Consider the following 69,454-nt stretch of genomic DNA (forward strand, 5'->3'; position numbering starts at 1 on the left):
GACTAAATGATGCACAAACAAGACACAGGTGGGAATGATAATCAGGGGGCGGGGTTACAAATGACATGGGTGTGGCAGGAGAACACACAGGAAAGCAAAACAAGGAGATGACAAGTAACAGAGGAGGGGCTAAACAGAACACTACAACAAGACTGACGGGGGGGGGGGGGGGGGCGGAGTCAGGTGGGACATTTTATCTTTTAAAAACAATAATTTATACATTTTTATGATGTAATTTATTTTAAAAGTGGCATAAATCATGAACTGAACAATATTGTGTTTTGTGTGTATTTGTGTGTGCTTCAGTCAGACTGCCTGACTATATGCATGTTGCATGTGAGATTTGTGTTGAGAGGATGAGCTAGGTGACTGTACTTCACCGCAAAGGAGGTGGAGGTGGAGGGAGAGAGAGGAGGAGGGAGAGAGAAAAAGAGAAAGAGAGAGAGACAGAAAGGGGGGCGATAGAGAGGTTGACTCTTTCTTGCCTGCAGCATGACATGGGTGGGGGTGCTGGCCCCTTACAGTATGGGTTCTCTCCTTCGTCTTCTCCAAAAGGTACGAAAGACAACAAAGGCAAAAAGCTGAAGACCGCAAGTCTTCACATCTTTGCATGGACTCCCAGTACCTAAAGCCAATGAATATAAGTGACAATGAGAATAATCTACATTAAATGGTTCTGTTGAAAAAAAATACAATAGAGTTTTAGCTAGAACTGTATTGAATTCATGAAACAATCATGTCTGCCCTTTTCTAAGACGCCTACTCTAGTTTGCCCAAGATGTTTTTCTCGATCTCCATGTGCCGTCCTATGACTGCCTTCAAAGGTGTGATGTTGCAAAGTCATCGCCAGGGGGCGCCTTACAGGCTGGTCAGGAAAAAAACTGCTGACCCCAGTCTTCTGCATACAAACCTCAATCGTCGTACTTCAATCGCAACACACCATCATTCGCCGCTGAGCTTCTGTGACTGTGAGAATTGTGAACTCTGTCTGTTGACTGAATATGATATGACGATTTCATTAAAGCACTCAGTTCAGATTCTGTGTCGTTGTGCACATGCCACTGATGTACCTGTCTGTTGAATTATTTTTTATTACATTGTTTAAAACACACGATTATTGTGTATCACAGTATATTCAGCATTGCAAAAGTTATTCTTCAATGTTCTTTGTTCCATTAATGTCCACAACGTAAAAAGGACAATTTGGTTCATTTCATACTGTAGTCGTGTTTGTTTTCATTAGCTACATTGTGAATACACAATAACATTTGGCTATTATGCAACCCTTAGTGATTATATAATAACCAATACACATATGTGCCTGCCTTGCATATTTCATAAAGTAGAATTAGCCCTGAAGTGCCTAGAGGCCTTGACACCATGTGTTGGTCATAGCTGAGGGCTGAGTGTGGTGATGAGGTTAGAACTGGTCTCCTGTCATCTGCAATGTCTGCGATTTCCTCTCTGAGGTCAGTAATCATTTTCTTCCTGCCTGACTCTAAAGTCCTTCCTGTATCTCTCACATTCCTTCTGTAAATATTTCTCCCCTTCTCTGAGTCACCAGTATGCTGAACGCCATAGCAACTCTGCTTATCTGCAGCGTGAGTGGAAGGGGTCCCGGCGTTCACACTGTAAATAAAATCCTAAATGTTAAATCAGCTTTCACCCGTTGGCTGAAGGTATATTATGCTAAGGATTAAACCAATTCAAACACTCATTTGTGTCAGTGTCAGTTAATATATTTTAATACATTTTAAATCAAGCCTGGAGAACTATGCAATACTCTGGAGAACTGTACGATACTGTGGGGATGTTGTCTTTCGTTGTTTTCTATCTGTTTCATCTTGCCCTCGGTCCACTCCTCTGTTTACTCGTTACTTTCTTCATTAAGGACTGTTCTGTTACATCTCACTGCTTCACTGTATCTCCCTGGACGGACTCCTGCAAGACGAAGGCCTCTCCTGTGGGCGCCGTGCCCCTCCTCAGCAGCACACATCACCTGTGCAGGACAGGCCACTCCAGGCTGAGCCCATGCAGCTGGGGGAGCCGGACCCCAGATCAGATTGTATCTCAGCCCCTACTGCGGAGAAGCAGACCACCATCTCTGCCTAGCTGCTCTCTCTCTGGAGAACCAGGCCCAGTTGGATGGATGGTCAGTTCTCCCACCTCCATTTTGTTCCCGTTGTCATTCTGGGTCACGCACAAGGGCCGATGTGGGAGTGGTGGGGAACATAACGGATCAGCCTAGCCGAGGAGATGGAGATGGAGGTGCTTCCATCCCGTCTGGCTGTCAGAGGGAGGCCTTGTGGGGCCCATTCTGGACTTACGGGTCAGCACCACTCACCATCAACAGCTCTCCATTTATATTCTAGATGCCTCCACACACTGTTTCTCACACAGATAGTAACCTCATTTTCTGTGTTAGTGAGCTGATCTTCCAGTGGTCCACCTAGTGCCTACAGCATCCGGTTCTGACCCTCCAGTCCACAGACATCAGGTCTCCCAATGGTAGTGCAGGCCTGTCTGTCCCAGCGCTCTGTCTTCAACCTGCTAAAGCCACTCTGCTTATTCTCTGAACCTTGGACTGAGAAGAGCTGAACTGAAACCATGAACACACAGATCTAAACACTCTGGAGAATAATTTAGAAACTGAATCTAAAACTGAATCTAAAAGCTTTCTTAAACATTTAAGCATTTTGACACAATATTGTGCAGGAGCTGAAGTGTGACTTGCATAGCTCTCAGTCATTCACACTTTTTTTCACTCTTATAATCACTTACATGCACACGCACACACACACACGCATGTACGCATACACGCACGCATACACACACACACACACACACACACACACACACACACACACACACACACACACACACACACACACACACACGCACGCACACTATTTGTTTCTGTTCAGCCTCAAAAACCATTTCCTTTGTACCACATTTTTCCACACCATGGCGGAGGAGGGGCATTTTAACAAAACTGGATGAAACAGGGCTTGACAGCCCACTTTGACGAATGTCTCTGTGAACAATCACACAACCCTGTTTGACAGCCACCTTCTCTTCCTCTGAAGGTGTACAGTAGGATTCCAAACAAGATACATCCACAAATCATTGTGGGGTTTAACATTCATTTTCTAGTGGAAAGCAGAAGTGAACAAACTTTGGATGTCAGCTAAGTGATTTGTTTAGGGCTTCACACGCTTCTTCTCTGTTCAACGCATGATTCTGGAGGGGGATTCCACCATATTTGAACAGATTGCTCTCTTCCGGTCTTCTAAGTCATCAAGCACTTGTTTCATAGAGAGTTTATCATATATATATAGAAAAACCACAACCAGGTTATAAATGTACTTATTTCTGCCCATACAAAGCAGAGAACGTCATATGGCCAGCAGTTAAATGGTGTGAAGGTGGTGTGTAGCCAGCAGCACAGCAGTGTGGAGGAGTCAAACAGCACATCTCCACATATGGCACTAGTTTGACATGCACTGACTTAACATGCAATACAGTTAGCATTGGTTTTATATATAGAGTTATACAGAGTTAACTGTTGCTTTCAGATCAAATGAACTGATATTTATGCTGTAAATATTTGCTTTGTAGAGGAAGACTCCATGGAAACTGGACTAAACTCTTCCAGCCTGAAGGAAAGATGGAAAAATCTCAGCACTGTTTCAGCCCTGTTCAGAGTGCTGTGGGTATCTATGGGCAAAGCCTAGGTTTATATAGAGGTTCATAATGGCTGTTTTCAAATGCATTGAACATACTACTGATCCTTCTCTGATCAAGGATCAAGTATAATCATGTATATATGTCACTCATGTAGGATGACCTTCATATGGGCCGGTCCAGGTCTCCAGTCCTAGTGTAACTACACACGGAAGCAGGTTTGAGTTTTACTAGTTGACAATTACAACAATCCAAATTATCGTCAGGCATTACAGTTGTTACTGCTGTCTCAAAACCTTCCTGTTTAGATCTGCTTTTAGTTAAGAAACTCTAACTCTGTTCTAATGATTTTAATAGTTTTTTTAAATATTTCCTTTATTACATTATTTTATTTAGTTACATTTTATGTATATTCTATTATTTTAATAGTTTTGCCATCTTATTTACTTTATTACATTATTTTATGTTGTTTCCTTTTTATCTTTAATTTCTTTTAATATTTTCTTTTTGTCTTCTTATCTTTGCTTCCTTTTAATGTTTTTTCTATTTATTCTATAAGGCACTTTGAGTTGCATGTATGTATGAAAGGTGCTATAAAATAATAATAATAATTATTATTATTATTATTACATTCAACTGAGGAGTCCATAGGACTCTGGTATGATGAGAGGAGAATGTTAGCACCCACAGTGAGACTCATATGTGTGTTCTCTGCAGCACAGAGCTTGAATTTAATAGAAGGTGTCGCTCAGAGAGCCTGTGACTCAAATACACCGACTAGTGAAGCGAGTGAAGCACGTTCTCATGTTTTTATAACACATGCTGACACCACTAACACCACAGAAGGTTTCAGACAAAGTGGGTGAGTGGAGGAGGGGGGAGGGTGGAGGAGGTGGTGGGTGGGTTGGAGGGTGGGGAGTCAAATGCAGAATATGCATTCAAAACTGTGAAATATTGATGTGAATATTAAGTGTAAAGTACAAATGAAGGTAAGCCATGTTGATGTCAGCATGCAGCACCAATCAGGGAGGGTGAAGATTTTAACTTAAACCTAAACATCAATCACATCAACATGTGTCTTTAGAGGTTGTAATGAGGGGGGGGGGGGGTGTTAATCTACTCCACCCAGAGTGCAACACTGATCACAATCTCATAGGCCTGTAGTCATACAGCACAGCTGGGATCTAAACTTGGGCTGCAATTAGAAGAGTCTTGTGTGACTGAGCCTTAGATCATTTAAGATGCTAATTTGTATGTATCTGAGACTGGATATGCTGAAATCAAACAAACCACAAAAGCCATCAAAGCCTTCACCTTCTGTCCTATCTCCAGTTTTCATATGTGCAAGTAGCAGACTGTGATGATGAAGGTCATGATGCTCTTTGCTAGCTCCGTCCTATCTGACTGGAATGTGTTTTCTTTTTTAGTATTTTAGAATGTACGAGACAGACAGTTGTTCTTGATGCTAAATGTGTTTATTAAAGCACAACTACTAGCTTTGTTCTTACATAATACACATTCTCTATTTTAAAGATGTGCCTGAGTTGTTTAATGCAGTTGTGTACTTAGAACTTCAGATGCAGGTTTGTGGAAACTTGGATGAATTCCAGCATGAGATTTCACCTGTAATATTTAAATACAATTTACATTTGAAAGGCATTGAGCATTTATAAACTGCATTACCAAGAATTTTAGTTAAAAATGTTTTTGTACCTCATTAGCAGATGCCAATATTAGCACAGACAGTTCCTGGACCATCAGTGGTAGAAAGTTCCTCAATTAAAACATCAGTGTATTGGGAAACCAGTTGCAAACACACAGACTTCAGGAGGCCAATCTGATTACAGATTTGGCTCAGTCCAATTTTAATAGTATCCTGTGGTAAAACAGAAATGAGCATATTATCACAATACAAGTTACTTTGTGGTCCGGACGGAAGTGCGACCACTCACCGCATTTGCTTTGGACCCAAGCTGTCTTTTAAGTGTTGTTACGACCCATTTACATGCCCAGCAGGACCCTGGAAACAATGCCTCAAGGGTCAGCAAGTCCGTCTTATTGAGGGAACCATGAGATCTGGCCAAAACGTCCTAAGCAACAAGATAACAGCCATCACAACTGAAAACAGGTTACATAAGGCAGCTGTACTTGCATGTTGTAACTGAAACTGATAGAAGTTAATTCCCTGAGGAAGCCCGTGTGACCCTGTGTAGTATATTCTACCACTACAGAGAACATACTGTACCCCCATGGTTCATCTTGTGGGTATATGGATTAACTGATGACATCTATGCTATAATAATGTAGCTGGGGAAAATAGAGAGTTGGATGGGGTGATTGACGTACCAAATTCTCATGGAGTTCATCCTCAGCAATGTCAACATTCAGATATTCCAAGTGCATCGCCCAGGCTGAAGAGCAAAGGAGTGTTGACAATACGCTGCACAACCATAGAACCAGGTCAGACCGTCACTATGTTAAAATGCTGTCTCTCCTATGGGGGACCAGGGTTCACTCCCTGTCTGGGCAAGTGCTCTATGTTATACCAACAAACGTCCTTGGGCAAGACACCCAACACTACACTCACCTACCTCTGTAACAATTTCTGAGTTGCTCTGGGTAAAGGCATTTGATAGATGCATCAAAACATTTTACATTAAACAGCATTTAGCACTGAATTTGTATAGTCAAAAGTTGGCCTTGATTCCGTTTTGTAAAATAGAAGGATAACTACATATCTTACAAGATGAGTGGGATTAATGTGGGTCTTACCTGAGCCTGTGAGTATAAGAGCAATGAGGATGTTTTGAAGCATGCTGGTTGACAAAAGCTGAGAAAGATACTTGAATTCTTGATGCCTGACTGAAATGAGCACCTTCGCTATCTCATGGGCCTCTTAAATAGTTCCCTAACCCACTTAATCATTTGTAAAGCACTTTGAATGACCATTGTGTATGAAAGGTGCTATATAAATAAACTTGCCTTGCCTTGCCTTGCCTTGCCTTAATCTACATATACCTCAGTTCACAACAGAAGTGGGTGCCAAGGTGTGGTTTATAAGAACATATAGACCATGTAGACATGTAAAATTTGAGATGTAACACTACCACCACCATAGTACGAATGCTACGTACAGAATTCACACATTCATACACTCACCGGCCACTTTATTAGGTACACCTTTATTAGTACACCCGGTGTGGTCTTCTGCTGCTGTAGCCCGTCCACCTCAAGGTTCGACGTGTTGTGCGTTCAGAGATGCTCTTCTGCATGCCTCGGTTATAACGACTGGTTATTTGAGTTACTGTAGCTGTTCTATCAGCTCGAACCAGTCTGGCCATTCTCCTCTGACCACTGGCATCAACAAGGCATTTGTGCCCACAGAACTGCTGGTCACTGGATATTTTCTCTTTTTCTGACCATTCTCTGTAAACCCTAGAGATGGTTGTGCGTGAAAATCCCAGTAGATCCGCAGTTTCTGAAATACTCAGACCAGCCCATCTGGCACCAGCAACCATGCAACGTTCAAAGTCACTTAAATCACCTTTCTTCCCCGTTCTAATGCTTGGTTTGAACTGCAGCAGATTGTCTTGGACATGTCTACATGCCTAAATGTATTGAGTTGCTGCCATGTGATTGGCTGATTCGACATTTGCGTTTGAGCAGTTGGGCAGGTATACCTAATAAAGTGGCCGGTGAGTATAGTTTAACTGTGTTGCAATCTTTTCATGCTGATTCACACTGTAAAATTGCCTAAAGAACTTGGTAGCAGTGTTGTATTTAGGCACAAAAATCACACTCACGTACTGAATTTAGAGAAGGTGTGTGTGTTCTCATTAAGGTCATAAGGGCTTGGATTAGAATTCCCTGTCTGAGCTGCTCATGGACGTTGCAGATCCTGTTTGTTTCTTCTGAACCAAAGAGGAGTTCTAGACTTAAAAAATGTTTTATTAAAAAATTAACAAGTATAAATAAACAAAAAATGGCCCATTGAAGTGAATGGAATTGATGCTGCCTTCTCTCAACAGCTCTAGGCCCAAGTCAATAGCCCAGATGAGTTGTAGAAAGAGTGATTGGCTGTGGTGGGTGAAACAGCCACTTTGACCAAGTTGAGTGAATGATTCACGGTGGGTAGTCTGATATGCTGGAGAGGACGACTGAAGAACTTTGTATTTATGCCATTCCTAAATTGCTGCGAAGGACACTAGTTCATCTTAATTCTACACTATTGTTTATCCACAGTTGTGGGAGTTTTTACGCAGTTCCTGAAATTCAGTATGTATGATGCAGTCACTTTGCTCACATGTTGTATATGGTTATTTTATAGTGGTGGAAGCTGTAGGTAGTTGTGGGAGTTCTACATTGTGGAGGGAGTAGAAGCCCCCTCAGGTAATATGATCAAGCCCCTGTTTCTACTTTGTTTGTACCTTTTGCAGGTTTAGTCATTGTTTAGTTCCTTGGTTTTAATTTATTGGTGAGTTGGCCCCACAAGGTGTGTGTTTGAATGGTTTGTGTTTAGTAGAGCCAGTGCTGCACATGTTATATACTCTGTGAAACTGAGTGAGGTCACTAGTGTGTTATGGTTTTATGTTTATAATGGGGGTTTGGATGTGACAAATGGGGAGTGTGGTGTATATGGTATTTTAAGCTTCTGTACCTGAGTGGCCAGTGTAAATCATTGGAGTGGACATGGACACAATTGGCTCTGTTCATGAGGGGTCATGAGGTTGTTTTTTTTTTTTTTGGTTAACTATTCAGAGGTCATTTAATGCAGATGCCGCACAACACACATCGGCTAAATGTTTTGATCAAACAAGAAATCCAAAGTATGGACTAGGACTGTACAATAAGTGTTCACTCAGAGTGCTAATGACTCAAATTCACCTGCTAGTATTCATGACGCATGCTGAATAACACGACCCCATAGTGGTTTATTTCCACGTGCGGTTGAGCCTCACTGCTTAGCACCACATACGGTTTTAGACAATGTGGGTGGGGAAAAGTAAGAAGAATGATCTAGAAGTCTGTTCTTTAAAAACCTTTTATTTTAACACAACCAGCTGGCTGAAACCACTTGGATGGTTCTGCTCTCTGTTGATGTAAAATTCTATGATAAAATATAATACATCTGTACGAGTATCTCTGTTATGCACACATTCTGTACACACTCTCATAGGCCTGTAGTCATACAGCACAGCTGGGATCTAAATTTGGGCTGCAATTAGAAGAGTCTTGTGTGACTGAGCCTTAGATCATTTAAGATGCTAATTTGTATGTATCTGAGACTGGATATGCTGAAATCAAACAAACCACAAAAGCCATCAAAGCCTTCACCTTCTGTCCTATCTCCAGTTTTCATATGTGCAAGTAGCAGACTGTGATGATGAAGGTCATGATGCTCTTTGCTAGCTCCGTCCTATCTGATTGGAATGTGTTTTCTTTTTTAGTGATGGAGCACAGTGCGTAAGGGGTAACACTTGCTGCAACCTCCTTCTTGTGTTCTGCCTACTGGCAATATGAGCATATATCTTGTACGTCAATGGGAAGAAAGTACAAGACAGACAGTTGTTCTTGATGCTAAATGTGTTTATTAGAGCAACACTACTGGCTTTCTTCTTACCTAATGCATTATGGACATTTCTGAGTTGCTCTGGGTAAAGGCAGCTGCCAGATGCATCAAATAGTTTAGATTAAACAGCATTTAGCACTGCATCCAGTCACTGCATGTGGTCACTCAAGTTTGTCTACAGTGCAGTGGATGGATGCCAATGTCTCAAAATGCTCCCAAGTCTATGTTACCTATGTTACATAAAGGACTCATGTATAACATTACCAACCATGAAGACGTTTGGGACTGAACAGGAATTACATAAATAACTCATCAATATAAATACACACCAAGATTAACTTTATTTATCCCTAACATCTTTTCTTAGTTTTTCTCTCTTTAAATTGTTGTCATGGTGACCGGCGTCGGCCAGAGGAGGATGGGTTCCTTCCCTGAGTCTTGGTTCCTCTCAATGTTTCTTCCTCATGCCCTTAGGGAGTTTTTCCTTGCCACTGTCACCCTTGGTGACACTCACTGGGGGCTTGGACTCGGACACTTGTAAAGCTGCTTTGTGACAACAACTGTTGTAAAAAGTGCTATATAAATAAAATTTGAATGATTGATTGAATTTGTAAACTGAAAAGTTGGCATTGATTCTGTTTAGAAAAATAGAAGGATAAACACATCTTACAAGATTAACATAGGTCTTACCAGTGAGTACAAGAGCAATGAGGATGTTTTGAAGCATGCTGGCCGAAATAAAGGCTGATAAAGATGGAACTTAAATAGCTCTCTCACCCTCTTAATCTGCATAGACCACAGTTCACACCAGAAGTGGGTCTCAGAATGTTCTCTACCACTAGTCTTGAGTTCTCATGGTGAGGTTTTGAATAAGCTTTAGACTAGCTCTGGTGCCGCCATGAGCAAACATGCAGTTGGCTTAGTCCAACCTGTATGAGTAAATATTAATTCACATAGATCTAATGAATGGAACATAGTTAGTTTGCTAGGCGTTAGTCAGGTATTTATTTGTATGTTAAATGTTAAGATAATAAATGTAAAGTAGGTACTTTGAGGTACTCCTCACCTCTTTTCCTAAAGTATTTGCTGCCTTGCTAAGGCTGCTGTCTTGCTAATCTGATAATCACAGTTTATACAGTACACCTACACCAGACAAATGACAGGAATGTGACCAATCTAGATCTCCGAAAAAGGAGTGGGAAACCATCAACATAGACTTAGTCCATCTCCTAGAGGGGCTTAAAGGAGGTGTAGAGAAGAAACTGGACAAGATTGGGGAAATCATCTACAGGTATGGGGCAGAGAGATTTGGGTTGAAAAGCAAGCGTCATAAGGTACCGAAGGAACCACCTCATGCCAAGTCCAGGAGGCAAAGAGAGATTGAAAGGCTTGTGAAGGAAAGAAGGTGTCTGAGAAAACAGTGGAAGAAGGCAGCGGAAGAGGAGAAGAAAGGACTTGAGGCACTCCAAGGTGACATCAAGCAGCACCTGGCAACGCTGAGAAGAGCTGAATATCTGAGAAAGCAGCGCAAGAAGAAGGAGAGAACGAGGAGTGCCTTCTACAGAGATCCCTACAAGTTCGTGAAAATCCTATTTTTCAAAGAAAAATCTGGAACCCTCAAAGCACCCATAAGGGAACTGGAGGAGCACCTGAGGAAGACCTCCTCTGACAATTAGAGGCACGTGCCAGCCAGCATTCCAGGTGCCAGCATGCCACCAATCCAACAGGCGGAACACCAGATGGAAACAAGGCCCACTACATGGAGTGAAATTGAGAGCGCAGTAAAGCGGGCAAGAGCAGCATTAGCCCCTGGGCCCAATGGCGTTCCATATAGGCTCTATAAGAACACACCGGGAGTCTTGAGGTACCTCTGGAAGCTGATGAGATTGGCATGGGAAAAAGGAATTATACCAAAGGCATGGCGAAGGGCGGGAGGGATCCTGATTCCCAAAGAGAAGAACTCCTCAACCATTGAACAATTCCACCAGATCAGTCTCTTGAATGCGGAAGGGAAGATATTATTCAGTATTGTGGCTCAGAGGCTCTCAGCTTTTCTGCAGAAGAACAACTTTGTTGACACCTCAGTGCAGAAAGCAGGGATAAATGGATTCTCAGGCTGTCTGGAACACACAAATGTCATCTGGTACCAGATACAAATGGTGAGGAAGAAGAAGAAAGGCCTGTATGTGTTCTTCCTAGATCTTGCCAATGCTGGTTAAAGCTTACTGCCTTCAGTAAGGACCTTCAGTTTTGTGTAACAGCGCATGATAGAACAGCTGCCTGGCAGCACCTTGAGGTTGGCATTATGGCGGGCTGTACCATTTCCCCACTGGCATTTACTATAGCAATGGAACTCATCATCCGAGCATCACGATAGGTGGTCGGAGGCAGTGCCGTTTCAAGGTATTTGGGGGCCCCAAGCAAAGACACCAACCGGGGCCCCCCCAACCTCCACACCAGAAATCTCATGCCCAAACCCCCCTCCGGCCAAAAAAAAAAACATATCTGGCCGCAGTCCACCTTCAAGAACCACAGCATATACACCTCAAACTAACTACTTTACAAATTTACTACTTGTAGCTGAACATAGCAGATTTAAGTATGGGATTACCCGGGACGTATATATTGTTTTTAGCCTACCTGCTGCTAAATTACACCATTTGTACAGGTAGGCCTAATTTATCCAGTGTAAATCATCACTTACCACTGTCTTGTGTTTTTTTTAGGGGTGGGCATAGATTAATTTTTTAAATCTAGATTAATCTCACTGAAATCTTGAAATTAATCTAGATTAATCTATATTAAAATGGCTCATATGCGTGCTACCCAAGTAATGACTAAAAGTCAGTTTTTGAGATAGGATTTCTTAATACAGAGGGTGCATTAGACCAGGGGCTCATCTCCTGTTTCCAAAATGCATCAATGACTGCTTGAGGAAGCTGTTCTACTTTGATACTTGAAGAAAAAAAAAACATGCTCAATTAAATGTAGGCTACTTGTGTTCAACGGTTTATTCAGTTAAACATGAATTTGTAAGCCTACATACTGTATATTAAAAGGGGTTGATAACATGTTTATTCAGCTAAACATGATATTTGAAATGTAAGCCAACATTTAGTACATTTAATCTCACGGACATAATTTGGGGGGGACTTTTTCAAAAGCCGGTTTGGTCCTCTGAAGTTTTAACGGTTAAAAATAAATATTTAAATAGCGACGAATCTAGCGCTAGGACCATGCAGAAAACGACCGCTCCGAGCTCCGCTCCGGTAATATTTTACGTTCCTAAAAATGAATTTTCCATGAAGCAAACCTGGCGACTTCGTGGCTGCATCCATGTAAACACACGTACGATTTTTAATTCACAGGTTTGAAAACTCGTTCTCGCCCCTACTGTGCAATTTGGTTAGGAATACAGCCGAGCTAAACTGTCAAGTTGAAAGTCATCATAGTTTGCTTACCCATTTAGTAGATATATTAACGGCGATAATTTTTATATCGCCCGATAAGAGTATCAAATTAACGAACGCCGTTAACGGCCCACCACTAGTTTTTTGTGTTCCTCTTCCTTCTTTTGTTTTCTCTTTTGGCTTCCTGATGGATAAATTCGCTTCATGGTTAAGTTTCATATTTGCCGGTGTTCCTAAAACTTGGCTGTCTGCCAGGACAGTGTCTGCCTGCCTTAAGCAGCTGGTGGGAGGGGCCCCTTGAGGGGGATTCTGAGAACAGTGTCATTGCTCATGACTTTGAGAATGTAAAGGGGGGCTCACACAGTTTGTCGCTGCATTTAATTCTTAACCTGTTGTTGTCTGGGGGCCCCAGGCCAGCTTGGGGCCCCAAGCAATTGCCTGGTTTGCCTGCCCCATCGCGACGGGCCTGGTCGGAGGGGAACGATTGAAGAACGGGCAGCTACTTGTCTACAGTCTTCCTCCGATCAGGGCTTATATGGATGACATGACAACAATAACAACAACAGCCGCATGCACCAAACACCTACTGGATAAACTCCAGAGAAACATTCGAGGGGCACAGATAGCCATCAAACCCAGCAAATTCTGCAGCATCTCTACTGTACTGTATTGCACTACCATTCCAACCATTGCACATTGTAAATAATTTTATATTTGTATTTTGTATTTCTTGAAAGTATGTTTGTTTTTATATTTCCATAATTCTTGTATTCTTCTATTCTTTTTATTTCTTATTTATTTACATTATTACATCCAGGGCGGACAGTAAAGTAGGAATTTCATTGTACAGGGAAGCTTGCTCCTTACTGTGCATATGACAATAAAGCTTTGAATCCTTGACTCTACGAGGTCACTTTATCCCATGCCAACCGGCTGAAGAGGCTGGTGAATACGCAGGCGAGGAAGTGGCTTGGACTGCCCAAATGCTTTAGGAGCATAGGCCTGTATGGTAATGGAGCCCTCTCCCTCCCAGTCCCAAGCCTTGTGGAGGAAAATAAGTGTGCCAAAGCTAGGCTGGAAATGACCCTCACTGAATCCCGGGATCCACTTGTCAGAGGTGCGGCTTCAACACTTGCAACAGGGAGGAAATAGAAACCATCAGTAGCAGTAGCAGTGGCAAAGGCCACCCTCAGGCACCGGGATATAGTAGGACATGTCCAGCATGGCAGTAGTGGTCTTGGCATGCAAGCAACAACACCCACATGGCAAATGGTCTATCAAAGCGAACAACGTCACATGGTAGTGGAGGAGGTTCGCCATCAGGAGGAAGCAGCTAGGTGTGCCAAAGCAGTTGCCCAAGCACAGCAAGGCCAATGGATGAGGTGGGAGAGGGTTGAGATGAGGAGAATAATATGGAATGAGCTGTGGAGCATGGAGGCTAACAGGCTTAGTTTCATCATCAGGGCCACATACACTACCATTCAAAAGTTTGGGGTCACAATTTAGTGTTTTCCCTGAAATCTCATACTTTTTTTATCAAATGAGTTGCAAAATGAATAGAAATATAGTCCAGACATTGACAAGGTAGAAATAATGTTTTTTTTTTATTTGAAATAATTTTCTACTTTAAACTTTGCTTTCGTCAAAGAATGCTCCCTTAGCAGCAATTACAGCATTGCAGACCTTTGGCATTCTAGCTGTTAATTTGCTGAGGTAATCTGGAGAAATTTCACCCCATGCTTCCAGAAGCTGCTCCCACAAGTTTGATTGGGTTGATGGGCACTTTTTTCGTACCATACGGTCAAGCTGCTCCCACAACAGCTCAATGGGGTTGAGATCTGGTGACAGCGCTGGCCACTCCATTACCGATAAAACACCAGCTGCCTGCTTCTTCTCTAAATAGTTTGTGCATAATTTGGAGGTCTGCTTTGGGTCATTGTCCTGTTGCAGGATGAAATTGGCTCCAATCAAGCGCTGTCCACAGGGTATGGCATGGTGTTGCAAAATGGAGTGATAGCCTTCCTTATTCAAAATCTTTTACCTTGTTCAAATCTCCCACTTTACCAGCACCAAAGCAACCTCATAACATCACATTACCTCCACCATGTTTGACAGATGGTGTCAGGCACTCTTCCAGCATCTTTTCAGTTGTTCTGCGTCTCACAAATGTTCGTCTGTGTGATCCAAACACCTCAAACTTTGATTCATCCGTCCATAACACTTTTTTCCAATCTTCCTCTGTCCAATGTCTGTGTTTTTTGCCCATATTAATCTTTTTCTTTTATTAGCCAGATATGGCTTTTTCTTTGCCACTCTGCCCTGAAGGCCAGCATCCCGGAGTTGCCTCTTCACTGTAGACGTTGACACTGGCGTTTTGCGGGTACTATTTAATGAAGCTGCCAGTTGAGGACCTGTGAGGCGTCGATTTCTCAAACTGGAGACTCTAATGTACTTGTCTTCTTGCTCAGTTGTGCAGCGGGGCCTTCCACTTCTCCTTCTACTCTGGTTAGAACCTGTCTGTGCTCTCCTCTGAAGGGAGTAGTACACACCATTGTAGGAAATCTTCAGTTTCTTGGCAATGTCTCGCATGGAATAGACTTCATTTCTCAGAACAAGAATAGACTGTCGAGTTTCAATTGAAAGTTGTTTTTTTTCAGGCCATTTTGTGAGTTTAATCGAACCAACAATTGTCTAATGCTCCAGATTCTCAACTAGCTCAAAGGAAGGTCAGTTTTATAGCTTCTCTAATCAGCAAAACTGTTTTCAGCTGTGCTAACCTACTTGCACAAAGGTTTTCAAGGGTTTTCTAAATATCCAATAGCCTCTTTACAGAGTTAGCAAACACAATGTACCATTAGAACACTGGAGTGATGGTTGTTGGAAATGGGTCTCCATACATCTATGTAGATATTGCATTAAAAACCAGATGTTTACAGTTAGAATAGTCATTTACCACATTAATAATGTATAGAGTGCATTTTTGATGCATTTAATGTTAGCTAAATTGAAAAAAAAAAAACTGCTTTTCTTTCAAAAATAAGAACATTTCTAAGTGACCCCAAACTTTTGAACGGTAGTGTATGATGTCCTGCCCTCTCCAACCAACTTACACTTCTGGTATGGAGAGGAACCAGCCTGTCCCCTGTGTGCAGTCCCCACTAGCCTCAAGCACATCTTGGTGGGTTGTAAGACCAGCCTGATTCAAGGAAGGTACACTTGGCGCCACAACCAGGTGCTGAAATGCTTGAGGAAAAAAGGATAACCACCAATGCCATGCCTCCAAATTCCCAACCTGATGTCCCATGGAAGACACCCTTTGTCCGGGAAGGGGAGAAAAGGGGGACTAAGTTAGCTTCTCTAGGGGTAGGCCCACTGACCATAGCCTGGGACTGGCAAATGTGGGTGGACCTCAGTCAGAGGCTCATCTTTCCACCCGAAATCGCAGTGACAAACTTGCGCCCGGACCTGATCCTATGGTCCAATTCTTGCCAGTGCGTCTTCATCGTGGAGCTCACTGTCCCATGGGAGGATGCGATCGGTGAGGCATATGAGAGGAAGAGACTGCGGTATGCTGACCTAGCAGCTGAAGCGGAGGGGCGGGGCTGGAATGTGAAGGTGTGGCCTGTGGAGGTGGGCTGCAGAGGATTTGTGTCCAGAAGTACAACAGGACTGCTGAAGGAAGTTGGCATCAGAGGGCAGGCCCAACGGAGGGCAATAAAAGAACTGTCCGTGGCAGCTGAGCAAAGCAGCCACTGGTTGTGGTTCAAGCGCAGGGACACGACGTGGGCTGCTAGATGATCGGGTGGTGCCGCCAGGCGACACACACCCAGGTTTGATCAGCCTGTTGTGGGCCAACCCAGGCAGAGGGTGTCTTGTGAGGAAATGGCCGAAACACCTGAGGATGCCAGGGCACACAACTGATGACGTGTCACACAGGTGGCACCACATGGTCATCAATCATGAACATGGAGGGACTTAAACATCTAGTCCTATAACAAAGTCTGATGTTGCACACATGGACCACCTTTATGAACTTCAGACTTACACTCTATGGACAAAGGTAATGGGACACGGCTCTTAATCATTGAATTCAGGTGTATAAAATCAGGCACCTAACACCGGCTGAATCCAAAACGCCGTACTACTCTCTTACTCAGTACACCAAAGCGGTACAAGATGACAGGTAGTGTGTCCAAGGTTATGAAAACTGCCCAGTCACCTACTGAAAGAACCTACTGCTTTATAACGGTTGAGCAGAACGTACTGCATTGAAATCTAGTGCCTACTGCTCAAGTGCGGCATTTCGGATTCAGCCGCAGTTTACCTTAACAGAGGTGGACATTCCAGGTTCAGAAAGTAAAAATCCTCACCAAGATTCTGCTCAGGCTTCGTGGATTGTGTTGATTCCAATCATTTTACCTGGCTTGCACCAATTAAAAAGTCTAACAAGCTTGAGTAAAATCCTTAACAAGCTTTTGTGATAGAATGGGTCTTTCTAAGAAGTTGCTGAATTTGAGTGTGTTATTGTATGATGCCATTGTTGCAACAAGTCAGTTTGTGAAAGGTCTTTCCAGACGGATGAATCTGGGTTTGGCAAACATCACGATGCATTACCTGTGTTCTCTGGCCTTGTTCTGTTCTAGCGTGACTGTGCCCCAGTGCACAAAGCAAGGACCTTGAAGCAGAGTCGGGCGAGTGGAAGGACTTGACTGGCACAGACAGAGCCCTGAACTCAAACCCATCAACCACCATTGAGATGAACTAAAATGGACACTGCAAACCAGGCCCTTTCATTCAACATCAGCGTCTGCTCTCTCACAAATGCTCTTCTGGACAAATAGGCAAAAATCCTCACAAATACTCTAAAGCGCCACAAAACCTTCCCAGGTTTGAAGTACTCTGCAATATTTCTCATACTATAAACCTGCAAAATAAAGCAAGTATCAAATCAAATCTATTTGTATAGCGCTTTTCACAACATATATATTATATATATATATATAAATATATATATATATATATATATATATATAAATATAAGTATGCAATTTCAAATCAAGTAGCTCTAAATGATACACCTATAAATTTGAACAGTAGAAATTCTGATCATCTTTGACAAACATTCATTTGCTTTGGAGTTTGATTTTGGATCTTGCTGGAATAAGGATTTCATATGATTCTGCTCATGGGTTTGCTGTCCTATCCAGAAAAAATGTGTGAACAAAGAAATCTCACTTGGCTGTAATAGTGACTGCTTTTCCGCAGCAGTACAATACATGGTGAATTTTATTATTTCTGAAGTCCAGGGTATATCCAGCAACACACACACACACATATGTACATTACAACCAAAGACATTATGTACATTACAATATGTACATTACATACACAACTTAGGAAAATGTCCTAAACAGTGTTCATGCTTGATGGCCCTGACATGCTTCTCAAGTCCTAGAGCAACTGCATCACCACTAGATAGCAGTGTGGGTCACTGTGGTTCCAGGGCTTGTGGTGAGCAGACATTTAGAACTGCGGGACAAGGTGTGTCCTGGCCAGCTGCGTTGCAGGACTTCTTCATCCAGTTTGTTGAGGCTCTGCGAGCACAGCTGCAGGTCTCGCACACGCTCGGAGAGGCTGTCCAAACACACAGAGTCCCACGGCCCACACACCAGACAGCCTGAGAGAGGCGTGGGCAGGTTCATGAAGCAAGATAATCAGATAGAAACGCGAGCACACAACACACACAACTACACAAAACTCGATATACACAGAAAATAAACTTCAACTTGGGCTGAAGACTCCCCACAGCTGACGTCTTCTGCCGGTTATAGTGTAGGGGTGACCAAGCTTCCTCTCTGCTAGCTCCTAAGTTCTGGAATGAGCTCCCCTCTTAGGGGTTTTAATATCTTAAAACAAATTTTTAACGTTTGACTCATAACTCTGCATGAGAGCTGATCTTTTATTACTAGTTTTGGTCGTGATGTTTTCTTTTACCTTGAATGTCTGCCATTTATTGAAAAAATTATGTGTGTATCTTACTGCTCTGCATATGGTTGTGGTTTATTTAATTGTACAATTGGGTAAGCGGTCATTTTAAAATAGGCTTTAGAAAATATAAATGAAATGAAAACTCATTTCCATACAGCCTACCTTGGAGGTTAAGATGGGTCAAAGGTCGCTGGACCTCACCAAGAGCATTGAGGAGGCTGTAGAGTCCTTCTGATGTCACAGAGGGATTGGCAGACAGATCCAGAGACACCAGTGATGGGCAAAGAGCTACACACCTAAACACAGATATTCACTGTTACTGTAAGTCTTTCATTACATTTTAAAAATAAATTTCATTAATTTTTTTTATGGTCAGTTAAACCATGACCGTTTTCTCCCCTCTTTTTATCTACTTCAAATCTTTTACCCAGAATAGATGCGGTACACAGATGCGGTCCAAATGTGAGGAAAAAAAACAAACAAATTGTGATTATGAAGAAGTGGTCTGTCATCACATCAGCACGGTCAAATTCGTTTTTAAAAAGACGAATTTGTTAACATAAAATAAGTGAGGTCAGTAAGCTGGTTCCCCTTCTGACTTCCATGAACAAGCTGAGTGAGGTTCATGTAGGGTTTGGCTGGATGATTTCACCTGGCCAGCGAGCGCACACTCTGATCCGTCAGGCCATTTGCAGCCAGGCTTAGGTGCGTGAGGGAACAGTCGCCCTGGAAACACCCAAAACCACACCCACAAAGTTAATACAGGTCAATCGTTCGGTTACATTTTTATCGTAACATACAGCTATAAAAACCTCTGGCCTCAATTTTCATTCACTGAATAGCTGTGTGCGTGTATGTACGTGTGTACCTGTGTTAGGAGTTTGGTAAGGAGGTCCAGAGCAGGTTGATCTGAGGGCCCTTTACACACTGCATTAAGCTCCAGGTGTGTGAGGTACTGCAGTGGTAATGTCTTCAACACCAGCTCGAACCCCGTGGAGCCCAGGGCATTGTGGGACAAACACACTGACCTCAGGGAGCCTGACCCTGCAATGAGAGTAGTGGGATTAGACTGTACAGCCATCATCCGGTACACTGAATGGCCACTTGATTAGAGACACCTGCCTTTTCACAAGTGGACCTTCTCTGTATGGACAGTAGACATGTGACTCCAGTGCAGAATAACATTAGGAGAGTTTTCTGTGTATTGGTAGCGGTGTGCATCCACATGACACTGGGAAACCTGGATAACAGGTTTTGGATGTTATATATAGGGGAACGCAACCAACCCGCCAAACCACGGGGTCAGAGGATGATGGACCCCTTCCTGTCAGGGGTCAGACTGGTGGAGGTGGAGTAATGGTGTGGGAAATGTCTTCTGGTTGCACCATGGCTCCCACCATTCCAGTGGATGGACGTTTGGACATTAGGGCTTACCCAAGCACCGCGTCTGACCAAGGGCTTACCCAAGCACCGTGTCTGATTAAGTTCATATGGCAGCTGCTTAGCTTGTGGCAGGAGACTTTCAGTGGAACAACACGCCAGGCCACCAGGGATAAATAGTCATGATTGGTTCCAGGAGCACGATGCGGAGTTCTTCTTGCTTCTCTGGCCTTGACGGTCCACAGAGGCTCTTAATGCTCTGGAGCATCTCTGGGATGAGGATCCGGATATTCAGAGCATGAAACTATACTGAAACTATGCAGAATAATTTCAACACCTAAACCAAATTGCTCTGGTAATAAAGGTCAGAGGAGGTCCACTGTGCTACGAAATGGGTGTCTCTAATAAAGTGACCATTCAGTGTGGGGACACACCCCGATGGTACACCACAAACCACCTGAAAAATATATTTGTTACTTATGTTAATATACATTTGCAATAAAAAAATTTCAATTCGCTTTTATTGCTGACGACTTCATCAGAACTCATATAATAAGTCCCCAAAGCACTGTAGCAGTGCACCACTGCACAGCAAAATGAAAGCAATGTTTCTTTTAAGTCAAAGATGCTACAGTCTTTGACTCCTTGGTGTGCTCGGAGACCAAAATAGAAATTATCCTTCTGAACAACCTTGAAGACATCTATTCTAAAATTACCTGCAAGAGCGCTGGCCAGCAGGAGGCGGTGTTGCTGCATGAAGCGAGCTGTGAGCTCACAGGCCTGCAGAGTCAGAGTGGCCAGCAGGGGGCAGGCTGACAGGAGACAGGCCAGAGCCTGAGACCAGCCATCTCCGAGAGGATTAGTACTCATATCGAGCTCCTCCAAGCACTTAGGATGGACAACAGAGAGAAAGACAAAGAGGAAGAAAAAGTGTGACTCATGAACGTTTAACATGAACGTTTAAACAAACACAAAAGTTCAACGAGGTTCAAACATCAGATGTCAACGAATTCAAACCAAAGAAACTCTTCTACTGTTTCTCATTCCACTTAGTAAGGGAAAAGCAAAGGATAAGATGGTGGCCTACAGCAGACAAATGCACTGAAGTACATAGATGCTTAAAGTATCAATGTTTTTTCTCCATCAGACAAGATAACACCTCATTAACTCTGACTAAGGTTATTCTAAGCTTAAAAAAAAAATATATAAAATACCCCACACATTCTATTGTTTTTCAAAGATTCACATTACTAATCCAAGTACCGGAAAAGGTGTCTGACCGCTGCCCTCCAAGATCTCAGACGCCTTCTTAAGGCCCTCCCCCGTTATCCGATTGGCCGAGATATCAAGAAGCCGTAGATGGGGCATGGTGGCTGCCGCGGAGATGAGCTCGGGCAGCAGATCGTCATGGAGACGGTTGGCAGAGAGGCGGAGCTCCGTAAGGCTGTCCTGTAGTTTGAGGGCGCGCAGAAGAGGAGCCAGACACGCCGGAGGAAGCCCGAGACCACATATACACACACGGGGACATCCGTCCTGGACCTCACACAGACGCACAACACGCCTGTTCTCCTCTGGAACATACAAGATGTAGAAAGAGATCAATGCAGACACTGGATATCTTCTCCTACGCATTAGCTGGACACCAACCCTCACACCTAGATCCTTACAGGCAGAGCCTCCCCCACGCAGAGCCTTACAGGCAGAGCCTCCCCCACGCAGAGCCTTACAGGCAGAGCCTCCCCCACACAGAGCCTTACAGGCAGAGCCTCCCCCACGCAGAGCCTTACAGGCAGAGCCTCCCCCACGCAGAGCCTTACAGGCATTCCCACCCCCACATACCCTGGCCCTTACAGGCAGACACTCACCCACTGCTAGAGTCTTGCAGGCTTTCCTGTAGCGCTCAGAGAGAGGAGGGAGGTCCCAGGAGCACACCTCCGCCAGAACCTGCAGGCAGATGATCCACGTGGTACAGAAACCAAAACCACAGAACCACACAATGTCCTTCAACATCCAGCAAAAGAGCAAAACTGCGTTTCATGGCCAACAGGAAATGTCTCTGCATCTGGACGTTACTATTATTACAACTTCTACAGTTGTTCTTGCTGTAAATGTCTTTTCACTCTGACCTCCTCATTGGTGTGTAGCACAGCCAGCAGTAGGTCAGAAGGTGAGAGAAGAGCGCCCTCTTTCTGCAGGGAGAGACGTGGCAGCAACCCACAGGTCTGATAATAACGCTGGGCAGCTTGATCACAGAGCCAGGAAACTGTGCAGGAGTCCGCCTCACTGAACACGAACACACGAACACGAACACGAACACGAACACGAACACGAACACGAACACACACACACACACACACACACACACACACACACACACACACACACACACACACACACACACACACACACACACACACACACACACACACACACACACACACACACACACACACACACACACACACACGAAAATGTCCTGTTAATAAATAACACATAAAAAAACCATAAACAAACAAAAAACTAAAACTTATCATTCAAACCTGTGTGGAACAGGTATCAGGAAGACATTGTTCTGAACTTTGACCCTCATCCTGATTGGTGCAGGCATTGGAGCTGCTGCTGTAGTGTGAAGGGCAGTCTGTGACAAAACAAAACAGAGCACCCAGCTTTACTGCTGAAGAACTAGAGGCTCTACAGGAGAAGAGGGAGGAGTCAGAGGAACTCACTACTGCCTGAGCGCTGTGGGGCTGAATGGGAGCATCTTCAGGGGGGTCAGAGGTTATGATGGGGCTCGGTGATCTGCTGACCTCTCTCCTCCCCAGCATCATCATGCCAGGCAGCTGACTCATTTTCACCTGCCGCGTCTTGCTGCTCTTCTTCAGAGAGAGCCCCCTGCTGGTGGAGGACTGAACTGCAGGGACACAAAACTCTTAAGACACACAAATCTCCATCCTGCAACAACCTGCCGGTTCACAGTGTACAGTTCCCACCAGTTCTGTCCCTTTAGGGTTGAAGTCCTACTGTAACATGTGGATACCTTACACACCCTAGCAGGCCTGGAGATCACACTACAACACTCATCTATGCAAAAGAACATCTCAAGCGTCTCTTAGGGCCACATGACGCTCACCCTCCCTCCCTAGTGTTCACAAGGAGAACCACACACACTTACATACAGGGAGCTACACTGTAATCCATCATTGTGTCTCCACCTAGTGTTATCAGAAATCTTAATGTTTCATTTGGTATAAGAAAACATTTGAAGAGGCCAGTGGTCCGCGAGAGGTGCTGAGTCAGAGAAGCCCGCCCCCAAAAAAAAAATACCCTACCCAGTAACCCTTGCTCATATCCTGATAACACACCTCTAGCGGAGGGTTCAGATGATGCAGGAACCTGGAGGCGGCTCGTAGAGACACCGCCCTGCTCACTCCACACTTTTCTTTTCTTTTTGGGTTGAGCACTCCACAAGTCATCTTCCAGCCAATCATCCTCCACATATTCATCCTCAGGAAGCAGAGCCGACACGTGATTGGTCAACACTGCTGGTGTACTGTTGAAGGCTGGCTCCGATAGGCTCTGAGTGAGAAGGCGGGTTTTAGCACTGCCCAAGTTTTGCATGGCCTTCTGGTACTCGTCTCTCCCCGAGCCGACCTGAGGAGGAAGCTCTCTGTCCACATTGGGGGTGGGCGTCTCCTGAGCAGGGGACACTTCCTGTGGAGACCGAGGGCCCTCTGGAAAACGCCTTCTGGGCCGCACCGGCCTCATTGGGCTGATGGAGCAGTCGGAGTGCTCAGAGGAGCTGTCTTCACCCTGACAGAGGTGGATTGGAAACAAGGAAGGAAAGAAATGCTAAAATAAAAAAATAAAAGACTTTGACGTCAGAGCATATACAAATGCACTAAATGCCATTCAAAGCGATGCGCGGTTAGTGAGAGCATGTGCTGTCATCAGGCCCACCCCAAACAGAACATCCTGCTCCATCCCCCTGGGCTGGAACCGTCCGCCCCTGGGGCGTGTTCTGGGCTCTGGGCGGGTACATGTTGTTGGCAGGGCATTCTGGGAAGTGGGGCGGGGCTGATCCTCCTGCAGCAACGGTTCCGAACACTCAGCATCAAACAGCGGGCTGTCCTGAAGAAGCTGTGGAGTCACCGGAACTGCTGGAACTACAGAACACACACACACACACACACACACACACACACATTTTCCTTATCTTAAAATCCCACACACACTTTCTCCCCTTCATCTTTTCCATCACTGGTTCACCCTCACCTCCTCTTGCCAGCGTCCTCAGCAGGAGCTTCTCGGTCTCCACACACTCCTGCATGGTTTCCTGGTCCAGCTCCTGCCTGTATGTCTTCAGCCACTGTCTCAGGCTGTCCAGAGGCTTGTCTCCCTGAGAGAAAGACACACGAACAGACACAGGAAGGGTCAGTGTTGCAGGCAGGTGTGTGTGTGTGTGTGTGTGTGTGTGTGTCTCTCTTACCTTGCTATTTCGAACATTGACTGAAGCTCCCCTCTGCACAAGCAGCTGTGCCACCTTGAAGTGGCCACAGCTGAGGGAGTCGTGAAGGGGCGTGACCCCATCACAGTGCACGCCCCCCGCGTCATTAATATTCGCCCCGCGCTCCAGCAGCAGGGCCACGACCTCTAAACACACACACACACACACACACACACACACACACACACACACACACACACGCACACAGCAGGTCAGCTATGGGAGCAAAGCCTTTAGGGATCATGGGTAAAGCTGCGTGTCCAGAGTGGTGGAGTACCGAGGTGGCCGTGGTTACAGGCCTCATGCAGTGGGGTCCAGCCACAGTGGTCCCTGGGGTTGAGAGGATGACCCTGCAGGACAACAGAGCAGTCACACACACACGGTCACGGCAGGGGCCCGCGCGTCATCACACACACACACACACACACACACACACACACACACACACACACACACACACACACACACACAGCAGGGTCCCGCGCGTCATCATCATCATCTCTCACACACACACACACACACACACACACACACACACACACACACACACACACACACACACACGGCAGGGGCCCACGTGTCATTACACACACACACACACACACGGCAGGGGCCCACGTGTCATTACACACACACACGGCAGGGGCCCACGTGTCATTACACACACACACGGCAGGGGCCCACGTGTCATTACACACACACACGACAGGGGCCCACGTGTCATTACACACACACACACACACACGGCAGGGGCCCACGTGCAGCCCCGTCGACAGGGGGGGGACAACCGGGTCTGTTGTCCCGGGGCCCAGGGCCAGGGGGGCCCATTAAAGAGCCGAGCAATTTATTTTTTATTTAAAGTCTATAATTTTTAAATAATCTTGAAATCTTTCATTAATAAAAAATTCTGTACTCAAAATAAACTCAATGGCTAAAATATATGTTTTTTTTTTTACCTATCTGCATATTTTCCATTAAGTGCATACACCCCCGCATCCCACTGGAAAATGGTTTGATCCAGCACCGACCGTAACCGGCTGGTACCCGCACAACAGCGGGAAATACAGTGGTGGATAGTTAAAGTAAATACAGAAATCTGGAGCGCAGAAAAGAAAGGAAAACATTTACCTGACGAATTTTAATGTTGCATTGTGTTCCAGGTTTGAAAAGTGCTGAAATTTAGGCTAAAGTACTTGAAAATGCTTGAAATTGTAACTACTTCGTTTCACAACAAATAGCTGTCTGACTGAACAGTTCTCGTGAAGACGTTAAGATTGGGCGTTTTGAAAATAAACAACCATTAAATAATGTGATAAAAAGCGAATTATTTCGAGTATATGTATAAATATTTAACTTAATTAAGTTTAACGTGCTGGAAAATATTGAAATGGACCTTTAAAGTGAAGTACAAGTGCTTTAATTCCACATTATAAAGGTGTATGAACCCTGCAAACATGACTTTGTTCATTGCGCTGAAGCGCGTCGCGCGCGAAGTTACAAAAGTCAAGAGGTGCACGACCTCGCGAATGGACAGCGCGCGAGGCCCTCGCACACGGGCGGTGCCACTGCGATTACGTCATTTTCGCGCGAACCCTCGCGCTCGCGACGCGTCAAGTATAAACCAGTCAGCTGTCAGAAACAGCTTTGATGTGTGGCTATATTATATACTATATGACCTAACAGAAGGATTGTCAAATGACGAATTTCAAATGACGTGCGCCGGGGGGAAGGGGGGGGGGGGGGGGGGGGGGGCACATTAAACTTTCTTGTCCCGGGCCCTAGCAAGACTGTCAACGGGCCTGCCCACGTGCCATTACACACACACACACACACACACGGCAGGGGCCCACGTGTCATTACACACACACGGCAGGGGCCCACGTGTCATTACACACACACACACAGCAGGGGCCCACGTGTCATTACACACACACACACAGTGACAGCAGGGGCTCGTGCGTCATTACACACACACACTGCAGGGGCCCGCATGTCATTACACACACACACGGTCACTGCAGGGGCCTGCACTCTGACCATGTGGTATCACATCAGCTCACCTGCTCTACCAGGTACTGGACCTGTTTCAGATTTCCATCAATGCAGGCTCGGTGCAGGGCTGTCTCTCCCTTCTCATTCCTCCGGTTCCACTGTGCAAACACACACACACACACACACACACACACACACACACACACACACACACACACAGAATGCTTAATTAGATACACCATTTTGATGTTTGTCAATGATATAGTTAGATCATTAGTGAGTTGTTTATATATAGATCAGTTGTTAATAATATAATGTTAGAGACGTACAGACACAGAAACACAAGGACATGGACAAGACAGACATCATAGGTAGAAAAAACAGAGAGAAGGATTGTGCGGTCAGTTTAAAGACGAGGACTCTGAGGACAGCTCTCTCTCACCCTGCCTGCTCTCCTCCTGCCCGTAACAAGTTTATCGTAACCATCCAGGTCGTCGTCTGCCCACAGATCAGAGGAGCAGTCAACACAGTGCACCATCACCTCGTAAATATCTCCACCTCCGCCCATACTCATGAACACCAACCTCCACCTGTGCCTCCTGACCTGAGTCTGAGAGCTGGATGTCACTGTCCAGAGGTTCACTGTTCTGAAGCTCTTCATCTCCCTCCTCTTCCTCACTGTCGTCCGGTGTCCGGCCCTCTGCCTCAGACAGCTCCTGGAGGCGGGCCTCTGTGACAGCAGCACTTGCTGACTGACCCCGCCTCTGGGCTAGCAGCCACGCCCTCAGGACACGCCTCTGCAGCTGAGAACATGCAGCATGCTACCTTTGGTTCAGTTTGCTTTAATGTTGGGGCTGGATATGTGGGCTGGATATGTGGGGCTGAGCTGTAGTTTAATGTGTGTGTGTGTGTGTGTGTAAGAGGGGCTGAGCTGCAGTTTAATGTGTGTGTGTGTGTGTAAGAGGGGCCAACCTGCAGTTTAATGTGTGTTTGTGTGTGTGTGTGTGTGTGTGTGCGAATAAGAGGGGCTGACCTGCAGTTTATTGTGTGTGTGTGTGTGTGTGTGTGTGTGTGTAAGAGGGGCCGACCTGCAGTTTAATGTGTGTGTGTGTGTGTGTGTGTGTGTGTGTGTGTGTGTAAGAGGGGCTGGCCTGCAGTTTAATGTGTGTGTGTGTTTGTGTAAGAGGGGCTGGCCTGCAGTTTAATGTGTGTGTGTGTGTGTGTGTGTGTGTGTGTGTGTGTGTAAGAGGGGTTGACCTGCAGTTTAATGTGTGTGTGTGTGTGTGTGTGTAAGAGGGGCCAACCTGCAGTTTAATGTGTGTTTGTGTGTGTGTGTGCGCGTGCGAATAAGAGGGGCTGACCTGCAGTTTAGTGTGTGTGTGTGTGTAAGAGGGGCCGACCTGCAGTTTAATGTGTGTGTGTGTGTGTGTGTGTGTGTGTGTGTGTGTAAGAGGGGCTGGCCTGCAGTTTAATGTGTGTGTGTGTGTGTGTGTAAGAGGGGCTGGCCTGCAGTTTAATGTGTGTGTGTGTGTGTGTGTAAGAGGGGCTGGCCTGCAGTTTAATGTGTGTGTGTGTTTGTGTAAGAGGGGCTGGCCTGCAGTTTAATGTGTGTGTGTGTGTGTAAGAGGGGCTGACCTGCACGCTCCTCTGAGCTGCTCCCTCAGCAAGATGCAGGGCAGCTCTGTAACTGGCTTCAACTTCCTCCAGACTCTCACCATACTCTTCTTGGCAGGCTGCAATGTTCAGCCATGTTTCACACTCCTGGCACACACACACACACACACACACACACACACACACACACACACACACACACACACACACACACACACTCTGAGCCTTGCCTTAAGTCTTAGTGTTGTTTGCTAATCCTCACAGCTTCCAGTGTCTGAGCTAAAAACTTTACACTAAACACCTTGAGGTTTCCAATGAGTACGCCAAACAGAGAAAAGCCTAGTGTGTGTGTATATATGTGTGTGTGTGTATGTGTCACCTCCTTGGCGTTGCCCCGTCTCAGCTCCAGCTCCTGTCGGTAGTGCTCCACTGCTCTGCGATGCTGACGCAGGTCTGTGTGTGTAGCTGCCAGAGACACGTGAATAACAGCCAGTTCTCTCACAGGCTTCCCCAACGCCTCCGCACACGACAGCTGCAAACACACACACACACACACACACACACACACAAATTAACTCTAGACAAACAAACATATCCAAAATCAAATATAACTGAACCATGAACGCAGTGTTGGAGAAGCTCAGAGGAATTAACTACGTTCCTGCGGAGGTCAAAGGTCATTACCTGGGTTTGGTATGAGTCCAGAGCCCTGCTGTAGCAGCCCACCTTACTGTACAGGTCTCCCAGCTCCTCCGCCAGCCCCAGGGCCTCCTGGGACACCTTATTATTCAGGGCCAACATGGCCTCCTCCAGGTGACAGCCATGGATCGCTGTGGAGACAATGTCAAAAAGGCCAAAGTCCTGATGCATCAGACAGCATGTGGAGTAAAGAGAGTTTCAGCTGGACTTCTTGACACCCCCCCAAACGCTGGATCCAGCCCCCCCCCCCCCTCACCGTATCTCAGGTCTCTCTTCACCACCTGCCTCTCTGCAGGCTGCTGGGAGCCCAGGAGGAAGGCCTTCTTCAGAGAGCGTCGTGCAGCCACAAAGTCCCCCACACTGAGCAGAACCTGCGCGCGCACACACACACACACACACACACACACACACACACACAAGCTAGTGTAAGGGCCTTTAACACATCTACAGGCCCGAGAGACAATCTGAGCCCTTCCAGCAGGCTGTGTATCATGGGCACTGGTGCTCACCTTGCCAATGGAGTAGAAACACTCACTCTCGCTGAACTTGTCATTCGTCTTCCGCGCACACTCTTTGCTCTTCTCAAAGCAGCGGATGGCGAGGGAGCTCTGCCCGTTTCGGAAGTGTATACTGCCCAGGTTGAAGTTGGCCCGGTAGAGATCTTCCAACAGGTTGTTCTTCCTAAGAGAGTGAAAGGACCGAATTAAAATCACAATGCAGTATCAAGGACCAGATAAAAATACCACACATCCAACAGTCTCCACAGATCACTAAGGGTTAGGTGTACAGGGCCACGGTCTCCACAGATCACTAAGGGTTAGGTGTACAGGGCCACGGTCTCCACAGATCACTAAGGGTTAGGTGTACAGGGCCACAGTCTCCACAGATCACTAAGGGTTAGGTGTACTGGGCCACAGTCTCCACAGATCACTAAGGGTTAGGTGTACAGGGTCACAGTCTCCACAGATCACTAAGGGTTAGGTGTACTGGGCCACAGTCTCCACAGAGCACTAAGGGTTAGGTGTACTGGGCCACGGTCTCCACAGATCACTAAGGGTTAGGTGTACTGGGCCACAGTCTCCACAGATCACTAAGGGTTAGGTGTACTGGGCCACGGTCTCCACAGATCACTAAGGGTTAGGTGTACTGGGCCACGGTCTCCACAGATCACTAAGGGTTAGGTGTACTGGGCCACAGTCTCCACAGATCACTAAGGGTTAGGTGTACTGGGCCACAGTCTCCACAGAGCACTAAGGGTTAGGTGTACTGGGCCACGGTCTCCACAGATCACTAAGGGTTAGGTGTACTGGGCCACGGTCTCCACAGATCACTAAGGGTTAGGTGTACTGGGCCACGGTCTCCACAGATCACTAAGGGTTAGGTGTACTGGGCCACGGTCTCCACAGATCACTAAGGGTTAGGTGTACAGGGCCACAGTCTCCACAGATCACTAAGGGTTAGGTGTACAGGGCCACAGTCTCCACAGATCACTAAGGGTTAGGTGTACAGGGCCACGGTCTCCACAGATCACTAAGGGTTAGGTGTACAGGGCCACAGTCTCCACAGATCACTAAGGGTTAGGTGTACTGGGCCACAGTCTCCACAGAGCACTAAGGGTTAGGTGTACTGGGCCACAGTCTCCACAGAGCACTAAGGGTTAGGTGTACAGGGCCACAGTCTCCACAGATCACTAAGGGTTAGGTGTACAGGGCCACAGTCTCCACAGATCACTAAGGGTTAGGTGTACTGGGCCACGGTCTCCACAGATCACTAAGGGTTAGGTGTACTGGGCCACGGTCTCCACAGATCACTAAGGGTTAGGTGTACAGGGCCACAGTCTCCACAGATCACTAAGGGTTAGGTGTACAGGGCCACAGTCTCCACAGAGCACTAAGGGTTAGGTGTACTGGGCCACGGTCTCCACAGATCACTAAGGGTTAGGTGTACTGGGCCACGGTCTCCACAGATCACTAAGGGTTAGGTGTACTGGGCCACGGTCTCCACAGATCACTAAGGGTTAGGTGTACTGGGCCACGGTCTCCACAGATCACTAAGGGTTAGGTGTACTGGGCCACGGTCTCCACAGATCACTAAGGGGTGTTGGGTTCTCACTCCGAGATGTAGATGCTTTGGCGGATGAAGTCACTGCAGCGCTGAGCGTCTTTCAGGCCGTCACACACAAAGCCCAGATTCAGCAACAAACGTGCTCGCATCTCACTCCGCTCACGCTCAGACACCGTCCCTACAACACACGTACATCAGTGTGAAACACCCTCACTTAACTAGCCAAATGTATTACACAGAAAAGCTAGTAATAACACACTAGCTTTTCACTCTGTTGAGTGAAAGAAATGGGATTCTTGGTTTTGCGATTTCACTCTAAACCAATACGCCACCTAAGACAAATCTTCTTAATCATTTATTGTACTGGAATTTAGTAGAACAGCAGTAGGAACACGACCTTCCAGCCGTTCGTCCACAATGGCCAAGCTCTTCTTGAAGGCATCCTCTGCGTGCTTTAAGCTGTCCCGTGATTGGTCAGAGTCATGGAGGAAAAGATAAGTCCGGCCAATGGTGGCCAGAGCTCTTTGCTCTTCTGCTGCGTCATCAACAGAGCGTGCTAGGTCCAAATGCCGCCTCTGGTGCTGGAAGAGAGACCGTTACCATGGGTGTTGAAGCCACAGATAAACTTGAAGGAATAATCTCCAATGCCAAGTCTTAAGGGAGAAGTTTTGCTTACTCTGAGAGCAGCGTCAATATTTCCAAGCTCTGCGTAACATTCCCCGATCTTCCGATTGGCTACAGCACAACCGATGACATCATGCAACACCTCCGACAGCGCCAACTCCTGGCGATGCTCCTCAATAGCACCTTTATAATCACCTAACAAAGATCAGGCAAGAACAAGTGTGAACGACAGTATAATAGGCACCAAGTGACGTAGCAGAGAAAAGGGAAAGCAAAATATGAGAACAATTAAGTTTATGTATTTATGTATTTAGATACCTGGATATTAATCATTAAGAGTTTCTTACCATTTTTGGCTAAAATCTCTCCAAGCTGATTGCAGATACTAGCTTCCTCCTTCAGATTATTGATGCTTTGAGCTTTGACTTTGGCTTTCTGAAGTTCTGTAGCGTTAGAGGGAAACATGGGCGAGGTTAAATTATTAGTCCTGTAAAGGAACTAACGGCGGATCATGTCTGATCGGACAACAAAGACATTCAAACGTCTAACCAGCTACTTATCCAACATCTCGATCCGTGCAGAAGTGCAGGACCTACATGACTAGTCCACTTACGCCTGATCTCTTTAGCTGCACTCATCGTCCTGTTGCTCAGCTAAAGGGACCAGTGGTTCATATCCGACACTTCAGTGAAAAGGCACGATGAAAATAGTAGAGAGCATATTAAACGATGCCGTTTGCTCGTGTCTATATTTCCGTACAGTTCCAGTTAATTACTAGCTGCAATTAAGAACCCGATCTTTCGTTTTAAAGTAAAATACTATCTTATGTGCACCGATGCTAGTCCGCTAACTAGCTGCGTTAGCGACATTTTATTCCCGTTCACACCGCCGCGCCAAGAGTCCCATCTTGTGATTGGCTAGTGTCAGCAATATTCCCATAATGCCCCTCTTCGGGAGGTGGCAATTAGGAGGACATGTTGGTAAGGTCACTTTCAGATATTCACAGCAGTACTGTACTGCTCTCATATAAACAAAAACATGAGTTCTGGGTCCTGATAAGTTTAGGTGACCAGACGTCCTCTTTTACCCGGACATGTGCTCTTATGTCCTATTTTTCACCATCTCAGATCTGGTCAGATCTTACACTCATTTAAACAATAGTTATTTTGAATTAATCTTCTGATAGGTTCTTACCAAGGGCTTTTCCTTAAGTGACTGACTCTTTCCTTTGTTATGCAGGATAAAGACACACAAGATGAGGCAGTGTGAAGTCAGGAAGGCAGAGCATGGTGCCCACGTGCTGCATGGAGAAAGCACTCTTATTTTTATATGATGTATGAAAACTAGGGGTGGGCATAGATTTATTTTTTAAATCTAGATTAATCTCACTGAAATCTTGAAATTAATCTAGATTAATCTATATTAAAATGGCTCATATGCGTGCTACCCAAGTAATGACTAAAAGTCAGTTTTTGAGATAGGGTTTCTTAATACAGAGGGTGCATTAGACCAGGGGCTCATCTCCTGTTTCCAAAATGCATCAATGACTGCTTGAGGAAGCTGTTCTACTTTGATACTTGAAGAAAAAAAACATGCTCAATAAAATGTAGGCTACTCGTGTTCAACGGTTTATTCAGTTAACTCTTCGGTTTTGTTGACTTCACGTCTCCTACCTGTAGTGTTCCCGGTCTCCAAAGACCGGACTGTATTAACACACAAAAAAAATTTCACCACCAAATTTATTGGTTTTATTAAACACTTTTAACTGTGAACAACATCTCAGATAGTTATCATGAATTTATAGAATTACACATAAAATATCTAGTGAAAATACAAATGCACTAAAAATATATTACAAAAGGAACATGTAATGAAAAAAAAATAAAATACCAAACTCAACATTGTGTGTATGTGTGTGTGTGTGTGTGTGTCTGTCTGTGTGTCTGTGTCTGTGTGTGCACGCGCGCATGTGAATTCATGCACGAGTTGCATGTCACACTCAGATCAGAGTGGGCCTTGCAAACATAGGCATAACGTGTGTGTGTGTGTGTGTGTGTGTAGGTGTGTCTGTGTGTGTTTAGGTGTGTGTGTTTAGGTGTGTGTGTGTGTGTGTGTGTGTGTGTGTGCACGTGCACATGTGAATTCATGCACATGAGTGGCATGTCACACTCAGATCAGAGTGGGCCTTGCAAACATAGGCATAACATGTGTGTGTGTCTGTGTGTGTGTGTGAGCGAGTGAGTGAGTGTTTAGGTGTGTGTGTGTGTGTGTGTCTGTGTGTGTTTAGGTGTGTGTGTGTCTGTGTGTAGGTGTGTCTGTGTGTGTATGTGAGCGAGTGAGTGAGTGAGTGAGTGTCTGTGTGTGTGTAGGTGTGTGTGTGTGTGTGAGTGTGTATGGGGATGTTTTCTGTCTGATAGATGAATATATTCTGAATACCCATTAATTTCCTGTGACGGTCACGCTTGACCGGCAACAACACAGATGTAAAACGTTGGTTTAAAACACTCAAAATTCAATAAAAAAGATGATCATCTCTTTTATACGTTCCAGTGTATAGTGTGGAGGATGGCATAAGGCCTTGCAGCAATCAGATGTAAAACACAATATTTATGAGTGGTTTAAGTTGTAAATCGGTCAGATTTGACCCGAACACGACATGAATTTGTAAGCCTACATACTGTACATTAAAAGGGGTTGATAACATGTTTATTCAGCTAAACATGATATCTGAAATGTAAGCCAACATTTAGTACATTTAACCTCACGGACGTAATTTGGGGGGGACTTTTTCAAAAGCCGGTTTTGGTCCTCTGCAGTTTTAACGGTTAAAAAGAAATATTTAAATAGCGACGAATCTAGCACTAGGACCATGCAGAAAACGACCGCTCCGAGCCCCGCTCCGGTAACTCTTTTTACGTTCCTGATGAATGAATTTAATGAATTTTCCATGAAGCAAACCTGGCGACTTCGTGGCTGCATCCATGTAAACACTCGTACGATTTGTAATTCACATGTTTGAAAACTCGTTCTCGCCCCTACTGTGCAATTTGGTTAGGAATACAGCCAAGCTAAACTATCAAGTTGAAAGTCATAGTTTGCTTACCCATTTTGACCCAGTTCCCAACCCAACTTTAAGAATAGATTAACGGCGATAATTTTTATATCGCCCGATAAGAGTATCAAATTAACGAACGCCGTTAACGGCCCACCACTAATGAAAACCTTTGTGCATCACTGATCATGGCTGATTAATTCCAACTATTTCAGTGTACTAAATTCTAGAGGAACTTTTATCAGGAAACTTTTATCTTTATTTTACTACTTTGATCATTATAGTGCTTGTCTATACTGGCACCTCCTGGTGTGATCAACTGAAACATTGAAGTAATGGGACACAACCAAGAAATATATTTTAAAATGGCTTCAAAAATGTTTAATAAGTAGTACCACACTTGCCCACACACACATTTATACAAAAGCTGCAACCTGTAGAAGTGTGTTCCATCCTGGACATGGCGTGATTATTGCACTTCAATAACTGATTCAGTTTCTGTACATCATGACCTTCAGATGCATTAACAAAAGTGGATTTTATACACCAGTCAAATAAGGAAGCGTGTCCTTTCTCAAAAAGGTAGTTTCATTGGTTCACACTCAATCTCAACTTCACATTAGAAATCAGAAAATATTTCTGACAATTCACCACACAAACAAAACAAAAATATTTTGCAATAAATCTTGTACTTTTTCCCATTAAAAAAATAGTGAATGGGTGGCCATGCTGGACAAAGATCCAGTGAACAATTAGCTGTGAGGGGAGTTCAAGGCACTGCTGGTGAGCACTCATCCCCTCCCTCAGTTCTTACTGAAGGAGGTCCCACTCCCCACAGCCTTTCCCACTCTGTTCAACACAGTATGGGGTCAGACCAAGGGAAGCCTGTGGGGGTCCCTCCTCATGCTGGGGGGGTCAGCTGGTCCAGTAGTTCCAGATAGAGGGATACACGCTGAATCAAGGGAGCACTCTTATCTGCCCGCAACAGCTTGGAGTATACCTGCTTATACACCTTCACAAGCTCCTCTTCTTTACTGTTGCCACACACACACACACACACACACACACACACACACACACACACACACAGTTGTTTAGTACTGTATTATATACATAAACATTAGCCCACCCTAGCACATAGTGTTTGCTTAATATCCTAATCATAATATATAATGTCCAAAGCTCCTGTCGGAGTGTTCAGTTTTACAGCACTACTGCTCTGCCCTTTACCTTCCCAGGTGGTTTCTATGTCATACGCTTCAATTTGTTCAACTCAAACATTATGCTTAGCACAACGGAGCTGCTCTAACCTTTAACCCCAGCTTCACTCAACACAGTGTTGTTACCTGGTTTTGCGTTTGCTGGTGGTCATGAGTTTGACCAGCTGCAGCAACAGGAAGGAGAAACTGGCCTCAAACACACCAATCAGCTTCACCACTTCCTGTATGTTGACGCCGGTGGTGGAGCTATCCAGGGACTCAGGGCTCTCCTCAGGCCCGTCCTGGTCTTCTGATGCCACTGCCTACACGCACATATACACACAGTTCAACAATGCCCATCCCATTTTTTAGGAAATACAGTCTGATATCTTGCATGTCCACCAGCCTCTTTGGGTATGACCTGAGTAACTTTTGAGAAAAGAGAATTGTGAACATTGGCAGGCTATTTGGCGGCTGTTTTGATCATGTGATTTCCTGCATTCTTGACAACTGCGTTTAAAGTCAGAGACGGGCAGTACTTCTAGCTCTACCCATATGTTCCAACTCCGCCCACTTGGTACCCTAGCACACAGGTTAACCCAGCTGGCTACTCTGGTATGGCACAAGTCAAATCAGTGTAAAGAAGCAACACACTTAATGACAGATTTGAAGTTGTGCCAAGCTATACACACAGAAAAACACAGCATATGTTCCACGCATGTGCATGTTTTAATCAGAGTAATTCACTCTCTGTAAGTATATTTATTTTGTATGCGTGTGTGTGTGTGTGTGTGTGTGTGTACCTCTCTATTGTGTGAACACATTTGTTCATCTCTCGCTGGTATGCGTGTATGTAGGCTGTATGCACCTCTCTTTTCTACCTATTCTTTTGTATCCATGTCTGTGTACCCGAGTGTGTGTGTGTGTGTGTGTGTGTACACACGTACTTCTCTGCTTTGCTGCTCTTCCAGATCTTTGTGGATTAGAGTGAATGCATGGCGAGTTTCACTCATGATGTCCAAAGCTCCGGTCAGAGTCTTCAGTTTTACAGCACTACTGCTCTGCCCTGAAACACACACCAGGTTTACAGCTGCTTGTATTTCAGTAGAAACACTGTATGTACGTATAGGTACAGTATAAGACCACATAATAGGAATGCTGTAACATTGGAACCCACAGATATTATAAATAAAAACATTTCTGTATGCAAGAATGAATGTGTGCAGAAGTGACTGTGAGGGAGTGTGTGCACGTGTGTGTGTGTGTGTGTGTGTGTGTGTGTGTGTGTGCGCGTGTGTGTGTGGTTCTAACCGCTCATGGTGAACTCTGCGAAGGCCACCCTCTCCAGCAGTGTGCGGAGCAGCTCACAGGGGGCGTCACTCAGACTGACAAACAGTCGCACGGCTTTGGAGTAATGGAGCTCCGCTAGAGACCTGTGCTGCTTCCGCACGCTCTCATCACCCACCTAATACACACACACAGACACTTCAGAAAAATCCGTGCTGCTTCCACACACCCGCCACATCACCCACAGTTCCAAGATATGTGAAAGTGTGTGTACATGGAGAAAAGTAACACCCCCCCACCACACACACACACACACCCCCCCACCACACACACACACACACACACACACACACACACACACACACACACACACACACACACACACACACACGTACCTGGTTGCGGTAGCAGCTGTGGTACATGGAGGCCAGTCTGTGGTGGATGGTGGCTGCCCTGTACTGGTAGAGGGGTTGCCGTGCCGACTCTGTCTGCAGGTCACAGTAGCGTAGCGACTTTATCATCGCCTCCGTTACTTCCCTCTCAATCTGAAACACACACACACACACACCTAAGATATGCTTCCATCGAGGATAAACACACCTCCATAGTGCTGAAATAGCACAGCTAGTATGTGTGTGGTCACACGTGTATGCTAGCGTGTCACCTGCTCCTGTGCTTTGCGGGACAGAGGGGCGTAGTCCTGCAGCAGTGTGGCCAGGGTGAAGTACGTGGTGGACAGTTCCCAGTTCACAGAGTCCCACACAGCTGCATGACAATCTCTGCTGCCCAGACACTGCATGGCCTTCTGATAGTAATCTACCGCCTACACACACACACACACACACACACACACACACACGGGAGAGACCATTACAGAACAAGCCACACTGCAACACGAGTTTAATGAAAGCCACATTTTTTGGAAATGCACCTGACTAACTCCTCTTCATACTTTAAATATGTCATGTAGGGCATTTTTATTGAAACAGGACAGCACCCCATATATAAATTGGGGGTGTCGGCAAGAAAAGCTCCTCCCAGCCTGTGCTAAGCTCCTCCCAGCTCATGCCAAGCTGCAAGGACAACAACCTTGTTGTAGTAGAGAGCCTCTTCTGGTGAGAACTCTCCTCGGCTCTCCTCCGTTGCCATGGCACAGTGGGCCTGAGCGCAGATACGCATCAGCCTGCCGATGTTGCATAGCAACAGGGCCTTGTTCACGGAGTCAGAAATGGCCTCGAAGTTCTGCATGCCCTTCTCAAAGCACGAGAAGCTCTTCTTCCACAGCTCCTGTTCCGCCACACACACCGCCCTGCGCACTGCACACACACACACACACACACACGCACGCACACACACGAGCATTTGAAACATTGCAATGCAAATGCCACAAGCTCATCAACACAGCTTTTCTCCTGTAAACTCCTGCACAACCTGGAGTGTATATTCCACTCCTGGGCCTCCTGGCTGGCCCTCTGGTCTACCGTTTGCGCGTTCTTCTAGACTCCAGGCACGTGAGCACCCACCCTGGTCCTTCTCCGTCTGCAGAGCTGCTGCCTGGTTCATGTAGAACACGCCCATCTCGTTACGGATGTTACCGAGACGCTTCAGAACCTGTGCCAGCTTCTCCACATCCAGGTCCTTCAGTGGCTCCGAGGTCAAAATGTCATGGGCAGCCTCATAACACTTGCTGCTGACAAACAGCTGGTACTCGGGGTCAGTGGCTAGGTCAGTGGCCATACTGAACGCTGAGATAAACAAGGATAACAGAAAGGGCACCCACAGTCTTATAATCACACAGGGAAACACAGATCATCAGTAATGGCAAAGCTCCCGCAGTCTTAGTGGGAGAACCCAAGACTGCACTAAGGAAAAGGTGACAGTCTAATTACACACACAAAGCTCATTAAGGGAAACTGTCTCATCAGTTATGGTGGCACTTCCTCTAATGAGTAGCTTCTAGCAGATGTTCCAGAATATTCTATAGTCAGCACTTTTACAGCATTAATATCACAACCAGTCCCAGCGTGGAGGAGGAGGCCTGTGTGGCTGTGAGGCAGGGGAGGTGTTGGCCAGCACCTTGGCAGGAGCTCTCCCGGTGCAGGGAGTGAAGGAGCTCCTGGTCTTCTCTGGTCTGGTAGCTGTACTCCTCCAGATAGGCGGCCCGGTTGGAGGCATTCTGGGCCAGCATGAGCTGCACGTCCCCACACAGAGACAGACACTGACTGTGGAACAGCAGGATGTGTGGATGGAGGCCACTGCTGATGGAGCAGTAAGCGTCTAAAGACAGAGGGAGGGAGAGGGTGAGATCAACATCATACAGCTTACAGTGTTCTCCTGTCTGGGAGTGATCAGTGTGTGTGCTGGTATCTGTGTGCTCCGTCTGGGAGTGGGAGGGTGTGCTGGTATTGGTGTGCTCCGTCTGGGAGTGATTGGAGTGTGTGCTGGTATTGGTGTGCTCCGTCTGGTAGTGATCAGAGTGTGTGCTGGTATTGGTGTGCTCCGTCTGGGAGTGATTGGAGTGTGTGCTGGTATTGGTGTGCTCCGTCTGGGAGTGATCGAGTGTGTGCTGGTATTGGTGTGCTCCGTCTGGGAGTGATCGAGTGTGTGCTGGTATTGGTGTGCTCCGTCTGGGAGTGATCGAGTGTGTGCTGGTACTGGTGTGCTCCGTCTGGGAGTGATGGAGTGTGTGCTGGTACTGGTGTGCTCCGTCTGGGAGTGATGGAGTGTGTGCTGGTACTGGTGTGCTCCGTCTGGGAGTGATGGAGTGTGTGCTGGTACTGGTGTGCTCCGTCTGGGAGTGATGGAGTGTGTGCTGGTTTGCCCTTTGCTGGTCCTGGCTGCTCTCACCGTGACACTGCAGGGCCAGTTTGATGTATCTCAGCCCCCGCCCGTACTTCTGCAGGTTGGTGGCGGCCTCCGCCAGCACGTAGTACGCCTTCGACGCCTTGAGGAAGAGCTGCAGCTTCAGGTGGTGCTGCCAGGAGCCGGGCAGCATGCCGGAGCGCGTGGGCACCTGCTGGCTCTCACCTGGCGGAGCAGCTGGACCACCACGCAGCGGGGAAGGACGGGAGGCCGAACGAAATAGAGCGAAGGAAGAGGAGAGATTCAGATCATGGTGAGGGGTGGTGTGTGGAGTCCTGCATTACCCACAGTCAGCTTCCAAATCCCCGCAGACTGACCTCTGTCCAGCAGCAGGGCGATCTCCTTCTCCACAGCCCTGGGTCCACTCTCCTCGTACTTGAGAGGAATGGGGGTGCTGGGGTCGGCCGCGGGCAGGTCACTCTCCTTCTTAACGCTGCTGTCCACTGCCTTCAGCCCCTAGAGCACATGCAAGCACAGCCTGGTCACAGCTGCAAACAGTGAACACTCACTGCACACACCGCCTCTGTGCTACTGCTTTACTTCTACACACACACACACACACACACAGTTTGTAATAGGAGTACTCACCTTTAGGACGTAGCTAAGGACCAGTCTGCACTTTTCTTCTCTGTCTTGGGGCACAGGGAAAGAACAGTTGGGCTGGGGAGAGGGGGCATTTACAGGGCAGTTAATGTGTGTTTGTGCAGAGCAGCCATGAATCTAATTCACCCGACCCAGAGCAAACAGGGCACTGGTTACGGCGTTTATGTGTGCCATAACCTTTTATTAGCAGCATCATGCTAAAACATGTTAATGTGTGTGCCATATTTTGTCAATTGTGATTTTTACACCCCAATCGAAATTTGTCCTCCGCTTTTAACCCATCTGTGCAGTCAGAACACACACTAGTGATGACTAGGGGGCTGTGGATCACACGTGCCCAGAGCGGTGGGCAGCCCTAGCCCGGCGCCCGGGGAGCAGTTGGGGTTAGGTGCCTTGCTCAAGGGCACCTCAGTCATGGCCTGTCTGGGAATCGAACCCACGACGATAAATTAACAATTTGTTGTGAGTAAGAGGTGCAGAAGGCCCCGGGGGGGGGGTTTGGCGTACAGTAGGGGGCGGGGCTTCCACGTACTCTGATCTTATGCGTGGACTTGTACTTCTCGGGGACGGAGAGCTCCCCCACGGATCGAATCACTGCCACGGCCTTGCAGTCCACCAGTGGCTCCGGCGCCGTGCTGTACGAGCAGCCCTCCTCCTCCTCCTCGTCATCCTCATCCTCGCTGTAGCTGTCTTCTGAAACACCGCTGCGCAGAGACTCGCTGTGCCCTTCCTCGTCCTCCTCTTCCTCACTCGAGTCATCCAGCTGGAACAACTCTGACAGCATGTAGTGGGCGGAGGCGATAATCTACACAACCAGAAAGGGGAAAATGGGAAGATCACTGTCCAATCAAAGCAGAGTTGAGACCATCTGATGGGATTCAGGTGTGCTGTAGTCACGGGGTGCGAGGGGGTACCTGAGGGTGTTTCTCCTCCTTCAGCAGTTTGACACAGTTGAGTAGCAGAGTCCTGATGGTCCCATAATGCTTCCTGTTTTGGCTTTTCTTTAGCATCATATTGCTGGCCACCCTGTAACCCCCCCCCCCAAACAACTGCTGTTAACGTCGCGCAATGCGACACACTCAGTGAGAACACACTGCGCACTTTTAAAACATGTGCTACAGACATGACATTTTTAGACATGATACCCACTTGTAGAGTAGCACAGCCACTGGGAGAGTGAAAGGATTCTGGCATTTCTCCTCAGGGGCTTCCTCACACAGTGTAGTCAGATCATACAGTTTCACAATGTCACTCCCACTGGCTGGAAGGACACAGAATGGAAATGGCCATCAGTGTTGATGTTTACTGATGTCTGTCCAGAGCGAGCATAAACCCTGCCACCTCTCACCCTTAAAGAGCCAGTAGGTATGACCCTCTTTGGTACAGCTGGACTTCAGAAAGGACAAAATGTTCTGTGCAATGTCTTTCACCACTCTAGTGGAAAATGTTGAATTCTCCAGATCTGGGATATCCTCCGTCTTTATCATCTCATATTTCTGTTGGCACAAAGAGAGGCAGACAGATCTCAAAGGTTTTCATCTGACAGCAGTACTAACATGAGCGATGTACTGGCCGGAGAGAGGAGTTACCTGAACTATGCCATTAACATGGAAACACATGACAAGCTCTGGGACGTTACACATCAGATTGTCAAGCCAGTAATCAATACCAGTGAGAACGTTGATTGGTTTGTTGTTATCCCTTAAGAAAAAGATGAAAAAGGAAAGTTCAGATGTGTGTTTGCCCTAGTAGATCTTTAAACAAAAAGAGTCTTTTGTACAGCTGTATTGAACCCAGTGGCAACTAAATAAACATTGATTTGAGAAAAACAGGCTCTGAAATCTCATGAATTATTCAATACACTGGAATGCTGTCTATAATGCAGAGTAAACCACGGGGCAGGGAGCTCCGACCTGAGCCGCAAGCTGACGGCAGGATATCGTCCCCCTCCAAAGATGGGCATGTTGGATCCCACCAGCATGTGAATGTCTTCAAACGTCCAGAGGATGTTACGCACAAAGTCATTCTTTAAACCCTATGCCCAGGACACAGAAGACACACAGCACCCAAGACAAACATGAGTATCATAAGACACACTGGCTCTGACTGTGTGTAGTAGGTGTCACGGTTACCTGGCTGTTCTCTCTCTCGTTGAAGAGGGTGGGCAGGTTCTGGTCGTTAGGAACTGAGGTGACATGGCCAAGAGCGTACGTGTTCCCCACTCGCTCCTGGACAGAGAAGGAGAGTTTAAAAACATCTTCACCCACACGCTCTTGTGCCATTTCTCTCCTTCAGTGTCTCCCTCATCTTCAGGATGAAGGCGGAGCATACCTCTTGGGAGACAGATGGCTGGGCGGAGTCAGAGGCGGAGCCGCTGTATGTGGCTGGCCAGGAGGGGCCGTACTGGGCTGCACCACATGCCTCCTCCGCCCCTGGACAGCCGTGTGTGTCTGATGACACAGGCTCTGCAGCCCCGTCCCCGTTTATACTGCAACACATGACACTTCAACTCATCTCCTCACCTCATTGGGCACCAAAGTTAGTTAGGGAAACACTATAGGGATATCGCATTCAGCACTGGTGTGGTTTATTGGGCAGGGAGGCTCACCTGTAGTACAGGAACTTGGAGAGGATGGCCTTTTCATACCAGTGCTCTTTACTCTTCTTCTTCCTCTGCAACTTCTGGTCGATGAGCCGCTGGTAAAACTCCTTCAGCCACGTCCAGTCTCCAGTCTCCACAAGGAAAACAACAAATAGAAATGTATGGAATATCGAACGTTGCCTATATAATTTATACATGCTGTTGACCAGTTGTCGATTTATACTCCCCATGAGGTCAATGGGAGTGCGGTTCTAGTATGTCAGCTGAGTGGAATGGCAGTAGTGCAATGACCCCATAAGGAGCTAGACTCACCTGCGATGACCTCATGAAGAGTTCCTGAATGTCAAGATCGTCCAGAAGAAGAGTCCGGCCCACCCGGTGCACTGCCATGCTGACATGAGACTTACTGTATGGAATCTTCAGCAACTTCTTTATATTCTATTAGAGATAAACAAAAACAAAAAAAAAAAACCAAAACAAAGAACTAAGGCCAACACACACATATATACACCGACAGACAAATAACAACATACAGCGCGCACACACACACACCACTCCAGAAAACGTACCTCTGAATCAGACACCACATCAACATCATTCCCAATGGAATCTATGAAGTCATACGCCATACCGAAGCTTAAAGAAAAGAGTCAATATAGTAAACTGTATGGTCAATATAGTTATAATATAGTCAATTCAATATAGTAAACACACAGAAAGCTTAGTTAGCAAACCGAGTCACCAAAACACCAGGTTTCTGCCTTTTAATGTTCACATTGTTCTCAAAAGACCAACTGAACTGCATTAATAAGCCCATATAACACACTGAAGCACAAGGTGGACGTGAGGAGGAACCTGCTCCCACACAGGTGGCGGGGCCCACACAGGTCCTACCTGGAGAAGGGTTTGCTCCTGCTGCTGGAGCCCAGCACGGTGGTTCCGGCGGAGCCCAGCTGGGCGCTGTGCCTCAGCCAGTTGGCGGGGGGACACTTGAGGTCGGTCTTCTCCTGCAGGAGCGCGTATGTGGCGGGGGGGGCGGCGGAGTACTTCACCACGGCGCGGCTCTTCACCTCACTGCTGCCCACACACGCCAGCGTCCCCTCAACACACAGTTACCGGTTACACTTTAATTCCCCCGCAGGTGACCGTCCCTAACGCCGCCACCACTCCGGGTAATTACACCTTATCACGTTTCAGCGGGGCTGCTCACCTGTCTGGCGTCGTCGGCACAGCTTTCCCCGGGACAGCCTTCCCCGTCCAGCTCGTCCAGCTGGTCCGGTGTGTCCGCGGAGGGCTCCAGGTCCGCACAGCTCATGTTGGGAGGAACCGCAGCGCTCCGCGGCTCTAAGCCATCCAGAAACTTCGACGGAGAAGCTGAGGAGCACCTGGCAAGTTAAACCACCGCGACATTCACGATGCGTGATGGACGCACCACGACCTCCTAGTTTCCTCTGACCGGTCCGGTTCTTCAAGCGTCCGCTCGGTGTCCGCTCACTACATACAGTCAGAAACTGCTGCTAGCTTATGCTGCTAGCTAGCTTTGCACTTGTGGTACCTAAGTAGCTAGCTAGCTAAGATGTAAAAAATTGCATTCATTCTAGAACTGTCAACCTCACTTTCCGTATAAGACAGAACCCGTACAAGACCGCTCAGACCGACACACACGTTATCGCTGGTACCAGTAACTCTACACCGAACCACATTTAACCATCACAAGTACTGAACGTGTTTTACCCGGAAGTAGATATGACGTTGGCGAAAAGTTCTAGAAAAAAGCAAAATAGCGAGCTGAGGAATGGTTGACAAAGTGGTTATAGAGGCTTACACGTTTTTCTAAACTTTTATAAACTTGTTTTGCAGCTCAGCTTATTGTTTTAAATATTTTTTCTTATTTATTTTATTTTAGCCGGGTACTATGACTAAAGGAGGCAAATGATATATGTATATGGATCAAAATGGCAAGTGGTATTTTGAGATATCTTTGTTTTGTTTTGATATGATTTGTTCTGTGTTGAACACAACACACATGGGTAATGGTCTTTTTTTTTCTTTTTCATTCTTCTGCATCCCTTGACAATTAAATGGAAATCAGTGCCACTGTAGCAACACTTTACAGTTACATTAAAACTACTTAGTGTCCTTGTTTATTTTGTGCATGTGGGCAGGAGTCTATGAAAACACAAGAGGAGGCACTGGCTAGCACAGGACGTGTGATGGAGGTGCGAGAGCCCACACTCCAGGCAGCAGAGAGATACCCCAAAACCTTTATCAACCCTGAAAAGGTGGAGACATCTATTATGTTGCTGTTATTCAGTTTACAACCCATATCTTTACAATATCAGTTTCTGGAAATATGTGGATCAGCAAGTCACTACATTACAGTGACAGTGAAACTGTGACACAGTGACACATAGTGCAGAGTTCAGTGTGCTCATTTCTAATCAATGAAATCACATTTTATTTTTAGAAAACCATGGGCAGAAACTATCAATTTTCAGAGCATGATAACCGAGCCACACTGCAGGATAATATTGACATATATAATGCATATGTAAGTCTTTTGCTATTGTTTAGAAACAATTTAATGAGCAAAAAAAGCAATTCCTAATGGATATTTTATTTTATGTTTACTAGCGTTTGTTATTTCTTATTTCCCTGTGTGTGAAGGGTCTGGGTCGTAAGAAGTGCGTGGGTGACCGTCGACAGCATAACTCTCACTTCTGCCTTAGTCACGATGACAGCATGGGTTCAGTGGACCAGGGCACCAGGGTCCACACCGTTTATCAGGGTGATTTCCTGCCCAGTAAGAGGGCAGAGAGCTGTGTCAGCACCAGCACGCGGCGCTTCCCCAGAAGTCATCTGCAGCGGTCTCATCAGGCAGCAGCGGCCCAGGCTGGAGAACGCTTCATGTGGTTCGGAAGGCATGATTTAGACCACCACATTCCCCTTAATGTGTTGGCAGCGGCCAACCACTCCTCTTAAGTGATGTATCACAGTCCACGCATACTATATTAAAGCCACCCTGGGTGTACATGATCTTTATCATCTGCTTTTTGTGTTTCTCCATTCTACCACTCTGAAATTAAAGCAACCAATGCTTGTCTTCTGTTAACAAATTCTCTGACGCGTAAACATATCTTGACTTTGATTTATTTGACTTTGACTTAATTCATCCAGCGAATCGTCTTGACTAAGAGCGTTACACGGTCCCACCGCTAGAGGGTGTCCTAGTAAAACATGCACTTGGCAAATCCTAAAAAAAGTACTGCGATATCTTACTACGTTTAAACATCGAAGTCATAACATTTTTTACAACTAGTTACTATGTCAAACAGAAAATAAAATAGATGACACGTTAAATGCCTGCCCTAATAAATATTTCAAACACAAACATAGACCTTTAACTAAAAAATCCCAATCTGGCAACCCCAGGAACCACGCCGTCATTGGCTGTTCAGATACAAACACTTGATTTAGGAAACATGGCGATGATGTCTGAAGATGAGACCTCGAGCAGTTATTTCATTAGAGAAATAGAAAAGAACGACGGCTCGGTTCTAAAAATATACCAGTGCAGCGAAGGTGACGTGGGCTGCGTGGTTTGGGATGCGGCCATCGTACTCTCGAAGTACCTGGAGACCGAACAGTTCTGTGATCCACACGGCGGCCACACTTGGTCCTGTAAAAATATAGTGGAGCTGGGCGCTGGGACAGGAGTGGTGGGGCTGATGGCGGCGTCTCTGGGGTACGTTCACCTCACATCCGGAACCGGAATGCAGGCGGTGTAGTTTGAGTCAGCCGTCGATATTTGCTCCCTGTTTCACCCCCGCAGCGCCAATGTCGTCGTGACGGACCTGGAGGACCTACAACATCTACTTGAACTAAACGTCCGGGAGAACCAGAAGCTCCTCAGTACAGGCTCCATTACAGCCAAGGTACTGAAATGGTCTGTATTTGTTCAGTCCTGCATTAGCCTGGCTTGAGCATGTGTACGTTAGCTGTGGCTACACCTCAGAGAAGGAAGACAAGAAGACCGGTAACATTGTGAATGTGTCTTAAAGGGGTGGAGATATGACAGACTTCCTGCCACATCCACACTACATTCTGATGGCTGATTGCATCTACTATGAGCAGGTACAGTTCAACTGCATGCACTGCTGCATGTGGAGAGAGAGAGAGAGAGAGAGAGAGAGAGTGTGTGTGTGTGTGTGTGTGTGTGTGTGTGTGTGTGTGTGAATGGTTTAACATATCACTGCTGCATGTGGAGAGTGAGTGAGTGTGTGTGTGTGTGAATGGTTTAATATATCTCTCTGCTGCAGTCTGTGAAGCCACTGACGGACACTCTGAAGGCGTTGGCAGGACCTGAGACCTGCATCATCTGCTGCTATGAGCAGCGCACTCTCGGACGCAATCCTGAAGTGGAGAAGAGGTTCTTCGAGGTGAGTGCAGACAGTCAAATGTGCAGGAAAGAAGGCGAGACACCTTAGGGTTGGTACGGCCGTGTATTAGCGGAGCGGTATGTTGGGTTGTCTGATCGTGTTATTCGGTGGCTGATCTGGTCATCTCCTCCACCGCCTGTGATGTCTAGCTGCTGCTGCAGGACTTTGAGTGTGAGGAGGTCCCGGCGGAGAGGCAAGACCCCGAGTTCAACAGCCCTGACATCCATATCTTGCATCTGAACCGCAAGCCCAGTTGAATACCTCGGTGTGTGTATGTGCGTGCACACATGACACTGATGACACTTTGCGGATTGGCTGAATGTATGAACAGTGTTGGGTTGATGTCACCGAGGGGAGGAGCACTTGTGGGTCATGCATCCATGCTCGTTTATTCAGGTCTGTATTTTTGCAACAGTACATTGATGCCATTTTGAATTGATTAAAAACATTTCATCTGAGGTGTCTGTCTGTGTCAGATAATGGCATGAGTTTCAAAAGTGTTCCTCCTGTCATTGTCAGATCTTCTCGATAACATCAGACGTATACACAGTGTATAAACAGTATATTGTTAATTCCTCTTTGTTCTGTAATTGCTCGAGACCACTGTAAAAAGAGCTGTTCTCAGAGTGCACCTTTTAATGCTTAACATTATACACCGTCAAGTCTTGTTCTTAAAATTTAATCAAAACATTTTTTTTTACTTATCTATTTGATGTCCATTACAATTTAAGTGGTGACATTCCAATTATTTGAAAAAGTTTGATGCCAAGTTTTTTTATTATCTTATTACCTACTTGTTATAAGGTTATTTTGATAAATAAAGCAATGTCTAACATGCAGTAATCATTTAGTTTTAAATTTCCAAAACCTGAGATGAATTTGTCCACACATTTCTCACCATTATCTCTCCAGCTGTGTAGATTTTATATCTGACAGCAGGGGGCAGTGAATGGTAAATGAGAACTGTCCCATGGCGACGTGAGTAATCTCGGTAGAAACAGACAAACCGTGTCATCTTACATTAGAGAAAGGGGAGTATCTGAAACCGATCGGGGCTGGATGTTTTATCTGTGCTGATCCGTTGCATTATGGGGGGATTTCCTTACTCTGAGACCAGTCATTCTTAAACAGGTTTCAGGCCTGTGTGCAGATGACGTGGCAACTCCTGCATTGAGTACAGCTGTCACGGTTACAGTTTTGACAGTGTCGAAGTCTGCTAGTCTCATTGTGAAGTCAGACAGATGGTGGAGAGTGCTGTGTGTGTGTGTGTGTGTGTGTGTGTGTGTGTAAGGGGAATTCACATGTGCATGCTGAGAAGGTTATTTGGGCTCTTTCTCAGGCAAAAGCATGAAACAGCCCAGTGTCTTGGTGCGGCCCATGCAGACCCAGCCCCGTGTCTTTGTGCCCCCCCCGCTGCATGGATGTCCTGCAGGCCTGTCCTGGTCTTCAATCCCTGCTGCATGTCTGTTCATTCTCCTGCCCGTCATTCACAGCTGGACTTTACCTGTGTGCAACTCATCACTCATCTTTCATTTTGTACTGATATCAGGACTTCAGTTCCCACGTTGAATGCATTCACTTGCTTTCTTCTACAGAAATATATAGAGACAACCTCCACCTGACAGTAAAACACCTGGTGAACATTTTTCATGGCACTGCTATTTGAATAATTATTTGTCTTAAAATTCAGAAAGGAAACTAAAAATAAAGACAGAGTGTAGAGCAGCCCTGAGGTGGGGTTAATAAAGACAGTGTAGAGCAGTCCTGAGGTGGTGTTAATAAAGACAGCGTAAAGTGGCCCTGAGGTGGTGTTAATAAAGACAGCGTAGAGCGGCCATGAGGTGGTGTGTTAATAAAGACAGCGTAGAGCAGCCCTGAGATGGTGTGTTAATAAAGACAGCGTAGAGCAGCCCAGAGGTGGTGTGTTAATAAAGACAGCGTAAAGTGGCCCTGAGGTGATGTGTTAATAAAGACAGCGTAGAGCAGCCCAGAGGTGGTGTGCTAATAAAGACAGCGTAAAGTGGCCCTGAGGTGATGTGTTAATAAAGACAGCGTAGAGCAGCCCTGAGGTGGTGTGTTAATAAAGACAGCGTAGAGCGGCCATGAGGTGGTGTGTTAATAAAGACAGCGTAGAGCAGCCCTGAGGTGGTGTGTTAATAAAGACAGCGTAGAGCGGCCATGAGGTGGTGTGTTAATAAAGACAGTGTAGAGCAGCCCTGAGGTGGTGTGTTAATAAAGACAGCGTAGAGCGGCCATGAGGTGGTGTGTTAATAAAGACAGTGTAGAGCAGCCCTGAGGTGGTGTGTTAATAAAGACAGTGTAGAGCAGCCCAGAGGTGGTGTGTTAATAAAGACAGCGTAGAGCAGCCCAGAGGTGGTGTGTTAATAAAGACAGTGTAGAGCAGCCCAGAGGTGGTGTGTTAATAAAGACAGCGTAGAGCAGCCCAGAGGTGGTGTGTTAATAAAGACAGTGTAGAGCAGCCCTGAGGTGAGGTTACACACTGAGCTGCTGGCCTGTTTATTCATTATAAACTGCAGCAGAAGAAGGAACGTCTGATGCGTTTCACTCTGCTCATATTCCAACCATGCACAGAACCCACTTCAAGTAAGGACAGAGACTAATTTCAAAGATGATCAATTATTTAAAAATAGTAATCAATATAATAAATAAGATTTCATTTACATCCAGCTGAACACCACTCACCCAGGTATTTGTTACTACATGTAATATGTAGACTGCATCTCTGCTGTCTGTGTCTGTGTCTGCTGTGGTGTGGATACATTACCCTAATTACTTTGACATAGAGCTGGCACAAAGAGTCTCCAGGGTAAAAAGAAAGAAGTTTGTCTGTTTTTAAAGCAGCAAATTCATTTGTTTTGACCTATTTTTACTATTTTTTCTTCCCCTTTTCACAAATTTTAAAACAACCAACTCCTCCTGCATATCTGTCAACCCTTTTACTGTTGATGCTGTCCTCTATTCAGGTGTGTATAGCCAGCAGGTGGCAGTGTAATGTGCAAACTAAAGCATAGCATAAAATTTGTGTAGAGGAGTATGTTCACTAAAGTATAGTACTGTATATAGAGGAGTGTGTTCACTAAAGTATAGTACAGTATATAGAGGAGTATGTTCCCTAAAGTATAGTACTGTATATAGAGGAGTGTATTCACTAAAGTATAGTACTGTATATAGAGGAGTGTGTTCACTAAAGTATAGTACAGTATATAGAGGAGTATGTTCCCTAAAGTATAGTACTGTATATAGAGGAGTGTGTTCACTAAAGTATAGTACAGTATATAGAGGAGTATGTTCCCTAAAATGTCATAGAAAGAAAAGTTGCCCTCTTAAACACAGATGGAGGAATGTAGAGAATTATGTACACTTCTTCACAGGCCCAGTATTTTAACATGGTATGAAGAGACACTATTAAATTAAACAACGTAGGTAGGCCTCTCCATGTATCACACGTCCCCCTACCCAATCTATGATTCAATTCTAGTTGCAGCATGACACATTTTAAACCCCATTACAGCTAACTTCCCCAGCAACAGTTACTAAGGGAAACCCACACTTCCCCTCTTTGAAAGGTGAGACATCAAACGTTGCACAAGCATACACGAAAGTGTAGTTGAAGGTCTCCGCCTCACAGAGGAAACGGCATGTTTCTGAGGGCCCAGGCACATGCACGTGCACTGGGAGGAGCCGCTCAAACACACCCCGATCTACCCTGGAAAGGGCTGCAAAACAGAGTATTTAGCAGCTGTATTAGAGACAGACGTTAGCTCTGATCATTCAGTGGGCTTAGGCACACAGGCATTCCTCAAAGGATGATAACAATTCATATCTAACCTGCCACCCTCCCTGTTATAAAGCACATTTCAACGGGAAGTTCTTATTACACAGCAGGAATGGAGTTGTGGCATACTGTTTTACATCACTGGTCATCTGTTCCTCCAATTGGTGGAGAGTGACATCACACGCCATGTGTTCCTCCAGTTGGTGAGCAGTGACATCATATGGAGTGATTCTTGCAGCAGGCTAAGGGCCAGTTTTAAATGTGAACACACACACTTGGTGACAAGATGATCTGTTCACTTGCAACTCACAATGTATTATTAGGTGTGACAGCAAGCATATTGCAGTCCAATGTCATTAGAGAAAAACAGAACAAATACCATTTGATCCATTTCATAACGGAAACACACACACATATAGATTTTTAACATATCATTGTGAGCTTTTATCATTGATATGTATATTACTGCAGGAAACCTAAATTGAATGCCTTCTAAATCTTAGTAAGCAAAGACTATTTTTTGACTTTTCTTGTTTTTCTTAAAAAAGCTTATTTTATATTAGGGCTAAGTCAAAAACCATAAAACTATTGTTGTTTTTTTAATCATTATGTGGCCTTTAGGTTCTAACAAAAGGCTGAAGTCACTCCACCATCTGATACAAACACACATACACAAACACACATACACAAACACACATACACAAACACACATCCCTTCCATATGCCCCTGATCAATGTACAGTTCAATGTCAGTGGGACTGAGTGTTATACTCGCTCTGGGTCTGTCTGACTCACAGTGGATGGGGGAGGAGACATACTGTCAGGCATGTGAGACAGAGCTGGTGTCAGAGTCCGTGTTTACTCACCAGAGTCCCATACGCTGAGGAAGTCTACCTCTGCACTACTGATAATCTTACCTGAGTCTGACACACTGATGATTTCTATCTCTACACCACTGGTAATCTTACCAGAGTCCCACACGCTGAGGAAGTCTATCTTCAATCTATTCTATCTATTGCAATGCTGCCTCACTATTGCCTGTTTGCAGTAAGAATTGCTAGCTGGTTATAGACTGGTCTGGGATCCAGCCTGCATCACACACACACGGCATATCTATTATGACCACTGTGGCCCCACAGGTCCTGGATCAGCTGCCTTCAGCTCTGAGCCCAGGCACAGAGGAACTATTGTTCAGCTTGGAAAGAATGTTCCAGAAAAAGCCAGCCTCATCACACTCCCGATTTAAAACAGTCTCCAGAATAGAAATGAGAATTGGGTGATTAAAATAGGCTACCAGTCAAAAGTAGACACTCTTTAGAAATCTTAACAGCATTTCAACCTGGCTGACCCCATGTATTTGCTTGTGAGTAGACAAGAGTCATAGACCTAAATTACACTGGGAGGAACATAACTCTGCCAGAAATGAATGTGCAAACAGGAGTGTATCATGTATGTACCAGGAATGTTACAAGAATGTAATTTTACATTATTATTCTTAATTAGATTATTATTATTATAGCCTGCAGTTGAGTGTGGTCTTTCTCTCTAGAAGACCCCCCCTGATGTAGTACGTGTATTTCAGTACACTGTGAATGTGTTTCTGTCCACACACACCCAGTGGGGCAGGAGTTTGCCTTTACCTGACTCACTGATGTTGATGCAGAGTTGGGTGTATATGTTTATCAATGGTTTGACCTTGGGCAAGTTTTCAGCCTTACACAGTCGTGACATGAAATGGCTAGAAAAGTGATGTGTGACTCAGACTGATGGTGACTCAGGTTGTACTAGCCATGATGTGTGTAAGCTTGTTCTCCTCAAACCATGGCAAAGATCACATTGGCATTTAAGCCACAAACTATCATCTATTCTAACAGTAATTTCTCTAAACTCAGTTTTTAATTTACTTGTAGTTGGTGGATTTAATTGATCCTCAAATGCACTGGAAACTGCCGTCTGTAATAGGAAGAATGGTAGATCTTTGAACTTGAAAGTACTATCCTTTATCTTTCATATATTTTGAAACATTTTTTAGTAATGAACACCCTTATTCACCCTTGGCCAATAAGAGGTAGATATCATACCTCAGAAAGGTATGGGTAGCTGCCTTTTTTGTTGACATATAAAACTAAACGTGTTATATAAAAGTCCAGGATTTGTTTAACAGATTAGTTAAACAAATGACTCAAATCCATCCAGCATGCAGAATTAGAACAAGCTTTCATTGGTCTATAGTTTCTGTTTCATTCACAGTACTGGGCAACAGTGAGATGACTTTGCTTACTTTTCTTGCTTATTTTATATTAAAGACAACTGATCCCAGTCATATTTCTCTCCCTTTGCACACTGGAACCAAGCTCCCCTCCCCTTTCTGTGTCTCTTACTCTCTCTCCTCCCCTCTCTTTCTCTCTCTCTCCCCTCTCTCACTCACTCCCTGATCTCCTCTTCCCTTTCACCTCCCTCACTGTCTGCTGCAGCTGTTCTAACTGAGCTCTTTGCAGAAGGCTATTGGCATTGTACAGCAAATATAAACCAGCTCTTGTTCCGTTTGCGCGCACACAGAGAAAAATAAAGAGAGACAGAATGCTTCCACTAGTGCAAATAACGAGTAGAAAACAGGACCTTCCCTCTGCAGACCAAATGTACATTTTTACGAGTGATGCAGTGGCTGGCACAGAATTAATAATTTTGAAATATACCCACATGTACCCACTCTCACACACCGTTTGGTATTGAACACCATAGAAATCCTTTCCAACTCCTTGTGGCAATTCTCCATCCTAGAAATTTCTATGTACATTTCTGAAACTGTTGCTATTTCTTGGGTTTTTATCACTGTTTGTTGCTTATACTCCGTGCAAGTGATCCAGACTTCATTTTTGCTGGAGCCTGGAATCATCTCCTGAGTAGCAGTGAACAGGCCGATGCCATTGCTGCCTGCTGCTGGGTCTCAATGAACACAGATGGCTCCATTCAAGCTTCTGAACCACAACAGGAAGACAGCTAACTATAAACCACTTCCTGTGTCAAATCAAAAGCAATGGCATGTTGTGTTTATGTGCAGAGAAGGACTATGAGTGAAGCGCTGAAGATACCTCTTACCAACATAAATCCATTAGACGCAAGAATGCAGGAGCTTCCGTCCTCTTCTCACTGAGGAGGACGGAAGGTATTTAGCTGTGTGTCTCGTTTTAAACATCTGCCGTGCCATAAAAACAACTCTGAAGTTGAAAACATTTTCACCAACACAATTCACCGAGATCTCATCAAAGGACAACCAATGAGGCTAATGGGTCTGAGGTTAGTGAGGACATTGAGAATGGGGTAAAATGGGGGCTATTGGGAACACACTGGGGAGGGTGTTATGTGGGGTTAGTGAGCACATGGGGGGGAAGGGGTTATGTGGGGGTTAGTGAGCATATACTGTGGAAGGGGTTATGTGGGGGTTAGTGAGCATATACTGTGGAAGGGGTTATGTGGGGGTTAGTGAGCACATGGGGGGGAAGGGGTTATGTGGGGGTTAGTGAGCATATGGGGGGAAAGGGGTTATGGGGGTGTTAGTGAGCACATGCTGTGGAAGGGGTTATGTGGGGGTTAGTGAGCACATGGGGGGGAAGGGGTTATGTGGGGGTTAGTGAGCACATGCTGTGGAAGGGGTTATGTGGGGGTTAGTGAGCACATGGGGGGGAAGGGGTTATGTGGGGGTTAGTGAGCACATGGGGGGGAAGGGGTTATGTGGGGGTTAGTGAGCATATACTGTGGAAGGGGTTATGTGGGGGTTAGTGAGCACACGAGGGGGAGGTCTGTGTGACACATCCATACAGAAGCACGTACTATTCTTCCTCACATGTACACACTTGTATTACTGAACAGAGGGGCAGCTCAGTCAGGCGACCTGGCATGAGGAGTAGGGAGATAGTGGACCACTGCACCTGGGACTGGTTTAGCCAAACGTGTTTTACTCAGGACGACACCTCCTCTCCCCGAGAGCGGCAGGGCCGATGTCTCAGGCTCAGTCAGCGGGAGCAGAAGCTCCCGTTACAACAGGTCAGGCAGTGAACCCACCCTGCACAGCTTTGATCAGAGGGATGGGTGGGCTCACATTGTACCCACAGTTACAGCCGTTTAGGCAGTGTGAATAATCTCACAAAACTGCAGGTTCAAAGCCCTACCCAGTGCATATAACAAGTGAGATGCAGGCAGATTAAAATGCTTGTCAGAAGAAAGGCAGTTGGGATTATCAGCACTCAGTAGAGAACACGGAAGTATGTGAGTACAATTATCAAAAGCTGTCATTAAGGTTTAGTAGTGTTAGTATTAGCTAGGTTTTGTTGCACTATAATATATTACATGTAGAATGGGGAAAAGAATGTGTTGAATCAGCACTTCCTCGTTGCCTTAGTGATCCATTCAGGAATCACCTGAAACAAATCCTATTGGTTAAAGCCTGTCCATCATATTTTCAACGCTGAAACGTCAAACATCCCCCACCCCCACCATTCTCTTCCCTCTTATGTTCCCCCTCCTCAGGATATCCAGCATCATAATTCCAGACATTCCCAGAGGAATGCTTTTCCACACAGCATTCCTTCCAATTGCAGTGCAAGGGTATTAAATGAAGAAAATGCTCAAATGTGCGTGTAAGGGAGGGGTGAGTGAGAGACAGGAGGGTGGATCTGAATGTGTTTGGAGCTTTGTTCTTTTATGTATAAACAAATGATTATGATATTAACCAATAATTCCATTTTTCATTTGCATAATGCAGTGTTTCACTATGACAGTACATTTTTCCTTGTGTTCATACATCGACCTTTAACCTTTTTTTCTCTTTTTCCACTGTTGTCCCCTCCTGTTTCAGTGTTATCTGAGAATGTCTGTATCTGAGCACCAAGGTCAGCTGTAGGAATGTAATACATTACAAACAAACCGTTACCGAACACCAACTTTTGCCTTAGTTGGAACGACAATCACAAAAATCACAGTGGTTTTCTACAATCGTTGTGTAAAGTAGAATCCTTTATGCAACCAAACCTGTCCAACAGAAACCAGCATGATGCAACACAGGGCCAAAATGACACAGATGTTCCACGCCTCTGACTGATGTGAGCTAGCTGCTGGGTATTTAATAGGAGCGCCACAGACGCACACACACACACACTAATCTACTTGCGCAATTAATGAGAACTAAGTCAAGCCAATGGTTCTATTGACTGTCATCCAAGAGAGCAGTGTGAGTGTAAGATGGTGTCACGTCCCTGTGCTTTGCTGTCCTTTAACTGGGTTGCCTTTGCAGAAACACTCCCTGAGGGAAAACTGGGAGATCTAACAAATACTGGTTGCTATAAACATAGGATAATCCACCAGTCCAACAAGGTGGCGCTGTGCCCTGCTCCGTGGGAGTGAACACCTCTGTTGTTGAATTTAATTGGCTTTAATGGAAGTGCTTAAGAACTGCTCTAGAGAACCTGCCCCGTGCTGAAACACTCCTCCAGAGGCTGGTCTGAACAGCACACGTCTGCAAGAGCTGATGAATTCCTCTACTCCTCCCCAAACAAGTGTAAACTCATTACTCTAGTCCTGCCTCCGTGATGCCATCTACTGTATTATCAAAACAAACTAAACAAAAACTAAAGATAATTCAGCAGGTTCAGCATAGCTCTTCAGTTTTATGGTCTCAGAGACGTGGGAATAGGCCATATATTTTCAGTGTGGGTACATCTTACAAACCAAATGGGCAGTAGAACATCCTATATATAGAGAAATCATTGGTTCATCATCACTGTGAAATGAGCTCACTACATACATGCATGGCTAAGGCCTGACCACGGTGACCACATCCTCCACTGGGTCGGAGACACAGCACCCACACCCAAACCCTCCTGCTTACCTCATGACTGCTCAAGTCCAACCCTGCAGATGCAGCACTGAGCAATGTTTTAATGTCAATGTTAACTAAATAAATAAATAACACCCCACACACATATAAAAGTGTCTCTTCTGAAATTATCTCCACTAATGTCCGGAAGGGGACGAGGTGTGACAATCATACAAGATTGCAAGAGCTCAGTTCAGAGTCTGGTGTGGAAGTGAAACTCTCAGATGTGTGTGGAGCTGTGTGGAAAGTCTTTGTCACATTTCCGCAGGACAGCCAACCTCATGCTCCAGCTGGGGAAAGAATGTAGCGCTGGTGCTAATGCTAACCATGCAGACGCACAGCTCTCCACAGCTAGTCACACATTCACTCAAATCAAATGAACAGGCCTAAAAGAACCACGTGTCTACATAGAAAAAGAACTCTAGACTGGACTTTTGCTTCCCAAAGACCTACAAGGTTGTGGATGTTCTAACTCACAAGGCTGGTCCTTGATAAGGAAATCTTTACTATGCTTCCCATTTAGAATACCACACAGCAATTTGGACAGATTCAAGAGTAATTTCTGTGACTGCATGCGGCTTCCATAACCACCATTAGGAAGCTTTCATTTATCAAAAGGTCAACTCGTTTGAGGGGCAGCTGAACTGAATACCAAACCTAGTCCATACCTAGTCCCCGGTGCTCTTCAAATCAGTTATGCCAATGTAAACACTACATTTGTGATGTGATAAAAGAACATACACACATTTCACTCCGTCTATCTCATACACTTACACGAGTCTTCTAAACAACCTGAGTTTTATATCAATTAGGTCAAACAATACTATCAGCAAGTCATCAACAGCGCAGTCAAACGTTATTCACATGGTACTCCTCCCTTATCTTGGGTGGAGGAAGTGGGGCCTGACCGGCGCACCATCCATTCTGCACGGCGTTCAGCACAACAGAGAACAACACTTGTTATTAGCAGCTGTGTCAGCAGTGTTTGGAGCGTTCGTGCCGTACACCGGTGCCTTCGGCGCTCTGCGTGAATCGCTTTAGCAGCTGCGCTGCCACTGGAGACTAAGAGGGACGCATCCTGTTTTCAGAGAGGACTATAAAGGGGGGGGGGGGGGTGCTTAGATGCCACTCCGAAGACCCAACAGCAGACGTAAACAAGCTCCCTGGCCTTGCTGACCTACAGGGTATACGGAGTACATCCTAAATGTCACCGTCGTAATAACAGTCACACAAGCCACATAGGACACTAGCAGAGAAAGTAGTGAAGACCAGTCTGCTCTGGAAGTGGGCGTGTCCTGAAAGTTATGTCCACACAGCTGCATCCATGATGTAGTCAAACATTAAACTCAACTCGCATTTTTTTCTGCAACATTCCAGCCATCATGGATTCCAAAGTTCTTAGAAGTGTCTCACTTCATGAAACACTCTGCAAACAAGAGTCGATGACAATCTGAATCATACATGAAACGGAGTCAAACGATCACCATACATCAGGGAGTTGAACTATGGCTCTGATCAGCTAGGCTAGAACATCAGCTAGAGCATAAATAGAAATGCAGACTAACAAATTTGCTCACCGAAACCTTTTTTTTTTGCTCTTCAATAACTATGGAAACCCCCCCCCCCCCCCCCCCCCCCCCCCCCCGTCCACATGCAGCTTGGTTAAGAGTTTACGTTCATGCAACATAAGGCATTCAGGACATCTTGCAAACAGATTGAAACAAGAGTAAAACCTTTAAAATGACTAAGTTTAATTGGATGTTACAATTACAATTAGTTTCTGTACATGTTTTTGAAATGAGTAAAGCAGTGAAACTGAGTGATATGAAAGAGTTCTCTCCATTTGAATGGCAAATTCAGTCCACTCTGATGTTAGCGCTACACTGAAAAAGCAAGAGGGAAACAGTGCCACGTTTTGGAGACACAGGACTGCAAGTGAACGACAGTCTGGTGGAGTGAAATCAGCCTGAACTGTAGAAAAAGGACTTTAGGGATTACAAAAGCATTCCGCTGCTCAGAGCCATCAGACTACTTTTATATTCCACGCATCTTTGGGGCTCCATGGCAAAACAGCAAAAACAACCCAGTATTGGATTTTGAAGCTTTTGACAGCGTGGTGTCAATTTGTTAATGGTTTGTGAATGCGTGTGCTCTTTCAGAGTCTAACACTTCTGTATATAGCTTACTGTCCCATATAGCTTACTGACTCATTTACAGGTTAACTTGATGCCAGTGACATCATGACAATGGTAGTTTCACCTGTCATGCTAGCTAATGTTTGCTACAATGTTCCCAGTAAAACCGTCATTGACTATTGACGCTGGGGCAGTTCCAAAACATCTCAGGATAAAATGTCTCATTATGTCTTAATGATGGGCTATTCAACAGGCATCAGATCCTGCATTTTTCACACAAACTACAAAAACACAGACAGCTGAGAGATCAGGCTTTAACCAAAAAAGAGAAACAAATCATACAAAACCTGACATTATTCAGAAAAAATAGAATCTGACTTTAGATTAAGTCCAGGAATGGTCTTCCATGTCACGCAAAAGTCAATTATGTAGGGTGGCACTTATGCCACAAAACATAGTAAACTAAAAGCAAGCAAAATCCATTCTTATTCAAGAGATAAATTATTAGTTATAAATGTCATTTCAACAATCAAAAATAAATGAAAATATAATTCAAAGAGTTGAGCATGATCAGAGATACTGTAATTTTTTTTCCTCAGGTTTATTTGTTTGTTTCTAACTAAAACAGTCAGTGCCAATCAACTGGTCATTAAGATTTGTAATTTGAAGTTAGCCATGTTAAGCCCTCGTACAGTCCATCCCCAGTGGTAGCACACGAAGGCTGCACATACCAATTCCTATCTCTGATACGCGTCAGTCCCAGTTTCTCCTGGATTTCGTGTGGCTTCATGGCGTCTGGTAGATCTTGCTTGTTTGCAAAAATCAGAATGATGGCATCACGCATCTCGCGGTCATTGATGATACGGTGGAGTTCCTGCCTCGCCTCGTCTATACGGTCCCTGTCGGCACAATCCACCACGAAAATTAACCCTTGCGTGCCTGTGTAGTAATGCCGCCACAGGGGACGTATCTTGTCCTGTCCGCCAACGTCCCACACGTTGAATTTGACATTTTTATAGGTGACTGTCTCCACGTTGAAGCCCACTGTAGGTATTGTAGTCACAGACTGACCCAGTTTCAGTTTATAAAGAATTGTGGTCTTTCCGGCAGCATCGAGTCCAAGCATCAGTATCCTCATCTCCTTGTTACCAAATATCTTTGACAACATTTTCCCCATCTTTTAAATAGTTCATAAATATGTCCTTTCCTCACGCAAAAAGGTAGCACGTCACCTGAAGTTTTGAGAGAGAAAAAGCTACTTTTGCTGATTAAACTTTCTCAAATCAGAGCAGTCACTTTCCAAACTGGATAGTCAATCACCATGAACTATGAACTCAGTCCCTGGGGAGCGGTATACCCTAACATGCGCTCACCTGAACAAATATTACTGTGCTTTGCCCTTTTCGGGGTTTTAAAAGCTTAACCACTGCAAATGTGGGCATAAACCTTTCAGATGGTATAGTAATAAATAGTTACAGCAGCAAACGATATTTTAGGTAACTGAACAGTCCAGTGTTGGCTTGATATGGCAAAACTTCTGAGCACCGTAATTTCCAATGGGCGAGTCAGAGGAGTTTAAACCAGTTGCTTTTGCACTAACCGCGATAGCAGTAGCACACAGTAATCCTGACTCGAGGTAATTAAGATTTTAAAAGACGGTTTTTACGACTGAATCGCAATAATCGCTTCGCCCAGCTCCGTCGCGCTGTCAGACGGTCAGTGTGGGGATCCCAGTGAGGCCTGCGGCGCCTCGGACTTCCTCTCTGCGTCTCAACGTCTCTCTCCGGGGCTCTTTCTCGTCCTTTTTCACGCCGTAGCGCCTGGAAATACTTTGAATGCCCGACAACGAAGGCTTATTTTATCTCTTTGGACCACAATAAGCCCGCTGTTATCACCGACACCCAAAGTCGAAGCGCATCGATTTTAAACGTCCTTTGTGCGGCAGCCTCCCGACGTCCTCCTGAGAAACAAGAGAGCTTCAGACACACAGCACAACTCAGCCAGCTAGCAGCTAAGCTAACTCGGCGAGCAGCTCGTCTTAACGTTAACAAACCGCACCAAAATTCAACAGGACAAACCGAAAACACTAAAGCGCTCTCTATTCACTAATTTCAGGGCAATAAATCATCTTTAAATTACCTTTGGAGGGTCACCATTCTCTAGTTAGCGGTTACACCTGGGCTGAACCCACCGAGCAGCCGACACTCTAGCGCCGAATGAAAAACCGGAAAAGGTGTGGACGAAACTCGGCCGCTACTTCCTCCCAACGCCGCGGCCACACCCACTTCTGAATGCGCAGTGCCTCTATCGAAAACGGCAACACCTACCTCTACTGGTCAGCACGAAACGGTGCCTTTTACAACTGCCTCTGGTTCTAAACGCTTTCAAATAATGCTAAACAAAATGCTCTGGCATTAAGTCAGACAATGTGAAACCAATTTCCAGTTAACACGAATAAACACACATAAACGAATTACACACATTTTCTTTCTGCACTGTAACATAATAATATTAGTAAAAAAAATTCCAAGGCTAAACCTTTTTTGACACATTACACGCTAGGGTCTTAGAATATCTCACATGTACCATCATACTTGACATCAGCATCCTACAACATCATATATATCATCATACTTCACACCAGGGTCCTACAGCATCACGTATCTATCACCATATACTTCACATCAGGGTCCTATTTACCAAAATAGAGCATTGTTTGTATTCTAGCTGCATGCCTGAGTTTTATAGCAGAAGATGTAAATGTAGCCTATGTTGGTTGGCTCTCAAATGCCCCCGTGGTTCATCTGCTGGCTGCTTTAGTGTGCTGTAAACCCCACAAAAGCTGTTGATTGGTGGATTCAGTGCATCCCTTCATGTTTAGATCCAAACATGCCTCTTTGACCACCCTAGGGCTATTCAATCGTTCACTGATAGTGGGGGCCTCCTTGACAGCAGGAAGTACAGTCATGTACAGCATTTGGCCACTACTGCATCCTGAGGGTTAGGGTTAGGGTTAGGGTTAAGTTTAGAGAAAGAGAAATCCTGCCAAGTGTTTTAAGAAAGGATCTTTGCTGGGTGTCCATCTCCTGCTGACTGGAAGTGGCCTCCAGCTCCATGCTGTGAAGGAAAAGTCTGTGTTGGATTTTGATAGCAGTCAAACCCACTACCACTTGAAACATGTTGCTTCTCTGTTCTGTCTTTGTTCTTAATAACTTTGTTTACAGACCATGGGAGTTCAGCTAGTGAACCATGTTGCAGAGATCAGAATTTGTTCCAGAACATTCTGAACAGCCTCACAAGTGAGCATGCTTTAAACAAATGTTCCAAATGATATATATTCATGTTCGCCAGGGAGTCTTTGTCCAAATCCCACCTCATAGCAGTCCAGAGTGTGACTGGGAAGTGCTTTTTAATGTCTTACAATGTGTAAATTCAAGTGATGTCCTGTGTTGTATTCCCACTCAGAGGATTGAGAGGAGAGGTGTTGGAGGAATCAATTCAGGTACTCACTGTCACATGATAGTCTTACTCATAATGACTTGAAATTGCCTAATTATTAAAGAAACTAAGTATTAATGAAGTCCATTACTGATTAAAATGCTACTGATCTGAAAGAAGATGCAATGGCAGTAGTAAATATTTAATTTTAGGATAATTTCAGAGTTCAGATGACCAGATATTGTGTTTAAAGGGCAGCATTTGTGCACAGTCCTATTACATTTGAACACACTAGAGCTTCTTCATCCTCTCATTTTAACATGCTACCTTTCATTATGCACAATTAACCAGATCTGTAAATCTATGAAAATTATTTCAGCTTAAAAACGCTTGAGGTTAGTATCTGGATTTTGGTAAGCTATGGCTAAGAGGCCTGATTTAAGGCAGTCCTTGATAAAATGTTAATACAAGAAGTAGGCTAAGACATTATCAGATATTTTTTCATAGTCTTTGAAATTACTACACAACTAAATAGTTGAAGACATTTTTCTTTATTGACAATAGTATACACTCAAACAACAAAACATTTTTTTTTATTAAATGTATCTAAGATTTTATATTAAGCACATTTTATCAGATGCAAAATGACTCAGCATATTGATCAATAATTCAATTGAATTAATTTTGTATATCAATTACTATTGTAAGTTAATTTTGTAAATATTCTTTCTGTGTTATATTGTTATATTAGATTGGCTGTCTGATGCTGGCCCTCTGCTGAAAACTGATCTAAAAGAAATAAGGAAACATAATGAATCTGAAGACCAGTATATCCTGATAAATATATAAGACCAGTATATCCTGATAAATCTTTACCAAATACCTAAAAAGAGATCTGTTGTGTTTTATATTTATCTAATAAGCGAGCAAGATTTGTAGCAAAGAATTCTAAATTCTTAAGTTCTGTTCAAGGGGTTTGTGACTGTGCAGTGCAGATCACCATTGACAATAATGCTGCAACAATCTCTCTTGGCAACCCTCCGGATAAGATAAATGTCTCACATATGAAACAAACAAATTGTGACATTTCCAACAGTCGGTAAACAAATTCAGCTACATGGTGATGTGCATTATAGTAACAATACACTTAGATACATAAGCATTCCATGTCATCAATGCTATTTTGTTTGGCATTACAATCTGTACATGATTACTATTTACACTGGTTCCATTAGTCTCTGAGGTGGGTTAATGGTTCTACCCAACCTCCTGAGTTCTGTTACCATCTCTGTCTGACCTTTGCTTTCTGTTACAGGTACTACTGGAATATGAACTTCAGAATGTTTCACCTGTGTTCTCCTTTTTCTGATTCTGTCTCATTAACGTACTTTTAACAAATGTCTAGGGTTTCTCCTGTAAGTTATCCCTTCTGTTGTCTGAACAGCACAAGATCTAGAGTTACATTCTGGAATACCTTTGCTTCTGTCCTGGATCCTTGGCAAAAATACTTGGCAAAATGTTGAAATTCTTCACACTTGAACTGAGGTCCATTTGTCTGTCATCCAGAATACCATGATGTGCGATGTGTGTTATCTCCTGAGTTACTGTGGTTTCTTCCAGTATTGCCAACCCAGGGGAGTGAGATCAGTAGTCTACAAGAAATACACACCTCATGTACTTCCGCCCACTAACAACTCTTCCTGGTTTCACTTTCAGCGTTATGTCATATTTTCGCATGCTAAGGATAAACCTTCATTTTCTAGGTGGAGTATTGATTAGACCCTTTTTTAAATCATCACAAGTGGCTTGTGGTTTGTTTCTTCAGCTTCTACTTCTACCACAAATAAATACATGTAATTTGTCACATCATATTCATGAGTTAGTGCTTTTCTTTATCTGATCATAATTGCATCCTGAACCTGTCCATGCTCGAGGTACAAGCCACAGGGCGCCATCTAGTGCCATATTGCTGTAATAACATAATTTCTGTATGGCGTTTCTCATCAAATTAAGATAGGGGTGTTTGTGATTAAACCTTTAAATTAATCAAACTGCTTTTGAGGATTACAGTTTCATTTCCACTCATCTGACTTGTATGATCAGCAGGATTAAGTATGAACCTGCCTGCGTAATTTATCACGCCTAAGAACCTTTTGTTGTAGGCATGTTTTCTATGGCAGTTTCATGTCAACACCTTCTATTGTCAGTTTTAATTCAGTTTTAATCTGTTAACTCTAGTGGTGTCGAATGGCATTTTAAGCCTCTGATCATGCCTCTATGGTTGTGTCCCAAATGGGAACGTTATCTATGTACACTTTGATACTAACATTTTCAAAGATCAGTCTGACCATTCTGTGAAACCCTTCAGGTGAGGAAGCCAGTCCAATATGCAATCTTCTGAAGGAATACTCGCCAAACGGAGTGTTAAATGTACAGTCTCTTTATCTAAAGGAATCTGCCCCAAACCTGCAGAAGAGTCCAAGTGAGAGAAGTATTTTGCATCTTCTATGTCACTAAAATGTCACTTCTGTTTGGTAACTGATAGTGTTCACATTTGTTCAGCTCTTTGGGGTCCATAAACAATCTTAATGTGCCATATTTTTCCTCCACTATGGCCAGTGAGTGTATCCATTCTGTAGGATCTTCTACCTTTTAATTATGTCTGGGACCTGTAACCTTTGTAGCTCAGCTTTTATCCTGTCTTTGAGAGGTAGTGGTTCTTTTGTGGCAGCCCGTATAACTGGTTTATGAGGCTTAAGCTTACTAGTATCATGGAATAAATAAGCAAAAGTATTTTCTACATTAGGCTGATTCAGTGCATCAAGTTCAGTGTTATCCTCATTCACATGTTTTCCCAGTTTTTCTAGTACCTAGTGGTGAACAAATATGTTGAAGCTCATCACACTTTTAATCAGGAATTGTTTCTTGAATTTAGCTTTCACTGAAACAGACAGGATGTAAACATGTTCAAAAGAGATGTTCAAAAGAGATGTTTTACAATTCTTATCGATTTATTCACGTATTTTTAATTACCACATCAGCATAGAGCACACATTGACTGCTTCAGTTTTTGTTCTACATTTCTCCACAGACTTTCGTTCGCTTTGTATTTTGAAGACACTTCCCCAGTGAACGGTCACGGTCCCTTTAAGGCACTGCCGTGTGGCCGGGGCTGCTATAGCGAGTTGGGCTGGAGGATATGGCGGAATGTAGGAACTCTATCTCAGGGCTGTCTCAGTCTTTCTCCCCAGAAACCACGTCCCTCGCACGGGCACTTTCCTCGGCGACGTTAAATCAGCTGGATCAGTGCGATGTGTTTCAGTCTCAGACGTCTCTCTGTAGGATGGGGCAGAGAAGGAGACGGATCTCCAGCAGCCACAGCGGGGACTCTGCGGACGTGAGCCCCAGCGCCGAGGCGAGGGTCCTGGTCATCAACACCGGCGGAACCATCGGGATGATGTACCACGATAACGGTAAAGTTAACGGCGTTTCTCCCGCCCACCTTTTACGACCCGCACATAATTAGATTGATCCATGAATGAAATATAGTTTCAAGCGCCAGTACTGACACCAAACACGCTCTAAAACCCAGAGCAATAAAATACGCAATTACTGATGCAATAGTCTCAATGAATTACCGACTGGAGTCTCCAGGTGGCTCTAAGCTGCTCGCGCTTCCCGTTACCCCCGGGGCAGCGGCGGCGAGGCACGTGCACTCTCGGTGGCGCGCGATTATTAGGGGCACAGCACGTGCTGATTATTTTGTGTGTGTGTGCGCGCGCGCGCGTCCTCTCCTTGTGACATTGTACACAATGCACATTTGTCATATTCAAGTATTTTTTTGTGCTATACACAACGTTTTCGTTTTATATTTTCATTTTGCTGATGCAATCATTTTGTAACTGTTTAGATCAAAGTCGAAATGAAAGAATAACCTAACAGGATGTAAGTAATCATTTTGCATAATGCTGTAGGTCAGTCACAACTTCAGGGTTCACTATTTTAAATAGTTTGTGAAATTATACGCAGTACTTTATTAGAATAGGTAGGCCTATCCCAAGTCTGCATGATCTCTGCATGTCACAGATCAGTAGTTTATATGACTATGATGTCGTATTTTTGAAAGAAGGTTGTTTGTCAGAAAATGGTGCTACCACAACAGCGTGTTTTGGCAGCCTCCACAGAGTCCCATATTTAGCCTCTCCAGTGTCCACTCAGATGTTTCTCAGGTTACACCACACAGCTGCTGGGTGATCCCCACTAAGGGTTCATGGGAACGGTCTCAGTCCTGTGGAGACCCCATGCTCCTGATGTCAAAGTTTGGATAAACTGTGAATGGCTTCTCATGTTTGATGCATTGAATGAGGTATTTGGGAGATATTTCTAGATATAGATGTACTGCCTAAATGCGCCATCATATTAAATCACTGTTTGACATGTGACATGTAGCCTAGAGGAACAGCAAACCAACAACAAGGGGAAGGTCCAACAGCTCGGGAGTATTAATGAAGTGGTTTGCACTGGCCATTTTTATAAAATGGTGATCCTGTGGAGAAATCAGTCTTTATTTAATTATCTTTCAAAAAGCCACTTTGTGAAGGCCTAGAATGTAGTTTGTTATCCAAAATGAGCATTTGAAACATTCAGGCCATTGACTTTTACCCAAACACACTGTTCAATGTTATAATTGGTTTTCAATGCTAATTGTTTTTTTCATTATGTCAATAAGGACAATGTGTGTGTCCTTCTCTCTTTGTGTGTGTGTGTGTGTGTGTGTGTGTGTGTGTGTGCCTCTTCTTGAATGTATGTGTTCTCTCCTAATATGTTTTTTCCTCATGTGTGTTCATTTTTGTGTGTGTCCTCTCCTTGTGTGTGTGTGTGTGTGTGTGTGTGTGTGTGTGTGTGACCTCCCCTTGCATGCGTGTGTCCTCTTCTTATGTGTGTGTGTGTGTCCGTCCGCCCTTTCCTTGCGTGTGTGTCCTCTCCTTGTGTGTGTGTGTGTGTGTGTGTGTGGGGGATAGTGTTGTGTCCGGAGCCCAATGCCCTGGTTAAAGCACTGAGGAAGCTCCCCATCCTTCACGATGAGCAGTATGCACAGCATACCAAGCTGTACGAGTACTACGAACCTGCAGAGAACACACTGGTGCTGCCGTGAGTACACACACACACTCACACACACACACACACACAAATGCACACATTCACATATATACACATATGATGTACTTATTAGTTTAGGGTGCCTTGAGATAAATTCATCTGAGCTTGTAAGTCAGACAACTTGTACATCAAACAAATTTCTCCCATTTAAAATAACTGAGATAGATTTAAACCGTTCCGTTAAACATCCCCAAACCATCCTGAATTATGAAAAATTACACGTTTTTAATTAAGAAACATGTCTGCTCGTATCTCAAGGAACCACTGTATTTTCCTTGTAGCAATTTTTACCTTTTAACGCAACCTTACCTGACTTTAGGTATAGTGTAAGTTACAGCACTATCCCACTCCTTCTGTGAAGTACATGAAGTAATATTTAGGATTTTAAATTTAGGAACACAAAAATGTAGGCTGTTAAAATAAAGGTACTATGCTGTAATTACACTAAATGAGGTGAGGATTATTTCAGGGTATATTGTTATGGTTATTGACACATGTAATATTATAGATCACTTTTAGCACTAGCAGTTATTGTGACATTTTTGGGGCATTCTAGTTCATTTTATCTTCTGTGGAAACTGGGATCTGCTATTGTTATTTGTTGTTATTTACTTATAATTACATTCCAATAGAGGGCGCTGTTTTCTTGTATTGCACCCTGAACCCACGTCTTCAGTGCCTCAGTCTTAATGTGTGTGTGTCATTTTTCCCAGGATGCCGAGCCACCATGCTGATGAGCTGTCTAAAGGGTACTGTAGTACTCTAGTGCTGGTAGCAGAGTGTTTGCCCTTGCGGGTTTGGCAGTGTGTGCACTTATGTGCCTGTGTGTAAGTGCATTTGCTTGGTGTGTTTAGCACCTGCTCTATTGAGAAGAAGACCGATTGAGACTGATATTCCCATACAGACGGGGTTCACGTGTCATCATTAGCCAGTGTACGCTGTGTCGGGGAGATCTAGCAGACCATCCACTTCCTCTCACACTGCTCACTGGCCAGTAGACCACAGATGAAGTCTTATGCATGTGGGACCTGCTGGAGTGTTTCTATAGAATTCTGGAGAGTGTGGCAATAGGAGAGCAGATACCCACATACCCACTGTAGAGCCTCCTGTCTGGGTTAACAGAGTTGGTGCTAGCTGCCTGGCCACATGGCTCATATGTAGACCAGAACGTAAAAATACAGGTGGTCACAGCTGTTTGATTTCACCTTGTTTTTCCATTTTTGCCCCTTCTGACGAGTGTTGTCAGAACAAATGGGAAACCAGTACTCCAGTTAGCACTACAACTCATCTGGAGCTGAATGGACATCAGATCATGTCATCAGATCCACATTTATATCAAAAAGTGCCTTTAAATCATACCTCCATGTGTCATGACTTCATTAAGCCTTAAGAGCGTCATAATGGCATTGTAATGGTATCATAATCATACTGGTATTACAGAGCTTAATTCATTGAATGAAATATTTAGAGATTGTAGCCAT

The 69,454-nt window shown here is 45.0% G+C and overlaps 7 protein-coding genes across 12 annotated transcripts in view; 3 read left to right on the plus strand and 4 right to left on the minus strand.

Annotated features, from left to right (window-relative positions):
• Positions 1-5,154: 5,154 nt before the first annotated feature.
• LOC143480848 (antimicrobial peptide NK-lysin-like) lies at positions 5,155-6,813 on the minus strand. Its single transcript, XM_076978708.1, has 5 exons — positions 6,457-6,813; positions 6,031-6,095; positions 5,637-5,774; positions 5,398-5,560; positions 5,155-5,307 (listed from the first exon to the last, which is right to left on the minus strand). The coding sequence occupies exons 1-4, from the start codon at positions 6,497-6,499 to the stop codon at positions 5,402-5,404; spliced, it is 405 nt and encodes a 134-aa protein (XP_076834823.1). The 5' UTR covers positions 6,500-6,813; the 3' UTR covers positions 5,155-5,307; positions 5,398-5,401.
• Positions 6,814-17,911: 11,098 nt separating this feature from the next.
• On the minus strand, positions 17,912-32,425 carry tonsl (tonsoku-like, DNA repair protein). The gene is made up of 28 exons (XM_076978809.1): positions 32,142-32,425; positions 31,876-31,971; positions 31,581-31,723; positions 31,302-31,485; positions 30,953-31,082; positions 29,350-29,521; positions 29,097-29,211; positions 28,826-28,971; positions 28,521-28,673; positions 28,163-28,288; positions 27,132-27,330; positions 26,970-27,025; positions 26,596-26,685; positions 24,813-24,885; positions 24,518-24,681; positions 24,304-24,427; positions 23,989-24,194; positions 23,394-23,841; positions 22,758-22,942; positions 22,572-22,669; positions 22,158-22,314; positions 21,897-21,975; positions 21,295-21,602; positions 20,748-20,919; positions 19,520-19,695; positions 19,304-19,377; positions 18,814-18,947; positions 17,912-18,340 (listed from the first exon to the last, which is right to left on the minus strand). The coding sequence occupies exons 1-28, from the start codon at positions 32,164-32,166 to the stop codon at positions 18,135-18,137; spliced, it is 4,239 nt and encodes a 1,412-aa protein (XP_076834924.1). The 5' UTR covers positions 32,167-32,425; the 3' UTR covers positions 17,912-18,134.
• A 2,509-nt stretch (positions 32,426-34,934) lies between these two features.
• edrf1 (erythroid differentiation regulatory factor 1) lies at positions 34,935-44,477 on the minus strand. Its single transcript, XM_076978187.1, has 25 exons — positions 44,344-44,477; positions 44,028-44,233; positions 43,703-43,769; positions 43,446-43,571; positions 43,140-43,264; positions 42,863-43,019; positions 42,664-42,759; positions 42,445-42,566; positions 42,121-42,232; positions 41,880-42,027; positions 41,681-41,792; positions 41,446-41,557; positions 41,064-41,336; positions 40,517-40,588; positions 40,246-40,384; positions 39,914-40,105; positions 39,143-39,343; positions 38,590-38,811; positions 38,156-38,382; positions 37,731-37,889; positions 37,462-37,611; positions 37,091-37,244; positions 36,727-36,845; positions 35,927-36,102; positions 34,935-35,614 (listed from the first exon to the last, which is right to left on the minus strand). Exons 1-25 carry the CDS (start codon positions 44,446-44,448, stop codon positions 35,482-35,484), a joined length of 3,705 nt encoding a protein of 1,234 aa, XP_076834302.1. The 5' UTR covers positions 44,449-44,477; the 3' UTR covers positions 34,935-35,481.
• On the plus strand, positions 44,390-46,242 carry tex36 (testis expressed 36). 4 transcript variants are annotated; one of them, XM_076978189.1, is made up of 4 exons: positions 44,390-44,521; positions 45,299-45,415; positions 45,601-45,684; positions 45,801-46,242. In XM_076978189.1, the coding sequence occupies exons 1-4, from the start codon at positions 44,447-44,449 to the stop codon at positions 46,113-46,115; spliced, it is 591 nt and encodes a 196-aa protein (XP_076834304.1). In that variant the 5' UTR covers positions 44,390-44,446; the 3' UTR covers positions 46,116-46,242. The 4 variants fall into 4 exon arrangements, with proteins under 4 accessions (XP_076834304.1, XP_076834307.1, XP_076834306.1 ...); XM_076978191.1 differs by lacking the exon at positions 44,390-44,521 and adding an exon at positions 44,812-45,163; XM_076978190.1 differs by lacking the exon at positions 44,390-44,521 and adding an exon at positions 44,817-45,091.
• Positions 46,243-46,552: 310 nt separating this feature from the next.
• On the plus strand, positions 46,553-48,030 carry vcpkmt (valosin containing protein lysine (K) methyltransferase). The gene is made up of 5 exons (XM_076978188.1): positions 46,553-46,878; positions 46,966-47,079; positions 47,195-47,267; positions 47,453-47,572; positions 47,722-48,030. The coding sequence occupies exons 1-5, from the start codon at positions 46,616-46,618 to the stop codon at positions 47,827-47,829; spliced, it is 678 nt and encodes a 225-aa protein (XP_076834303.1). The 5' UTR covers positions 46,553-46,615; the 3' UTR covers positions 47,830-48,030.
• A 10,940-nt stretch (positions 48,031-58,970) lies between these two features.
• Positions 58,971-61,707, minus strand: arf6b (ADP-ribosylation factor 6b). Its single transcript, XM_076977662.1, has 2 exons — positions 61,515-61,707; positions 58,971-61,335 (listed from the first exon to the last, which is right to left on the minus strand). The coding sequence occupies exon 2, from the start codon at positions 60,550-60,552 to the stop codon at positions 60,025-60,027; it is 528 nt and encodes a 175-aa protein (XP_076833777.1). The 5' UTR covers positions 60,553-61,335; positions 61,515-61,707; the 3' UTR covers positions 58,971-60,024.
• Positions 61,708-65,952: 4,245 nt separating this feature from the next.
• The window catches only part of aspg (asparaginase homolog (S. cerevisiae)), a 20,744-nt gene continuing 17,242 nt past the window's right edge, over positions 65,953-69,454 (plus strand). Inside the window, exons 1-3 of one of the 3 annotated variants that reach the window (XM_076977659.1) lie at positions 65,953-66,286; positions 67,835-67,964; positions 68,687-68,722. In XM_076977659.1, the coding sequence (XP_076833774.1) occupies positions 66,013-66,286; positions 67,835-67,964; positions 68,687-68,722 (440 nt within the window). In that variant the 5' untranslated portion in view covers positions 65,953-66,012. The remainder of the gene's footprint in view (positions 66,287-67,834; positions 67,965-68,686; positions 68,723-69,454) is intronic. The other 2 variants (XM_076977660.1, XM_076977661.1) reach the window with 2 other exon arrangements.

The sequence above is a fragment of the Brachyhypopomus gauderio genome, chromosome 17 (assembly GCF_052324685.1).
Source record: "Brachyhypopomus gauderio isolate BG-103 chromosome 17, BGAUD_0.2, whole genome shotgun sequence".
Lineage (NCBI taxonomy): Eukaryota > Metazoa > Chordata > Actinopteri > Gymnotiformes > Hypopomidae > Brachyhypopomus > Brachyhypopomus gauderio.

Excerpts from the sequence above, each read along its gene's own strand:
- LOC143480848 (XM_076978708.1), bottom strand. The coding sequence starts at position 6,499 with ATGCTTCAAAACATCCTCATTGCTCTTATACTCACAGGCTCAG. Across the intron at positions 6,096-6,456 it reads TCTTATACTCACAGGCTCAG|CCTGGGCGATGCACTTGGAA; the intron begins GTAAGACCCACA and ends TTTGCTCTTCAG. Across the intron at positions 5,775-6,030 it reads ATGAACTCCATGAGAATTTG|GACGTTTTGGCCAGATCTCA; the intron begins GTACGTCAATCA and ends CTTGTTGCTTAG.
- tonsl (XM_076978809.1), bottom strand. The coding sequence starts at position 32,166 with ATGAGTGCAGCTAAAGAGATCAGGC. Across the intron at positions 29,522-30,952 it reads CAAAGCATCTACATCTCGGA|GAAGAACAACCTGTTGGAAG; the intron begins GTGAGAACCCAA and ends TCACTCTCTTAG. Across the intron at positions 28,972-29,096 it reads GAAGAGAGACCTGAGATACG|CGATCCATGGCTGTCACCTG; the intron begins GTGAGGGGGGGG and ends TTGTCTCCACAG.
- tex36 (XM_076978189.1), top strand. The coding sequence starts at position 44,447 with ATGTTGGGAGGAACCGCAGCGCTCCGCGGCTCTAAGCCATCCAGAAAC. Across the intron at positions 45,416-45,600 it reads CCTTTATCAACCCTGAAAAG|AAAACCATGGGCAGAAACTA; the intron begins GTGGAGACATCT and ends TTTTATTTTTAG. Across the intron at positions 45,685-45,800 it reads TTGACATATATAATGCATAT|GGTCTGGGTCGTAAGAAGTG; the intron begins GTAAGTCTTTTG and ends CTGTGTGTGAAG.
- edrf1 (XM_076978187.1), bottom strand. The coding sequence starts at position 44,448 with ATGAGCTGTGCGGACCTGGAGCCCTCCGCGGACACACCGGACCAGCTG. Across the intron at positions 42,028-42,120 it reads ATGTTAATGGCATAGTTCAG|AAATATGAGATGATAAAGAC; the intron begins GTAACTCCTCTC and ends TTGTGCCAACAG. Across the intron at positions 37,245-37,461 it reads ACAGCTGCTACCGCAACCAG|GTGGGTGATGAGAGCGTGCG; the intron begins GTACGTGTGTGT and ends TGTGTGTATTAG.
- vcpkmt (XM_076978188.1), top strand. The coding sequence starts at position 46,616 with ATGGCGATGATGTCTGAAGATGAGACCTCGAGCAGTTATTTCATTAGA. Across the intron at positions 46,879-46,965 it reads CTGATGGCGGCGTCTCTGGG|CGCCAATGTCGTCGTGACGG; the intron begins GTACGTTCACCT and ends TCACCCCCGCAG. Across the intron at positions 47,080-47,194 it reads ACAGCCAAGGTACTGAAATG|GGGTGGAGATATGACAGACT; the intron begins GTCTGTATTTGT and ends TGTGTCTTAAAG.
- arf6b (XM_076977662.1), bottom strand. The coding sequence starts at position 60,552 with ATGGGGAAAATGTTGTCAAAGATATTTGGTAACAAGGAGATGAGGATA.